Genomic DNA, 72089 nt, shown 5'->3' on the forward strand with positions numbered 1-72089 from the left:
CGTATCAATCGGCTCATGGCGGCAACGCAGCCGGTGAGCCGACGCACATCCTTGATCCGCTTGGGCGCCTCAATCTACTCAATAGCCTTGATTTTGTCTGGGTTCGCCTCGATCCCGCGCTGCGACACAAAGAACCCGAGAAGCTTGCCGGATGGAACGCCGAAGACACACTTCTCAGGGTTCAGCTTGAGGTTGATCTTGCGCAGGTTGGCAAATGTCTCTTCCAGATCTTGCACAAGAGTTGGCCCATCCTTGGTTTTGACCACTATGCCATCCATGTATGCCTCCATATTTCTATGGAGCTGAGGCTCAAAACCAATTTGGACTGCTCTTGCGAATGTTGAGCCAGCACTCTTCAACCCAAAAGGCATCCGTAAAAAGCAATACGTACCACATGGGGTGATGAATGTTGTCTTCTCTTCATCCTCTCTTGTCATGAAGATCTGGTGGTAGCCTGAGTAGGCGTCGAGGAATGATAACAGATCACACCCGGCTGTGGAGTCAACAATCTGGTCGATGCGCGGCAACGGGAAGGGGTCCTTAGGACAAGCTTTGTTGATATCTGTGTAATCAATACATAGCCTCCACTTCCCATTCGCCTTGCGCACCACTACCGGATTGGCCAACCATGTCGGGTGGAGCACTCCTCTCACCAAACCTGCCGCTTCCAACTTCCTGATCTCCTCTGTGATGAACTCCTGCCTCTCCAGAGCCTGCTTTCTGACCTTCTGCTTGACAGGCCACGCGTGGGGGCAGACAGCTAGGTGGTGCTCAATCACCTCCCTGGGAACACCGGGGATGTCGGACGCTTGCCATGCAAACACGTCAACATTTGCCTGCAGGAAGGTGACGAGCGCGCCTTCCTATTTGCTGTCAAGGGTGGAGCCTGTGGTGAAGGCCCCTCCCATGCCATCCTCCCCAACGGGCACCTTCTTGGTCTGCGGCGACTCGGCTCTGGATCTCTTGCTCTTGTCGGTAGAGCTCTTTGGCACGTCCTCAACGGTAGCACAACACTCCGAGGAGGTGCGCTTGCCAGAGTGGGTGCGAGAGGTCTTGCCGGGCTCCTTCTTCCCTCCCGGGCCTTCAGCGGCAGGAGCAGGTGCCTTGACGGCAGCTGCTGCAACTGCTTCCCGGTAGAGTTGGTCGGCGCAGATCAGCGCGTCCTTCTTGTCGGAGGGGGCGGAGATGATGGTCAATGGCCCGGGCATCTTTAGCATGTTGTAGGCGTAGTGCGCCGCCGCCATGAACTTGGCTAGTGCCGGGCGGCCGAGGATCCCGTTGTAGGGCAAGGGGATCTCGGCCACGTCGAAGACGATCCTCTCCGTCCTGTAGTTCAACTCTCCTCCAAATGTCACGGGCAGTGTGACCTTTCCCTTCGGCTGGCTCCTCCCCGGATTGACCCCTTGAAACGTGCCCGTTTCCTCGAGGTCTCCATCAGGGATTTGCAACCTTTTGATCACGACAGGCGAGATCAGGTTCAGGCCGGCCCCGCCGTCAACCAACATCTTGTTCACCCTGAGGTTGCATATCGTTGGTGAGACCAACAATGGCAAACACCCGACCGCGGTAGTGCGGTCAGGGTGGTCCTCGGCGTCAAAGATGAGGGGCGTGCTGGACCACTTCAGCGGCTTCTGAGCGTCGAACGACGGCTCTGCTGCTGTAATCTCACGCGCCCACTGCTTGAGCTGGCGGTGAGAGGTATGCAGCGAGGCGGCCGCCATCGACGCACATGGCCTCCGTAGCCTTCTAGAACCCTTGCTCACCAGACTCGTCCTCCTCGTCGTGATCATCGTTTTCTTGTTTGTTGTCGCGGCCCCGGGCGGGCCTCTCTTGCTGGTTGTCCTTGCCGGGGCGGCCTCCTTGGCCGCCACGCTTCTTGCCGGATCCCTCAGCACCGTCCTGGTCCTTCTCCTTGTCCCGCCTCTCGTACTCAGCCTTTTGCTTCTCAGCAAGCAGCTCGACTTGTCGGCAGTTCTGGAGGTCGTGGCCCTTGGTGCGGTGGATCTTGCAGTATTGCTTGCCGGAGCTTCCTGGCTTGTCGGTAGCCACCAAGGCCCGGCAGGCGGCGCACCCGGCAATCTCCTTGCCGGGGGCGTCTGCCTTGACCTTCTTGCTGGCACCGGTATCGTCAGATCCCTCAACAGCAAGCACGACCTTGCCTTTGCGTTTCCTGTTGCGACGCCGGCTCTTCTTCGTCAGGGTGGCGGCGTCTTCATCGGTAGAGTTGGTTTCCGCGCCGGCGTCTTCGCCGGGGTACTTCCTTCCCTCTTCAGCCCGGGCGCACCTATCGGCCAGAACGTAGAGCTCGGCCACATCCTTAACCTTGGTCATCGCCAGCTCCTCGCGCATCTTCGATTGCGCATGTTCTGGTGGAACGCGCTAATCACAGCGGCGGGATGAACGTCGGGGATGTTGTACTGCACCCGGCTGAATCTCTGGATGTACTTGCGCAGGGTCTCCCCTTCCTTCTGGGGAATGATATGCAGATCACTGGCCTGGCCATGAACTTGGTGGCCTCCTGTGGAGGCACCAACGAACTCATGGCACAGATCCGACCAAGAAGAAATGGAATCCACCGGCAAGTGCATCAACCAAGACATCACATTGGGCTTGAGCGCCAGCGGGAAATAGTTGGCAAGCACCTTGTCATCGCGAGCCCCAGTAGCCTGCATCGCGATGGTGTAGATGCTGAGGAACTCGGACGGATGGGTCTTGCCAGTGTACTTCTCGCCGACGTCGAGCTTGAACGTGCGGTGGGACGGCCACTGGAACTGCCGCAGCTCACGGGTAAAAGCCGGGCAGCCGCCCACCTCGTAAGGTACGCCGCCGGGGCCCCCCGATGCCGGGTGGTCCATAGCGGGTCCCGCCCGCTTGTCCGACTGGCGGCGCGTTTCGCGCCGGCGCTCGACGGTGGCTTGAGCGTCTTCGTGAGCTCGCTCCCGAAGGACCTGGCACTGGTCGCAGAGGGTTCGCGGGTCGGACGACGCTATGGAGATGTTATCACAAGCGTCGTCGCGATGGGCCGACGCCCGCGGCAGCTGGCGAGGAGGAGGAGAGTGCACCGTGGCCGCAGCTCCCCCGGTCCTCCCAGCGCCAGCATGTGGTGGCTCGGTGGAGCGCCGACCAGAGGGCCCCGCCGGTCGCGGATCGTCTTTGTTTGCGACGGCAACGAGGCTCCGGATGGTGGCCCTCCACTCGTCGAGCTTCTCCACAACAGGAGGGAAGTTGAGGAGCAGCTGTGCGCGCGCCAAAGCTTCCGCTAGCGTGGGCGGCGGCGACAGCTGCGTGGATCGTGGCGCGCTTCGACTTCTAACTTCGTTAGAAGGAGCTCCGTTACGACCCAGCAGCTGCGTGCCATTTCCGCCAGCGCTTCAGCGAGCGTGCTGGACCCCTTCATCTTGCGAGTGACGCACAAGGCTCTTCCCACGGCGGTGCCCAGGGTCACCAACGTGGTGACGCTGCTCGGCGTGCACACCATGGGAAGAGCACGCGGTGGTCGCCGGTGTGAGCGTCTTGGAGATCGCTGCGCCGCCCGGAGGTGGCACAACGACACCCCTGGAGGGCCCCACGCCGCCTGCGGGGGGCCAGGCTCCGTATTTGGATCTGGCGGCGTGCGGCCGGTCATCTGGCGCGCGAACGACGCCGCTCGCCAGGCTCTGACTGCCTGGGCAATGCTGGTGCTCGCGGACCGCGGCCCGGGTCCTGTCCGCGACCGGCCCACTGCTCGTCCGCACCGGCACGGGCCGTTCGGCTCCCAACGAGCCGATCGTCGTGGTCGTCTTCTTCTTAGGAGCCATGGCGATGAAGAATTGCTAGGCTAACTACTAGACCAGATTCTCACAATTGCGCCCCCTACCTGGCGCGCCAAGGATGTCGGTGTGGAACGACACCTATGGGGTCACAAGAATCCCTACTACGGTTGCCGGGGCGCGGGGTTGCAAGAAGAGCAGGATCAGTAGCCAGCACAAGGATCGTTTACCCAGGTTCGGGCCGCAAGGATGCGTAAAACCCTAGTCCTGCTTTGGTGGGTGTATTTCAGAGAGTTCTTGAGCTCTCGAACTAGCTATGGTGAGTGCGTGGTTCGAAAGAGCCGAATCCTTCTCCAGTATGCCATGGGCCTCCTTTTATAGTCAGAAGGGGGCTGCCAAAGTGGCACACAGGAGGTGGAAAGGCGTACAGTGCCCTGAGCTTATCGCTCGTATTACAGGACAAGACGCATTTAATGCGTAGCTTAGGTGTCCCCTTGCTTTATCGGGGACGGGGGCGAGGCCCGTCCCGTCCGTCGCCGCTTCTCCTCGCTTCGACACGCGCCTCGGCCAGTGATGCGTGCGGTGCCATGTAGGCAGGCAGGTAGCTGAGGTGGCGCGGTGGTGGAGCCTTCACGAAGATCTGCATGCCGCCACGCAGGCGCTCGATGAGTTGGCCTGGGAGCTGCATGTTGCCACGCAGGTGCCCGCCCAGCTGGTTGGGCTGGGCACGCTTGCATGTGATCAGTGGTGGGAGTCGCTTGCGTGGTGACCCGTGGCCTTGGCGGGTGCCCTGGCCTCGGGGCAGTTCTTTATTGGTGAGGGCTCTTGCCGGTGTTGTCCCGGGCAGGGTGTCTGTGTCCTTGGCCGCCGCTCGGTCGTCCGCTCGGGTGCAAGGGCCTCTGCCGTGGGGTACTGACTTGGGCGCGTGTCGGTGTTGTGGAACGACACCATGGATCAAAACAAGAATCCCTTTACTACGGTCTGGCCTTGGGCCGCGGGCGGGTTGCAAAGGAGAGCAGGCTGATCAGATAAAGCCAGCCACATTAGGATCGTTTACCCAGGGTTCGGGGTGGCCGCGAGAGGATAGCAATAAAACCCTAGTCAGCTGCTTTGGGTGGCCTGTATTTTCAGAGAGTTCTTTTGAGACTCATCGAACTAGCTTGAGGTGAGGTGCGTGGCAGAAGAAGCCAGAATCCTTCTCCAGTATGCACATGGCTCTTTTAAGATCAGAAGAGGCTGCCACAGTGGCACACAGGGGTGTGAAAGTGTTGGGAATCGTAGCATAATTTAAAATTTTCCTACGCTCACCAAGATGCATCTATGGAGTCTACTAGCAACGAGGGGAAAGGAGTGCATCTACATACCCTTGTAGATCGCGAGCGGAAGCGTTCCAATGAACGTGGATGACGGAGTCGTACTCGCCGTGATCCAAATCACCGATGACCGAGTGCCGAACGGACGGCACCTCCGCGTTCAACACACGTACGGTGCAGCGACGTCTCCTCCTTCTTGATCCAGCAAGGGGGAAGGAGAGGTTGATGGAGATCCAACAGCACGACGGCGTGGTGGTGGATGTAGCGGTTCTCCGGCAGGGCTTCGCCGAGCTTCTGCGAGAGAGAGAGGTGTTGCAGGGGAGGAGGGAGGCGCCCAAGGCTGTGTGTCGCTGCCCTGCCTCCCCCCCTTTATATAGGCCCCCTGGGGGGGGCGCCGGCCCTGGAGATGAGATCCAAAGGGGGGGGGGGCGGCGGCCACAAGGGGGGGAAGGGGTTGCCTTGCCCCCCAAGGCAAGGGGGAAGCTCCCCCCCTAGGGTTCCCAACCCTAGGCGCATGGGGGAGGCCCAAGGGGGGCGCCCCAGCCCACTAAGGGCTGGTTCCCTTCCACTTTCAGCCCACGGGGCCCTCCGGGATAGGTGGCCCCACCCGGTGGACCCCCGGGACCCTTCCGGTGGTCCCGGTACAATACCGGTAACTCCCGAAACTTTCCCGGTGGCCGAAACTTGACTTCCTATATATAATTCTTCACCTCCGGACCATTCCGGAACCTCTCGTGACGTCCGGGATCTCATCCGGGACTCCGAACAACTTTCGGGTTTCCGCATACATATATCTCTACAACCCTAGCGTCACCGGACCTTAAGTGTGTAGACCCTACGGGTTCGGGAGACATGCAGACATGACCGAGACGCCTCTCCGGTCAATAACCAACAGCGGGATCTGGATACCCATGTTGGCTCCCACATGTTCCACGATGATCTCATCGGATGAACCACGGTGTCGAGGATTCAATCAATCCCGTATGCAATTCCCTTTGTCAATCGGTATGTTACTTGCCCGAGATTCGATCGTCGGTATCCCAATACCTTGTTCAATCTCGTTACCGGCAAGTCTCTTTACTCGTACCGCAATGCATGATCCCGTGACTAACGCCTTAGTCACATTGAGCTCATTATGATGATGCATTACCGAGTGGGCCCAGAGATACCTCTCCGTCACACGGAGTGACAAATCCCAGTCTCGATCCGTGCCAACCCAACAGACACTTTCGGAGATACCCGTAGTGCACCTTTATAGTCACCCAGTTACGTTGTGACGTTTGGCACACCCAAAGCACTCCTACGGTATCCGGGAGTTGCACGATCTCATGGTCTAAGGAAAAGATACTTGACATTGGAAAAGCTCTAGCAAACGAAACTACACGATCTTTTATGCTATGCTTAGGATTGGGTCTTGTCCATCACATCATTCTCCTAATGATGTGATCCCGTTATCAATGACATCCAATGTCCATAGTCAGGAAACCATGACTATCTGTTGATCAACGAGCTAGTCAACTAGAGGCTTACTAGGGACACGTTGTGGTCTATGTATTCACACATGTATTACGATTTCCGGACAATACAATTATAGCATGAATAATAGACAATTATCATGAACAAAGAAATATAATAATAACCATTTATTATTGCCTCTAGGGCATATTTCCAACAGTCTCCCACTTGCACTAGAGTCAATAATCTAGTTACATTGTGATGAATCGAACACCCATTGCGTCCTGGTGTTGATCATGTTTTGCCCTAGGGAGAGGTTTAGTCAACGGATCTGCTACATTCAGGTCCGTATGTACTTTACAAATATCTATGTCTCCATTTTGAACACTTTCACGAATGGAGTTGAAGCGACGCTTGATATGCCTGGTCTTCCTGTGAAACCTGGGCTCCTTCGCAAGGGCAATAGCTCCAGTGTTGTCACAGAAGAGAGTCATCGGGCCCGACGCATTGGGAATCACCCCTAGGTCGGTAATGAACTCCTTCATCCAGACTGCTTCCTGTGCTGCCTCCGAGGCTGCCATGTACTCCGCTTCACATGTAGATCCCGCCACGACGCTTTGCTTGCAACTGCACCAGCTTACTGCTCCTCCATTCAAAATATACACGTATCCGGTCTGTGACTTCGAGTCATCCAGATCTGTGTCGAAGCTAGCGTCGACGTAACCCTTTACGACGAGCTCTTCGTCACCTCCATAAACGAGAAACATATCCTTAGTCCTCTTCAGGTACTTCAGGATATTCTTGACCGCTGTCCAGTGTTCCATGCCGGGATTACTTTGGTACCTTCCTACCAAACTTACGGCAAGGTTTACATCAGGTCTGGTACACAGCATGGCATACATAATAGACCCTATGGCCGAGGCATAGGGGATGACACTCATCTTTTCTATATCTTCTGCCGTGGTCGGGCATTGAGCCGTGCTCAATTGCACACCTTGCAATACAGGCAAGAACCCCTTCTTGGACTGATCCATATTGAACTTCTTCAATATCTTGTCAAGGTATGTACTCTGTGAAAGACCAATGAGGCGTCTTGATCTATCTCTATAGATCTTGATGCCTAATATATAAGCAGCTTCTCCAAGGTCCTTCATTGAAAAACACTTATTCAAATAGGCCTTTATACTTTCCAAGAATTCTATATCATTTCCCATCAATAGTATGTCATCCACATATAATATGAGAAATGCTACAGAGCTCCCACTCACTTTCTTGTAAACACAGGCTTCTCCATAAGTCTGTGTAAACCCAAACGCTTTGATCATCTCATCAAAGCGAATGTTCCAACTCCGAGATGCTTGCACCAGCCCATAGATTGAGCGTTGGAGCTTGCATACTTTGTTAGCATTCTTAGGATCGACAAAACCTTCCGGCTGCATCATATACAACTCTTCCTTAAGGAAGCCGTTAAGGAATGCCGTTTTGACGTCCATCTGCCATATCTCATAATCATAGTATGCGGCAATTGCTAACATGATTCGGACGGACTTCAGCTTCGCTACGGGTGAGAAAGTCTCATCGTAGTCAACCCCTTGAACTTGTCGATAACCCTTAGCGACAAGTCGAGCTTTGTAGATGGTCACATTACCATCTGCGTCCGTCTTCTTCTTAAAGATCCATTTGTTTTCTATGGCTCGCCGCTCATCGGGCAAGTCAGTCAAAGTCCATACTTTGTTTTCATACATGGATTCTATCTCGGATTTCATGGCTTCTAGCCATTTGTCGGAATCCGGGCCCGCCATCGCTTCTTCATAGTTCGAAGGTTCACCGTTGTCTAACAACATGATTTCCAGGACAGGGTTGCCGTACCACTCTGGTGCGGAACGTGTCCTTGTGGACCTACGAAGTTCAGTAACTTGATCCGAAGCTTCATGATCATCATCATTAACTTCCTCCCCAGTCGGTGTAGGCACCACAGGAACATTTTCCCGCGCTGCGCTACTTTCCGGTTCGGAAGGGGTGACTATCACCTCATCAAGTTCCACTTTCCTCCCACTCAATTCTTTCGAGAGAAACTCCTTCTCCAGAAAGGACCCGTTCTTGGCAACGAAGATCTTGCCTTCGGATCTGAGGTAGAAGGTATACCCAATAGTTTCCTTAGGGTATCCTATGAAGACGCATTTTTCCGATTTGGGTTCGAGCTTTTCAGGTTGAAGTTTCTTGACATAAGCATCGCATCCCCAAACTTTTAGAAACGACAGCTTAGGTTTCTTCCCAAACCATAATTCATACGGTGTCGTCTCAACGGATTTCGACGGAGCCCTATTTAAAGTGAATGCGGCAGTCTCTAAAGCATAGCCCCAAAATGAGAGCGGTAAATCGGTAAGAGACATCATAGATCGCACCATATCCAATAGAGTGCGATTACGACGTTCGGACACACCATTTCTCTGAGGTGTTCCAGGCGGCGTGAGTTGTGAAACTATTCCACATTTCCTTAAGTGCGTACCAAATTCGTGACTTAAATATTCTCCACCACGATCTGATCGTAAGAATTTTATTTTCCTGTCACGTTGATTCTCAACTTCACTCTGAAATTCCTTGAACTTTTCAAAGGTTTCAGACTTGTGTTTCATTAGGTAGACATACCCATATCTACTTAAATCATCAGTGAGAGTGAGAACATAACGATATCCTCCGCGAGCCTCAACACTCATTGGACCGCACACATCGGTATGTATGATTTCCAATAAGTTGGTTGCTCGCTCCATTGTTCCGGAGAACGGAGTCTTGGTCATCTTACCCATGAGGCATGGTTCGCACGTGTCAAATGATTCGTAATCAAGAGACTCCAAAAGTCCATCTGCATGGAGCTTCTTCATGCGCTTGACACCAATGTGACCAAGGCGGCAGTGCCACAAGTATGTGGGACTATCGTTATCAACTTTACATCTTTTGGTATTCACACTATGAACATGTGTAACATCACGTTCGAGATTCATCAAAAATAAACCATTGACCAGCGGGGCATGACCATAAAACATATCTCTCAAATAAATAGAACAACCATTATTCTCGGATTTAAATGAGTAGCCATCTCGAATTAAACGAGATCCAGATACAATGTTCATGCTCAAAGCTGGCACTAAATAACAATTATTGAGGTTTAAAACTAATCCCGTGGGTAGATGCAGAGGTAGCGTGCCGACGGCGATCACATCGACCTTGGAACCATTCCCGACGCGCATCGTCACCTCGTCCTTTGCCAGTCTCCGTTTATTCCGTAGTTCCTGTTTTGAGTTACAAATATGAGCAACCGCACCGGTATCAAATACCCAGGAGCTACTACGAGTACTGGTAAGGTACACATCAATTACTTGTATATCACATATACCTTGGTGTTGCCGGCCTTCTTCTTGTCCGCTAAGTATTTGGGGCAGTTCCGCTTCCAGTGACCACTTCCCTTGCAATAAAAGCACTCAGTCTCGGGCTTGGGTCCATTCTTTGACTTCTTCCCAGTAACTGGCTTACCGGGCGCGGCAACTCCCTTGCCGTCCTTCTTGAAGTTCTTCTTACCCTTGCCCTTCTTGAACTTAGTGGTTTTATTCACCATCAACACTTGATGTTCTTTTCTGATCTCCCCTTCCGCTGATTTCAGCATTGAATATACCTCGGGAATGGTCTTTTCCATCCCCTGCATATTGTAGTTCATCACAAAGCTCTTGTAGCTTGGTGGAAGCGACTGGAGGATTCTGTCAATGACCGCGTCATCCGGGAGATTAACTCCCAGCTGAGACAAGCGGTTGTGCAACCCAGACATTCTGAGTATGTGCTCACTAACAGAACTGTTCTCCTCCATTTTACAGCTGAAGAACTTGTCGGAGACTTCATATCTCTCGACCCGGGCATGAGCTTGAAAAACCAGTTTCAGCTCCTCGAACATCTCATATGCTCCATGTTTCTCAAAACGCTTTTGGAGACCCGGTTCTAAGCTGTAAAGCATGCCGCACTGAACGAGGGAGTAATCATCAGCACGCTGCTGCCAAGCGTTCATAACGTCTTGGTTCTCTGGGATTGGTGCTTCACCTAGCGGTGCTTCTAAGACATAATCTTTCTTGGCTACTATGAGGATGAGCCTCAGGTTCCGGACCCAGTCCGTATAGTTGCTGCCATCATCTTTCAGCTTGGTTTTCTCTAGGAACGCGTTGAAATTGAGGACAACGTTGGCCATTTGATCTACAAGACATAGTGTAAAGATTTTAGACTAAGTTCATGATAATTAAGTTCATCTAATCAAATTATTTAATGAACTCCCACTCAGATAGACATCCCTCTAGTCATCTAAGTGAAACATGATCCGAGTTTAACTAGGCCGTGTCCGATCATCACGTGAGACGGACTAGTCAAGATCGGTGAACATCTCCATGTTGATCGTATCTTCTATACGACTCATGCTCGACCTTTCGGTCCTCCGTGTTCCGAGGCCATGTCTGTACATGCTAGGCTCGTCAAGTCAACCTAAGTGTATTGCGTGTGTTCCGAGGCCATGTCTGTACATGCTAGGCTCGTCAACACCCGTTGTATTCGAACGTTAGAATCTATCACACCCGATCATCACGTGGTGCTTCGAAACAACGAACCTTCGCAACGGTGCACAGTTAGGGTGAACACTTTCTTGAAATTATTATAAGGGATCATCTTACTTACTACCGTCGTTCTAAGCAAATAAGATGCAAAAACATGATAAACATCACATGCAATCAAATAGTGACATGATATGGCCAATATCATCATGCTCCTTTGATCTCCATCTTCGGGGCACCATGATCATCTTCGTCACCGGCATGACACCATGATCTCCATCATTGTGTCTTCATGAAGTCGTCACGCCAACGATTACTTCTACTTGTATGGCTAACGCGTTTAGCAACAAAGTAAAGTAAATTACATGGCGTTATTCAATGACACGCAGGTCATGCAAAATAATAAAGACAACTCCTATGGCTCCTGCCGGTTGTCATACTCATCGACATGCAAGTCGTGATTCCTATTACAAGAATATGATCAATCTCATACATCACATATATCATTCATCACATCTTCTGGCCATATCACATCACATAGCACTTGCTGCAAAAACAAGTTAGACGTCCTCTAATTGTTGTTGCAAGTTTTTACGTGGTTTGTAGGTTTCTAGCAAGAACGTTTTCTTACCTACGTATGACCACAACGTGATTTGCCAATTTCTATTTACCCTTCATAAGGACCCTTTTCATCGAATCCGTTCCGACTAAAGTAGGAGAGACAGACACCCGCTAGCCACCTTATGCAACTAGTGCATGTCAGTCGGTGGAACCTGTCTCACGTAAGCGTACGTGTAAGGTCGGTCCGGGCCGCTTCATCCTACAATGCCGCCGAAACAAGAAACGACTAGTAGCGGCAAGAAGAATTGGCAAACTCAACGCCCACAACTGCTTTGTGTTCTACTCGTGCATAGTAACTACGCATAGGCCTGGCTCATGATGCCACTGTTGGGAATCGTAGCATAATTTAAAATTTTCCTACGCTCACCAAGATGCATCTATGGAGTCTACTAGCAACGAGGGGAAAGGAGTGCATCTACATACCCTTGTAGATCGCGAGCGGAAGCGTTCCAATGAACGTGGATGACGGAGTCGTACTCGTCGTGATCCAAATCACCGATGACCGAGTGCCGAACGGACGGCACCTCCGCGTTCAACACACGTACGGTGCAGCGACGTCTCCTCCTTCTTGATCCAGCAAGGGGGAGGAGAGGTTGATGGAGATCCAACAGCACGACAGCGTGGTGGTGGATGTAGCGGTTCTCCGGCAGGGCTTCGCCGAGCTTCTGCGAGAGAGAGAGAGAGAGAGAGAGAGAGGTGTTGCAGGGGAGGAGGGAGGCGCCCAAGGCTGTGTGTCGCTGCCCTCCCTCCCCCCCTTTTATATAGGCCCCCTGGGGGGGCGCCGGCCCTGGATATGAGATCCAAAGGGGCGGGCGGCGGCCACAAGGGGGGGAAGGGGTTGCCTTGCCCCCCAAGGCAAGGGGGAAGCTCCCCCCCTAGGGTTCCCAACCCTAGGCGCATGGGGGGAGGCCCAAGGGGGGCGCCCCAGCCCACTAAGGGCTGGTTCCCTTCCACTTTCAGCCCATGGGGCCCTCCGGGATAGGTGGCCCCACCCGGTGGACCCCCGGGACCCTTCCGGTGGTCCCGGTACAATACCGGTAACTCCCGAAACTTTCCCAGTGGCTGAAACTTGACTTCCTATATATAATTCTTCACCTCCGGACCATTCCGGAACCTCTCGTGACGTCCGGGATCTCATCCGGGACTCCGAACAACTTTCGGGTTTCCGCATACATATATCTCTACAACCGTAGCGTCACCGGACCTTAAGTGTGTAGACCCTACGGGTTCGGGAGACATGCAGACATGACCGAGACGCCTCTCCGGTCAATAACCAACAGCGGGATCTGGATACCCATGTTGGCTCCCACATGTTCCACGATGATCTCATCGGATGAACCACGGTGTCGAGGATTCAATCAATCCCGTATGCAATTCCCTTTGTCAATCGGTATGTTACTTGCCCGAGATTCGATCGTCGGTATCCCAATACCTTGTTCAATCTCGTTACCGGCAAGTCTCTTTACTCGTACCGCAATGCATGATCCCGTGACTAACGCCTTAGTCACATTGAGCTCATTATGATGATGCATTACCGAGTGGGCCCAGAGATACCTCTCCGTCACACGGAGTGACAAATCCCAGTCTCGATCCGTGCCAACCCAACAGACACTTTCGGAGATACCCGTAATGCACCTTTATAGTCACCCAGTTACGTTGTGACGTTTGGCACACCCAAAGCACTCCTACGGTATCCGGGAGTTGCACGATCTCATGGTCTAAGGAAAAGATACTTGACATTGGAAAAGCTCTAGCAAACGAAACTACACGATCTTTTATGCTATGCTTAGGATTGGGTCTTGTCCATCACATCATTCTCCTAATGATGTGATCCCGTTATCAATGACATCCAATGTCCATAGTCAGGAAACCATGACTATCTGTTGATCAACGAGCTAGTCAACTAGAGGCTTACTAGGGACACGTTGTGGTCTATGTATTCACACATGTATTATGATTTCCGGACAATACAATTATAGCATGAATAATAGACTATTATCATGAACAAAGAAATATAATAATAACCATTTATTATTGCCTCTAGGGCATATTTCCAACAGAAAGGCGTACAGTGCCCTGAGCTTATCGCTCGTATTACAGGACAAGACGCATTTAATGCGTAGCTTAGGTGTCCCCTTGCTTTATCGGGGACGGGGGCGAGGCCCGTCCCGTCCGTCGCCGCTTCTCCTCGCTTCGACACGCGCCTAGGCCAGTGATGTGTGCGGTGCCATGTAGGCAGGCAGGCAGCTGAGGTGGCGCGGTGGTGGAGCCTTCACGAAGATCTGCACGCCGCCACGCAGGCGCTCGATGAGTTGGCTTGGGAGCTGCATGTTGCCACGCAGGTGCCCGCCCAGCTGGTTGGGCTGGCAGCTGCATGTGATCGGCGGTGGAAGCTTGGTTGACGTGGGCCTGGCGGTGGCCCTGCCGGCGTTCTTGGTGAGGGCCTTGCCGGGTGGCCCGGCAGGGGTCTTGCCGTGGCGCGCTGTCGTCCCCGGCAAGGGCCCTGCCGGGGGTCTGGTGGCCTTCCTCGGCAAGGATCTTACCGAGGATCGTCGTCTTCTAATCCTCATCTGATCTTGAATATGTCCTCACAAAGATCTGCATGCCACCACAGAGGCGCCTTCCCGAGCCCTGGCCCCACGTGGATGATGGCGTTGGGGACCGTGGGCTCAAGGGTGGCTCGCTCTGTTGGTGTGGGGCGAGCTGCCCCGGCAAGGGTCTTGCCAGGGCTGCCCCCGGCAAGGGTCTTGCCGGGGGAACCTGCTTCGTCCCTCTGCTCTTTGTGGTCTTGGCCTTGGCGTTGCTCTGATCATATTGGGCTTCGGTCTTACCTTGGCTCACCTCCCCTGTTCTGCCTGGTGTGACCGCGGGCGCGGCTCCGACTGCCCGTGCATAGGTAGAGGGGTACAGAAACGCACCCCTCTTTTTGTACACCGACACGGCATGCCAAATCTTTTGTTTTGTTTCGGTTGTGGTATTCGAGTTGCTTCGATGTCAAGTGTTGATTCCATACCTTTTTCCTAAGCAGTGTTCTCATATTTCTCTGCGAGTGCTAATCCTTCTTGTTTATCGAGATTGTCATGACAATTCTTTTCCAACCGGCGTGCTTCTCTTCAAGTTAATTGGAACCTTTCAATAATTGAAAGATCAATTCTTAGTTTTCACAATGGTGTGCATTCCATCCGTCCCAAGTTGCCTTTGTTTTTCCACCCTCCCACCCTTTTTCTTCAAGGAGTCTGAAATCTCAAATCATGTATCCATTTTATTCATTGAAGTTTCTTCGTTCTTTCCTTCAATGTTCTTAGCCGTGATTTCTCGTGAAGATGCGCAGGAGCTACAAGTTCTTCATTCTTCGTACTCCTTTTCTTCTTTGGTGGTTTCACGTGTTTTCCCCATGTTGGAATTTCGTATCCAAGCCTCTCTTGTGTATTCAACTCTCTCTATCTCTTCTCCGGAGTGTTGAAGATATCTCAGAAGATTCGCATTCCCATTCTTAATCCGTTCAAGCTATTTCGAGGTTGTTACCTTATTCAAGCCATTTAAATCAGCTGGTGCAATCTCTCTTTCAAGTAATCATTTCCAACGGTGTTTCGTTTGAGTGGGCCCTAACCCACAGGTCTTTTCCTTGATCTTGCCTGACTCTTCTAATTTTTCCAGAGTTATTCTCAAATTCTTTTCAAAGTTTGACGTAAGAATGAATTTTCATCAGTCATATGCCTTCTCCAAGACCGCATTGAAATTATTTTCATTTTTGGCTCAACCTTTATATTCTTCATTCTTCCGGAGTATCTCAAAATTCTTTAAGGTATTTCTCGTCGTCATTCTAAGCTTTGAAGACCAGAGAAGAATTTCTCCTAAATCTTGGTCCGTTCTCTTGAAGATGCATGGTTCTAGTTTCATGCATGCCATCCTCATAATTGTTTTCGATTGTGAGAATTTTTTCATAACCATCCGAAGCATTTTAGGAGTTCTTTTTGTTTCTAGATCATCTGAAGGCCATCATTTTAGAAGATGTCTTCGTTTCGAAGTTGATGCCTCTTCTTTTGTCTCCGAATCATTCTGGTGCATCCTTCAAGTATTTCGTTAGTCAACTCGTGATCTCTTCATTCTCTTGCATATAAATTCCCTCAAGTATCTTTGTTTTTTTTTCTAATTTCTTCTAGGCGATTCGTTCTCTTGTCTTTGTTCGTTTCAGATGCTTACGGTGGTTGGTCCAAGATTCCTCTTCCTTTGTTATCGTATTAATTAATTCGTTCTTCCCAAAATCCTACCAAGGAGTCGTTCAAGATTTTCCCAAGTTTGCACTATATCTCTCCTCGATCCTTGCAAGAAGAATATAGCATGCCTATCCGTTGCTTGTCACCAATTTAAGTTGATGAAGGGTAAGCATGACATAATTCTTATTCCTTTTTCCTCGAGATGATTTAATTCTTTCTACCAAAGTTCGTTCGTGATATCAATTTCAAGTCATTGCAAGGCTTCATCTTGTTCTTATCAACTTTCCTTTCATTCGATCATTCTTTTATTACAGGAGTTCTCACGAAGGCTCAACATGGTGGTTTGTTAAGGTATAATTCATTCTTCAAGTGTTCTTTAAGATTCTTGTTGGAGGAGCTCAAGTATTATTCTTCTTGTTTTTTGAAGTGCAATTAGTTCTCCATTGTCTTTTTAGGTGGCGGTATGTTGTGTTTCATGATTCACAAGTTGTCAAGAATGAGATATTTTAAACCCATCATTTTTCTCTTCGTTCAGGAGATTCTTTCAACCCATCAATCTCTTCCTTGCTATTGTGGTGCTTGTCAATGATCCAATTTTCTCTTTCTCATCTCTATGGAAGAAGTTTGGCACATTTTTGTTGCTCTCAAGCAATCAATTGTTCCATGAGTGGCAGCTGTTCACCTCAAAATTTTGGGATGTTTTCCATCAGACCATTTGAAGCATATCATTTGATTGTTGATTTTTGGGTGGAACTGATGATTATTGCTTGAGCCTCGTGGCCATATATATAGCAGTACATGATCTTTTTGGAGTACAAGACAAGCTAAAACAAATCTTAGTCTATCTAATGTTTTCTAAATAATCACGATACTCAACACGAATCTTGCTCCTTCAAACACAACACCTTCGCATGTATGGCTTTTACTGAGTCCACTGTTGTAGTCGTTCTGTTTTGTATGCAAGGCTTCACATATTTAGAATTAGTATCTTGCTCTAGAGCCAGCTTAAAAAAGCTTCACTAAGAGCTTCCAACTCTAGCTGATGAGATCAGTGTGCACGCCACAAAACGGTCCGGCTATCAGTATGTGTGTGACATGACTAGCTACATGCATGAATGGATAACAACATACACAAGTGAACTTTTCCTACATTGACACATAGCGACGGTTCTAGAAATAATAGTGCCCCCACTAGTACTGTGTGAATCCCACAATTTTAAGCCATTCGATGGACCCTAGCAACAACTCATATTGTTTTTGACCTTGAAATTTAAAAATATAAAACTTGTACACTATATAGTAGTATAGATATGATTAACATTTTCTGATCATCATTTTTTAAAATTTATGTTTTAATGCTAAAAAAACTAATACACGTTCTACTTTTTTTTATAAACACCAGGAATTTCTTTATACATATTTAACATTTCTCAATAAATGATTAAATTTTTACGAATGCTTGATTAACATTTTTTAAATAAATTATCAACTTTTTCCATACACGTTGTATTTTTTATACAGTTTTAGTATAAATGAGAAACATTATTTTATACACATGTAATATTTTGAAAATGCAATATTAATATTTTTTAAATGTTTTGTGTAGTGTTTTGAATACATATATTTAGAATACATTTGCAAGTATAAAAAAATTAAAAAAGGAAACAACATGGAAATTTTGAAAAGGAGATGAGGTTGTGGCCTCCAGCGAGTTGGGCCGGCTCATTCTCGTGCTAGGCTGCCCTACGTCTAGCTTCAAGCGACACATAGGCGCGCCCCTATGTACTCGTCCCGATTTCTAATAAAAATCGCCTACACGGGAGAGTGGCGCGCGTAGGTTTGCTTACTTCCGACGTGCAGCGGTCGCTGTAGGGTTCGCTCGCATCAGTTTTCTTTGGGATTTTATTTTCAATTTTTACTCTTTTGCTTTTTTTGTTTTTTTCACTGGTTTTCTTCAGGTTTTTTTCTCTGCATTTTACTTTGATTTCATTGTTTCCTCATTTGTTTTTTTCCTGTTTCTTTTTTTCTTCGTTATAATTTTGTTTTTTCTTTTATTTTTGGTTTTCTTTGCTTTTCCTTTAGTTTCTTTGACAGGTTTTTTTCCCAACACATGTCTTACTTTTTCTTAGTACACAACATGCATTTTTAGCACATATGTGAAACATTATTTCATACACTTTGGATATTTTCTAATACTTAATGTACATTTAAAAAACACATGTTTTGAACACTTTTTTTAAAATAAATGGTAACATTTTTGCAAATACACGTTGTACATTTTGTAAATGGCAATAAACATTTTTTGGCTACTCGAACATTTTTCTACATTGTATAAACAAGTTTTGAAATTTCACAGACATTTTTTGAAACCCATAAATATTTATTTAAAATGTCAAGATACATTTTTAAACGTAATAAACATTTTTTAACCTACGCGAACATGTCTTTACCTTGTATATAACTTTTTCCCGAAATGCGGGAATACTTCCATCAAACATTACATACATTTATTTAATGGCTCAGAACCTTTTTCTACATTACACAAGCATTTTTTACACTGTATATGATTTTTTAAAGGTGCATACATTTTTTTTAAACACGAGTGATTTTTCATAGTCACGAACATTTCTTTTTAAAAGTTATGAACATTTTTTAAAATGGCTATAGCAAATATTTTATACTATGTTGCCATTTTTAAAATTCATGTTTTTAAATTTCCTAAGTAAATTTAAGTTTTGGAAATATATTTATTTAATTTAATATAAAAATGGGGAGAAAAGATATCTTGACGACATCAGCCTAGCAGGATGCACGTCCTACTGCGTCGACCCACTACTGGCGCGTGTAGGCGAGGCCGCCATGCACCTCGCAGTAAGCTGCACTTAGCTACGCCCTACCCCTATTAGCACCTCTGAGATACTGAGCCGACACAACATCTTGAGATTAACAAAGTCATCAGAGGTGTCTTTTAGTCGATGGCAAAGTCTCCTTCGCCTGAACAAACATCGCCGAAAAGATTGAAATATATACAAGAAAGTGCGAATACCAGTGCCAAGTATATGACTTGAACATTGGTGGGCTGGTTCGCCCGTTTAAGCTCTATATAGTCTTATTTTTCAATTGAGATATACTAGTTCATTAGTCACCGACACTATTTTCACGAGGCTTTAAAAAAGACATTATTTTCACGGCACATTCTAGGTGATACACTAGGGTTTTTTGTTACTGTGGCGGCAATTTCGGCGAGGTTGCATTTCTCTTCCCGGTACTTTTAGCCTCAATAGGGTTGACGCAGGAGATGTTGAAGTCGAAAAATATTGTGTAGTTTTCTATTACATCGGTTGGTTGGTGTAGGCTCGACTACTCAGGAACAAGGCATTCAATCAGAATTCCCTAGAAACCATCAAGAATTTTGTGTGCGCACCGACTAGAGAGGTGCACTTTAGGGCAGTGGAGGATAATTATTCCGTAGTGCAAGTTAGAACATAATTCTGGAAGAGGGCCAAGGGTTTTTAGTGATGGCATAACCAATATCTCTTAGGTATCTCTTGATCAGGTGCATGCATGGATGGAAATTCTCGATACTTATGACTTAAACAATGAGCTTAATCTGGTAAAAGGCATGTCAGGCAAGATTGGGAAGATGATACAGGTGGATATGAATCCTGGTAGCAAGTTTGTACATGTCGGGTGATGCTTGATGTGACAAAACAACTGGCTCGTTTTGTCGGGATACAACCAAAAGGGGAAGACCAATTGGTCTTTTGGGTTAAATATAAGGAAGTGTCGTGATGATGTGAGGTCTATGGTTTTATGGGGCATACCTACACATAACGTGAACACACGACGAACCTTTTCCGTTTTGGAGATGGATGTTGGATGATACAACTTGAAACAGGTCGCAGCCGTGGAAAGATGACAACCGCCAGGGTCCTAGGCATGGAGATTGACGAGGTGGGCGTGCCAATGCAAGGGGAAGAGGTAGATGGACTGGTCATGGCCGCGACTACGTCCCTCACAAGCAGGGAAAGATGCAGCTCTGAAGAGAACCCGGTGACGCAACCCTGGATAATCCTAGCAATTTTTTTTGTGGAAGGAAAATACAAGATAAGTAGCCCATCTAAGTGGCTTTGAGTGAAACAATGATGGGATTGTGTGGAATTTGAATATGGTCAAGAGCTTGGACATGACTGGCATTTTAGCGTCCAAGGAGACTCCTCCCCTGGCCCGCCGCTACCACAACCCGCGAAGCGACTAGGACCCTGACCTTGGTGTCCCCCGTGTCTGCGTGGGGTGCCGACACTAGGAGCCCATCCTTGCCATAATCCATGGGACTTCCCACCCCTGGCAGCATCAGCACCTCCCGTGCAGAGCAATTTTTGATGCGCACTAGGAGGTCCTCTGCGTACACCGTTGACACACTCCTAGCATCGTGATGTGTCCAGAAGTGAAGGGCACATTCTGTTTCTAAGTTGGTTGCGACATAGCAGGAGGAGGTGTGGGTGTGGTATAGCAATAATGATGTGCCTACAGATGATTTGATACATGTACGTGGCGTGAAGTTGTGGCTCGGTGAAGGAATTTGAGGACCAATCGTTTCAACCTATACAGACCTCGTGGTGCCATGATGGCATCTGTAAGTGCGGTGCATAGAAACTATCCCTAATTGTATCATTATTGGTGGTATAGCAAGAGGAAAAGAAAAGGGAAGAAGAGGTCAAGTTGTTCATGGGGGAGACGACTGGCTGAGCCCGGGAGAAGCATTAGGGCCGTTGTGTCTGGGCCTTGGCTTTCAAGTTTTTGCTACACAAAGCGAGTTTCTCCACCTCAGCTTTCCATTTTTTTGTGACACGAAGGGTGAGCAAGACAGGTAGCTTCATTTCCTTCGCATGCTCTATTGGTTACACTACTATCGCGTGGAAGGATGTACGATTGATTTTTGTCTACTCATATTTGCTAGAAAAGCTATTCACATTTTTTATGTTTATTTGAATATTAGATATTGAGATCCTAAAAACAAACACACGGCGCGCGCACACACACAACTAGAACTTAAATATATTTTTTGCATGACGGTACTGCGTCAACGAGATGTGTTGGTTGTCCTACTTAATTTATAATTTATCACATTGCTCTCGATTTTCATTCGTGCTTGGAGCTTTGGTCTGCAGCTACACGATATCAGAAAGCATGTCTTAGGCTAAAGATAAAGTTGGAACTTGGAGGTGATCAAATCACATGATTTGGGTTGTAAGAGTGTAAACTTATTATTAGACTAGATTTTGTGTTTTGTATTTGTAGCTTTCACAAGACGCAGCTTGAAATATATTTTTCCTTTGGCTTTGGGACCAGTGTATGAAGGTTGAGAGGGTTATTTTTCAGAAAAAATATAATTTTGTTCTTCTGTTTCGCCATAGTTCATGCTTACTTAGTTTTGAGAGGCACTTAGCTTACATTTCCTTTCAACCGACTGATCATCAATAAAGGAGATCAAAAGAATCATTTTTACCAAGAGGGTGTCAAGAATGAAAATTGTGGGGAATGAATGAAGAGAAAGATGTCGCTTTAGGTGATGGCGTTTAAGGAGAAACAACGATTGCATGAGAATCAATTTGTGGCTATATGAATGAAGACCACAATGCCATAATGTTCGACACATAATTCTTAATTAGAACACTTTTTTGATCACCTTGTTTTATTTTCATCTCGTGGCACACAATTTTCCAGTACGGGCATTCATCTAGTTTTTTAGTAAAAAGGCACACAAATTTTCAGCACGGATACGGATTGCAGACATACATCAAGAACAGAATCAGCAGGATTATCACCATGAGTTTCTTCAACAGAACAACACAAAAGTTTAGAGACTAGCCCCAAAGCTATGCCTATTGTAACACACACTCCAGTTACAAAAGCCCTACATGCAATTAGGGTGCTCTAAGGTCTCTACAAAATTCTCTTGGGATCTTTCTCACCTTGATAGCCACTTCAACTGGCACCGCAGCCAACAAAGAAGCAACCAACCTATCTAAATCCGGAAAAGGTACAGTCAACCATAAGCGTGGGAAACCTTCCATTCCCTCGTTGTATACATCAACATCTACCACATGCCTTTTCAACTGTGCAAAAGGGACTTCTCAACACAGAAGGGTTTGGTATCAACAGTGTTAGGTTTCTGAGTGGAGAGGGTAGTATGGACTGTCAGGAGGATAAACGGAGTGCTATCTCGTGGAGGAGCAATCTCTTCTGAGCAGCGTCAATAACACCATTGCACTCAGCGTTCACGAGGACGTCACTCATGACTGCCGCAGCATGCCCAGTGGGCTCTTCAGATGGCCTCCTCAACATGAACATCTGCGCAGCAGCAAGGTAGCGTCAGAAACGATTTCACTATGTATTTGCACTTCTTATATAATAAACTTCTATCTGAATGCCAGACGAGTGTGTTGAAATAGTTATGAAGTTTGTCAGTCAGCTGTGTGGCCTGTGTTTTATTATTTGACTGATGGACATAAGATGACTTAATTTAAGATTCCACCACACAATTTTAATTCAGAAACATACTAATTTAATTCACAACTCACAATTTCTACAAGTCTGTAGGGAAAGCTCACATTATTTCACAAACTACAGTTAGATTAAACTTCGGGCCTGTTCTGATCTCATCTAGCTTCTAACTCCACATAAATCTGCAGTACAAAATGCCCCGAACGGTTGGGCTCCGAGAAGCTGACTTCTCGGAGCTGAGCCAGAGCGTAGTGCAAAAAACTGAAGCTCGGTCGGCCCAGCTCCACCAAAACCAAAATCTGGAGTTCGCTCAAATTACACCTGCAGTGCCACCGCCAAGTATAATGTTTCGTTCATGACCATCAAACGTAACGATTCGCTCATTCCCGACCACCAAACATAACGATTCGCTCCCTGTTTCAACGAGCTGGTTCCAGCGGGCCCATTATGGTGCTAAGACAAGCCACCGAGGTTTTTTTTTTTTGAAAAGGAGGTTAAACCCCCGGGCTCTGCATCAATCGATGCATGCAGCCATCTTTATTACTCCCTCGAAGAAATATAAGAGCATTTAGATCACTAAAGTATTGATCTAAACGCGCTCATATTTGTTTACAGAGGGAGTAATTCGAAGCTAGCGAAGCTGGAGAACGGAATCCCTTCGCTGTGTGGAGTTCGAAGCTGCCCCGAGAAGCTGAATTCGGGGAGTTTGGAGAGTTGGGAGGAGATCAGAACAGGCCCTTCATGTGGAAAAAAGTATATCTCAAGGCATATGTATGTGTGTGTGTGAATTCTATCATACATATCTAATGCACATAACGAAGTAAAGTACCTGTCCACGGTGAGATATCTCAAGGCACCCAGGTGGCTGAATCCATGGTTCACCATCAACCTGAACAGGGAATGAACTGTGCAGGTGAAATCTTATGACTCTTCCTTGGGCTAGTCGGTGTGCTCTCGATAGTCCTACCTTCAACCACAAGAAAACAATTATATATGAGTTAACGCTAACATTATTAGAAGCGATAACAAGAGATGTTCTGGAAAATGGAAATACAGAATAAGTTAACATGTTCAATATACATAGTATGTTTACCTGCAGTTTGCCTAGATGCCATGTCCCAGATATACAGACCACCTCAAGCATTTTGTCATGCATTGATTGTGAACTGAAATCATCATCATAATCATTGTCGTTTTGCCAAAGATCAACACCACCCATGTAGCTAGCGATATTCAGAATGATCACACCTTCTGCATCCTGATAAGCATAGCAGCTAAGAAGATCCACCAAAGATAAATCAGAAAGTGAAGATACATGAAAGATATAGAGAAGGTTACCTCTGGAATTTCAATGTTCTTTCCATCAACTTCAAGGCTAACATGCCATGGTAAATCGGAACATGACCTATCCATCATATCCTTAGCGCCTTCTCTAGCATATATCAGCTTGTTCACAAACTGCAGCATGGAAATAGTTCCATTAACACTTTTTCTGACATAAAGAATACTAGAACACATAGCATATCAAATGTTTAGCATTGTCTGAAATGGAGAAATTATTCAGGAATTTCACAAGAAACTGTTCTCATGTGGGAATATGATATATTCATGTGTCCAAATGGGGGGATAAATTCTGCAGTAAGATAGATTTAAGCTGCGAAAGGAGAAAAAAAAAGGAATATCCCTACCTGACTGCTAAATTTATCTGGCCTTTCCTCCCTAGTTGTGTGGAAATCATATGCAACCTTGGCATCACATCCAATACCTACAAGTCAATAGAAACTAAATCAATTCAGAAACATCTAGATGAGTGAGATATGCAATACATCAAATGTTGACTAAGATGGTGGAAGTTGAAGGATAGTCTACCTAGATAATTAGTCATAAATTTCACTTGCTTGGTGCATTGACCTTCTGGCCCATTCTTCTCTTTGATGGTTACATTCCAGCGATCAAGAACCATAACTGCTGCGTGATCAATGTCATTTAAAAGTGCCCATATTCCCCCTTGTCCTTCAACAGAAGACAAACCTCCACCCCAGCGGGTAACACGCGATAGGTCATTTCCTGTTCCTAGCGGAAGAATGGCAACAGGGGGAGGGGATTCATAGTTCTGTTTCTCTATGGCATCAAGAACCCATGCCACAGTTCCATCCCCACCACAAACAAGAATTCTGAAGTGTTTTACATTCTGGAATAGTTGCAATCCAACTTCAGGACCCTGAGAAACGCTTAGCTCAAATATCTGAAATAAGAATTCAACTGTCAGATCAAGGTTAGAGCATCAAATCTGTTACTCCCTCCATTGCAAAATATAAGGTGTAGTCCATTTGGGACTGAAAGAACAAGGTCACATTACCTGTATGGGATTCAGCAGCATGTTCAGTCTTCTTCTAAGAGAAGGCCCGTTACGGCCACCACTCTTGCCGTTGATGAAAACAAGCAGCGGCCTCGAATCTTGTGGCAAATCTACAAGCTCATACTTCTTTTCCTCTCCATTAGTAATGTCAGATCCACATGTTTGCTTGGGAGTGTTTCCAGAGAACTTGGGGTTTGCCAGAGTATACTTTCCATTCAGGTTCTGCAGTCTAGCAAATCCTTCAAGAACGGAGTCGAGAATTGAACTGTCTGCGGAAATCGCAGTTGTCTTAATGCCAGACTGATTGTTCATGCGTTTCTTGCTGCGTGGCCTTCTAATCCGACCCCTAACTGAAGAAGTGACAAACCCTTCTTTGATTGAGTTGAACACTCCACTGGTTGCCGGACCTTGACCAACTTGTTTCACCGATAGAGGTGGAACAATAAGTCTACTGAGCAGGCCAAGATCACAAGTGTTCCCCGTCTCCTTCAACAGCTTTGCATGACAATCCACATGGATCTGCCTCTGGCACCAAAGACAGCGCCATATAGGAGAGACGCCAAGGAATGGCACACCACAGGGCTCATCGCAGTAATAACAGAAGGTTGTTATCTCCGGGTTATCGTCCATCTCCACCCACCTCTCCGACCAGTGATGCAGCAAAGTGGAAGCACCAGCCTGCGTGACACACTTGCAGTCCTTGTCAGCGCCCTGCGAGCAGTACCAATGAGCCGCCACTCCGCACACAGAGCACCGGTAAACAACATCAGCGTCAAGGGCCCTCGAGCCTACACCCTGAGGCAAGGCCAGGGACGACAGGCACACACAGCACGTCGAAGGTTGGCCACCACGGAAGCGGTCCTCGGTCCAGGTATGGCTTGAGCAGGGGCACCGTAGCACCTTCGACACAGCCTTCTTCTCCCTGGCGGCCGCCTTGAGCCAGTACAGCGACGCCTCCCTCTGCAGCCTGAGGAGACCGTAGATGAGCGCCGCCAGGCCAAAGGAACCGGCAGTGATGAGCCACCCGAAGAATTCAATCCCAGAAGGGTCAACCCAGCGGGTCATGTTTATCAGCAGTGATCCCACCAGGTCCATGACAGTTGGCCAGGTTTGATGGCCTCAAAAGGCAGAACCTGCAGCAGAAAGAAGCGAATCACCAACAAAATCTGCTCCTAATGCAAGAATCTTGCTGGAATACACAAAAAGATAACCATCTTAGGGTTGAAATGTGGCGCTACTGTATCTTATCTTACACAATAATTTTTGGACATCAGTATATGATTTCACAATAAAGATTCTGATGGTTTTGGGGGGGGCACGAGATATTTTGAACGAAAAGTGAAGTCGCTTCTCCTGTTTTATACTATAGTATAATATATAAGGGGATAAAAATCACAGCATATAGGAAAATTCTCGTTCGAATTGTGGTCTCCTCTCTGGCGCGCTCGCTAATTGATCACCTTGGATTCACCACTAATTTCTCACGTGTTGGGCGGACGGCAAGGAACCAAATCGGGGCCAGAAGGTAACCGGATCAAAACGAGACAAGGAAACCGGAGCACAGCACAAAGTGGATCGGAGCCGCCAGATCCCGCATTCGGCGTCCCGGAACTCCAAACCCGGCGAATCGTGCACTAGAGCACAACAGTAACGCGGCCCCGGGAAGAACTCGGTAGGATCACGGGGCACCAGCAGGAACACGCACCTGGTGGTGGGTGGGTGGGGGTTTGGATCGAGCAAACCCTAGCTCGCTCGCTTCGGACCGCCTGGCTCGCGGCTCCCCTAGGTCTCGTCTCGTCTCGTCGTCGTGTGCTGGCTGGCCGAGGGGGAGGGGGTACGAGAGTCGAGAGACGAGGACGACTCGGCGTGGTCGCGGTGGCGTGCCGGCTCGTTTAAAAAGGAGTAGAGGCAGGGGCCGGGGGAATCGGCGGAACCCTGCGAATGTGATGATCGGTCGGGGGTGGGTGCCCCCCTGTCCTGGGGAACTGGAGCTCACGCCGTACGCCACTTTTTATTACTACTCATAAATTTGTTTTTGTTTTTCTCTCACCCAAAATACCATGAAAGTCATACCTTCGCTGAAACTTTTTATGCGAGTACAGCGGAAGGTCAAGTTTGTTTCCAAAACAAATTCAAACTTTTTCTCCTTTTACTTTTCTGCGGTTACTTAATTATTTGGCCATATCAGGTGCATATGTCTATATTTATACCTATATTTATACTTAAACCCTAAACCCTAAACCCTCGTCTGTCCGCACATGATTATTTTTGGTCCGACAAGCCGCTAACGAGGTGATACGAAAATAACGTACATGTCCAATTTTTAGTCCACAACAGAAAATTAAGTCTCCTGGGTCAGAAGTCGGAGTGGGCCGGTGAGCCAGCGGCTTCGTAGAAAACATTTGCGCATGGGGCGATTCGATCTCACGACCTGTACTGCCACTCTTCCGCCTGCAACCAACTCATCTAGCGAGGCAAAAAATACTCACTGACGAATAGACTCGAACCCAAAACCTGTCGACTAGTACACCTACTCGAGCTGGCCTGTGTTGTTGGTTAAAATAAGATTAATTAAGATAATACATAGTCTCATCTCGCTCTCTCACATCTAATCTACTCAATTTATATACGTTTTTGTGTTTCTTGAGTGTCAGGAAGGCATCTAGGAAATCATTATAGAAAACAAAGGAGAAAAGGGAGGCTAATTAACTGGAAAAGCGAGGCAATTAATCTTCTATATAGGATGTGGGCTATACTAAACCGGACATGAGTGACAGAAAAAGGAAATAAGAAAAGAAATTGGAATCTTGGGAGATATTCTCTAATCTAATTTGAGAAGGATTGGAAATATGCCCTAAAGGCAATAATAAAGTGATTATTATTATATTTTCTTGTTCATGATAATCATTTATTATCCATGTTATGCTTGTATTGACGGGAAACTCAAATACATGTGTGGATACATAGACAACAACATGTCCCTAGTGAGCCTCTACCGGGCTAGCTCGTTGATCAAAGATGGCTATGGTTTCCTAGCCATAGATATAAGTTGTCATTTGATAACGGGATCACATCATTAGGAGAATGATGTGATGGACAAGACCCAAACTATAAGCGTAGCATATGATCGTATCAAGTTTATTGCTATCATTTTCTGCATGTCAAGTATCTGTTCCTATGACCATGAGATCATGCAACTCACTGACATCGAAAGAGTACCTTGTGTGTATCAAACATCGCAACGTAACTGAGTGACTATAAAGATGCTCTATAGGTATCTTCGAGGGTGTCTGTTGAGTTGGCATGGATCAAGACTGAGATTTGTCACTCTGTATGACGGAGAGATATCTCAGGGCCCACTCGGTAATACATCATCACAATGAGCTTGCAATCAACGTGACTAAGGACTTACCACGGGATCTTGTATTATGGAACGAGTAAAGAGACTTGCCGGTAACGAGATTGAACTAGGTATGAAGATATCGACGATCGAATCTCAGGCAAGTAATATACCAATAGACAAAGGAAACTGCATACGGGATTAGCTGAATCCTTGGCATCGAGGTTCAACCGATAAATTTATATACACATAGGGCGATTGGATCTCACGGCCTGTACTGTCACTCTTCCGCCTGCAACCAACTCACGTAGCTTATGTGCGAGGCAAAAAATACTCATTAGCGAATAGACTTGAACCCAAAACTTGTCGACTAGTACATAACAATAATACATAGTCTTACCTCGCTCTCTCACATCCAATCTACTTAATTTGTATACATTTTTTGTGTTTCTTGAGTGTCAGGAAGGCATCTAGGAGATCATAACAGAAAATAGAGGAGAAAAATGAGGCTAATTAACTGGAAAGCGAGGCAATTAATCTTCTATATATGATGTGGGCTATACTAAAAGGGACACGACGTGGCAGAAAAAGGAAATAAGGAAAGAAATTGAAACCCTGAGAGATATTCTCTAATCTAATTTGAGAAGGACATGAGGTGACATGGAAGAATTAAGGAAGGAAATCGGGATCCTAAGACATATTTTTAATACTAGTACAAATGCCCGTGCGTTACACCAGGCGAAATATTAAATATAACTTGCTCCACGTGCCATTATGGAACACTTTTTTAATCCAACTTTTACAAACGTCAGAAATAAGGTTACACTGAGTATTTCTGTTTGGATCATGAAATTTGAATGTACCCTAACAATGTTCGACATGACCTATTTCACCTCTCCGATGAAACAGTAGTTGTGTATGGAATAGTCTTTCAATCAATTTTATTTATTGTTGTACAAAAAACATGAATATTTTTTATTTTGATAATGTTTTTTAGAATGGAATCATTTTTATGGTGACAAACCTTTTTTGGAATATTACATTTCACTAGATGAGTGCGCGTGCGTTGCCACGGACTAAAAGCATTTCCATGAAAAGATAAATAAAATCATAATCTGAATTTTGCTTAGATTGTATTTAAGTCCTGGCTCTCTTACTATCAACATGCACCCTAGTGACTCACCAATTACAATCCCAACCCTTTCATTTGTACAGAACAAAAATATATAGACAAACTCTTCATTCTATGTTGTCACAAACACATGGGGTGGCTCCCTTCCCATTTTATTACCACTACACACTCCCACTTCCTTTCTATTGACATTTGGACTATGTTTTGCTGCCACTGCCATGCATGGGTTCATAATTTTGTCTTGACCAAGGTTCCTACCAGTAGAGCCGACGGATGGAAATAAAGGATTGAAACAATGGAGCAACTGTGTCCTCACATTCAGCTGGCACACATGAAGAGCAACGACGGTGTCTTCCTCCAGCTCTGCATATTACTGTTATCCACTGAGACCGAAAAAAATGAGGATCAACATATTCATGTATGTTTCCATTTGCAGAGCATTTCAAAGAGGTGTTCCATCCCTCGCTTTAGGTTAATATCACCGGTTCATTCTCCTCAATCACAAACCTTCAGCTAAATCCTTCTTGGTATGACAATGACATTATATTAAACATCCTCGTATCCTAAAGCAGCTGGTCTGAGCATCTCATATTGATGATGATGTTGTGCATCACTTGTATGATAAACAGACTAAGAAACACTAAAATCTTATCAGGAAAAATATAGTTCTTCTATAATGATAAAATACTTCAACTATATATGATGGACCTCTTGTATGGTCAGTGACAAGAAACCAAGCAAGAGAATACCAGGAGCATGCATGGTTGTTGGTGTCCGAGGTTGGTCCACACCTAAATTCATTGGGAAAGCCTGGCTTTTCTCTGTTTGCAAGATTTTTGTAAACAGGAATTGAAAGAGCGTGTGATTATTCATAGTGAAGAAGCATACATCAAATCTGTTAGAGTGCAATACTATTGGATTGTTATGAGTACTTCTTGTGTATTTGTTGGCAAAAGTTACATGCATGGTACGTATTAATTTACATCTTTATTCAATTGTCTTAACTTTTATTTCGCAATCTGTGCAACTTTTTTTGTTTTGTTAACATCCTTCTTCATGAATGACTTTTTGGCACAATTCAAAAATACCTTTTTGGCACTATTCAAAATATAGGGCTCACTCGAGCTCATCCTCCAAAGTGACTTTCTGCCTTCTCCATGAGCTTTTTGGTCTGTGTAACCAAAAAATGCATTCACAAATCAGGATTAGAGCAAGGCAAAAATGGTTACCATGTAAGGTTTGAAGAAAACAACCACATTTATGCTACCTTTCATAGATGTTGCCTTCGGTTACAACTTCTGGTTTCTCGCTTTTGTTCGAGATATAAAACTGTTAGAGATGATGGAGACCATAAATGTTCAAACAAACATTCAATTAGAATGATTTTGTGTGTGTCCCATCGGAGGAGGGGGGTATAGAAAGCCAGTGATCTGAAGGACTGCTGAGTTTGATCGTGGAAACTCCTACAAGAGTTGCGCACCTGCAGATTTTTCTTTGCTATAACTTTGTCAACTTATAGAGGAGCTTCTCGATCTCCCTAACCTGAATATCCTGCAAACACATAGTTCAACTCACAAAAGGAAATTATATCAGGAATTATATTGGGTAGGTACTGACAAAAATAGACTCGAAAACACACCAAAGGGAAAAAAGAGGCGCCGGTTTAAAGAAGCCATTGAAACGAGGCCTCATATAGCTCAACACAACGCTTTGCAAACCTAGATCAATATTGCCATTTCCTGGGCATGTACCTCTTTACTGAGCTCCAATGAATCCTGCTAAATCGGAAAATACAAATATGTATTACTATAGATTGCTACAAAGTCAGAGATACTATTCCTTACTGTACAAACTAACCCTTGAACAAATTTAATAATGCATACATACACATTTTCTGTCTTGAATTTGTAGTGTCAACAAGATAACCGTACCCTGGTTCATCGTCTGAACCACGCCGTGGGATCCGCTCATCCATGCTATCATCAAGCACAAGCAAATAAACCTTGAAGCTAGACAAACAACTATAATCTCTGTTCGCAAAAAACAAAGTTGAAGCTGCATAAATATCAACTACCTTAGAAAAGCAATTTCGTTGATTTAAAACAATTGTTCGGAATAACAGTGGAAAGACAATTATCCAATCAGTTCATGAACCAAGCACATAGGCAAAAAATTACTCACATTCACACATCGGCAACTCAACAGTCCACCTATTGACCATAATTAGAGTAAGGTTACCCTTCCTTGCTATTGGAACAGTAATGGATCAGAAAATTTTAGCTTTTCATATATATAAAGATTACCTACAATCATCTTCCACGAAGCTAAATCCATCATCCCAGATTCATTCACGGTTGCTAGCTTCATGCAAAGAAAAAATCACAAGCGCACACATCAAACCGCACGCTCACCAAACCGGTGAATGAATGGCAACAAGAGGCATCAACTGGGGAGAGAGAAGCTCGCCTGAGAGAATACACAAATGATCGGGCAACTGCTGCAGGTCGACGAACACCATCATCGCGGCTGATAGGGGGCATGAAGAGGAGTAGCTTGGGCAGGGCGCGCGTTAAGGACTTGGGCGTGCGGGGAGGAGGGACGGCAGCTGCTCGGTCGCCGGCGTCTTTTGGCTGCAGCAGAGGCCCGGCCGCCCGGCTCGCAGGGGGGTGAACGGGCGCAGATGCTGGGACGGTTACGGCGGCGGCTGCTCGAGATCGTGCGGGAAGGAGAGTCTCGAGAAGTTCTGTGACGGATCCAGTGCTGCGACACCCTAGGATTTAGACGGCGGAGTCGAAGGAGGGAACGGGGACCTGCGGTCTCGCCGGTGGGGAACACAGGACGGTAGCTCGAGGAGAGAGGAGAGGAGGACGGCTTTTGCTATCGTGCATGTCGTGCGTGCGCACGATCGCTTTGCAGTTGTTTTCTCCCGATATTTGTTGCGATGGATTATTTTTCTTCTTTTCACGTGAGGGATAGTTTTCCTGATTTTTTTAATCGTGCGTACGAAGGGTGGGGGGAGAGGTCGATCGATAGGAGGCGGAGGTCGAACCATCGGGAGGTTGAACCATCACGACGTTCGATTCTTCTTTAATAGTAGAAATTTGTAATTTATTTTGCACTGTTTTTTGTGCTTGGCCCATTGAAATACTTTTATTCACACACACAACACACGAACTCAATCTTTCTTCCCGTTCCCCATTCTCCTTCCCCACTGCTGGACAGTGCCGCCGCCGCCTCCCTTGTCCCCGTCGTTCTCGGAGGACAAGGGTAGGAAGAATAGTGCTTCCGATGGCCGCACCGTCATGTCTTCTGCCTGCGCCGCCGTCTGGAAGCTTGTCCTTCGCGTTCAACTTGGCAACCCCTCCTTTCTCATGCTCCAACCTTGGTTAGTTGTGGCAGTAGTAGTATAGTTAGCAGATTCAGATTTGCTTTGGTAGCTAGCCTTTGACACTTTTTGATTAGTTACTAAACAATGTGTATGGCCCAAATGGTAGCATGTAGTCAGCATGAGAAAGATCTCTATTGCTCGATAGTGTACTGCTTACATGTTCAAGCATCTTAATCCTAACAAAACAGAGCATCACAATTGCTTCAGGAATATGCAACGCTATACTCCGAGGTCAGAAGATCCTGCAGCATGCCGAGTCTGTTAGGTTGATCTCTCTCCCGTTCGAGCCCAACGGGTCGAACAGGCCCTTGCATCACGCCCTGATCGGGGGCGCCCAACCAAACCATGGTTGGTAGGCCCCTGTGACCCACGCTATATAAACAGAGGTGAGGGGGCGCGGCACGAGACACGAAGTTCATCGCTGCCACAATCCCCACCGACAATCCCTACTGATCTAGGGTTAGCGCGGTGCTCACGCGAAATTCCATCACCGTCGTCACCACAGCACCACCATGGCCTTTGGCTCGAGCTCGTCAGGCCAGACGGAAGGTAGGTTTACCGGATGATCTAGCCTACCCCGATCCAAATCGATCTATCAATGGTTTGAGAGCCAAGAAGGCTAAGATCTTCGGTAGAAAAGGCTATACAGAAAAAGAAAAGATTTCCTCCCATGAACCCTAACCCTAAAAGAACAAGAGGGGCAAAGGGCAAAGTAATCGCGCCGCCGCAAGGCCGTGCCGTTCCTCTCGATTCGGACGCGCATCGGCATGCCGAGGCGTCTGGAAGAAGAACCACCGCAGCTAGCCAAAGGCTCGCCGGAAAACAAAAGAAAACAAAAAAGGGGGGAAGGGGTCAGCGCCGCGGCCAAATCCCTCGATGGCGGCACGCTCACTGGAAGGGAGGACGCGCGACCGGTGAGGAGGATGGCAATGGCGCCACCACCAACTACTCTGCCGTCCTCGGACACAAGGGGGCAGATCCTCATCCACGCCTCTCTCTCTCTGTTGCGTGAGAAAAGTGGAAAGAAAAAAAGGGAAAGGGGGCTCGCGCTGGGGCGGCTTGCCGCCGTCGCCGGCGGCCGGGCACACCCGCGTCCCTCTCTGCCACTGCATGCGGTGGACGGATAGAGTACTGACAGAAAGGGGAGGACAGGAGAAAAGCAAAGGGCGGCGAGGCGCGCCGCTGTCGCCGTCGACGCCTTCGCCGGCGACCGGCGCAGCCCGAACCCGCCGCCACTCGAGCTGACAGAGGAGCAGAGGAGGGCCCTGGTCGCGCCTCTCTCTCGCTCTGTCGCAGGAGACAGTGGTGAAAGGAAAAAGGGGGAAGGGAGAGGAGGCGCGCGCGGCGCGGTGGCTTTCGCCGCCGCCGGCGGCCGGGCCGGGTGGCCGGGGCGAACCCCTTTTTTCTCCGCCGTCAGCGAGACGGCGACGAGAGATGAGGAGGAGAGAACGAGAATGAGCCAGGTTTTTCGACAGAGAGGCTGATGCGGGCTGGTTTTGTCCTAGCGAAAGCCGCGGATGGCCGTCGGATCATATCAAACGGTTGTGAAGGAAACCCTAACACAGACCGGCCCAAGTGGGCCGAAAGTGCAGGCGGGCGCAGCCGCGTGTTGGGCCGCGGCCAGCAGCCGCGGGCGCAGTCGCTGGGCCGAGGCTGCAGCTGCGGGCGGCCCAGGCCGAGTCGAGGTTTCTGTGTTATTTGTTTTTACAGATTCTCAAAAAAAAGTTATTTGTTTTTACAGAGCAGTTTTTTGATGAATTTTGTCCAGTTTTTTTGGGCAGATTTCATAAATAGTTTTTCTATGCAAATTTTTTCCAACGACATTTTTTGTTTAGAAAATATAAAAGTAAACAGAAAAAGTTTCTGAAAATGAAAATAGAAAATTTTCAGAAAGAGAAAAGTTCATGAATTTTATAAAGAAAATTAAAAAGTTCATGATTTTTTATTCGGTCAAAGAAAAGTTTCTGTAAAGAGTAAAAAGTTCATGAATTTTTATTCATGTTTTTCAGGTGCGTAAATAATTAATAGTGCTTTTTTCAAAGAAATAAAAGTTTAGGTACAATTAAGTTTTTAAGAGCATGTTAAAGTGATTATTAAAATGAATATGATTATGTTATTTTTATGACCAACGTTGTTAATAACATGATCATGTTTTATTATTGAAATTTAAAGGTGCATTTATTTCTAATATTTTGCCCAACGGTAATATAGATTTAATTGCATAGACAATTGTATGTTTAATTGGAAGAAATGTTCTTAGCAATGTTTTTCTCCTGTGGGTGAAATAAGATGCAGATAGTTTCCGCTATGACAAAAGAAAGATATTTGTTTTAAAGTTAAAATATGGTATTGTTATTTTCTGACCAACGTTGATGATAACAATGTTATAATTCTATGAGTCTTATGTTCAAAGTTTAAATCTCGAATAAATTTTGTATCAAAGTGATCAATTTTTAGAGAACGGATAAAGATCAAGAAATGCTCTTGAACTAGAGAAATGTATATTTCTTGTTCCCGCTGCAATAAAGTTGATGATGATGATTAATTCTTAGCAAAGTTGTATTAATAGAAATGCCATCATCACATTGTTTATGAGTTATATGCATTATTTCCATTTCCGCACAATGATGATATGGAATTAATGTAGAAGGATGATGTTTATTCTAATTCTGCCACAACGGTGTTTTAGAATATAAAAGAAAGTTTCAAAAGTTTAATGTGCATTTTTTTAACCAGACCAACGTAGGGTTATTTTTATGCCCATTATTATTGATTATTGGCTATGTTTTCTCAGACTAAAAGTTTTTCATGCTTTCATTCGTGAAAGCGAATGGCTGGGTACTTGTGACCCGAAAGATGACCAAGAAAGGTCATAACGTGAGGGAGTATGTTCTCTCTAAAGAATGGCATCAAAAAAAAGAAATAGATCATCGAGAGTCTTGGTGGATGAATGTCTTTCATGTACTCTCTATGAAGAAGTTTTTTCAGTCAACATGATTTGAGATGAAACAAGCAACATTCGTGTTTAATTTGACCAACGTCGGATCAAGCATGTGTGTCAAAGAGCATTCAGATTTATTCCTAATGATGATTGAATATGCAGTCAAAAGAGCCAATTCTGGCATTTATGTTCCCTTACAGGGAATTACCCGCATGGCGGGAAAAGATGATTATGATAAAACATGCATGGCGGGAAAAGTCTGGGAAAATACCCGCGTAACGGGGTAAAGCTGACATAATATTATGTCAAAAATCCCGTATGGCGGGAGAAATTCTGGCAAGAGAAAGATATGATAACTCATGTGCTTTTAATGTATCCCACTCTGGGAGAAAAGAATGGAGTAGCTGAAAGGCGCAACCGTACACTTATGGATATGGTGTAACATGATGAGTTATTCCAACTTGCCATTGGAATTATGGATGGAGGTTCTTAAAACCGCCATTCAAATTTTCAATAGAGTACCAAGCAAGTCGGTGCCCAAAACACCGTACAAGCTATGGACAGGAAGGGTGTCCTCCCTACAACACTTCAGGGTGTGGGGGTGCCCTGCTGAGGCCAAAATGTTTAATCCAAACATTGCAAAGTTAGATCCCAAAACAGTGAGTTTCCACTTCATTGGCTATCCAGACAGATCAAAGGGTTTTCGTTTCTACTGTCCAGACAGATATACAAAGTTTGTAGAAACGAGTCATGCAGTCTTCTTAGAGGACGAAATGATGAGGGGGAGCTTGGTAGCTCGGAAAATTGATCTTGAGGAGAAGAGGGTATATGCACCTAATCCGATGATTCAGGGGCCATTTTTCTCACTACCAGTTGCAACTCCACCCATGACAACTATGGGGGTAGACCCGGAACCTGTCCGTCACGAGCCGACTGAACCCGTTGTTGAGCATGAAAGGGAGGTGCAACAACAAATTTTAGAAGAAGTGCCAGAAGTTGAGGCACAGGATGTGCCAGAAACTGAGGCCCTTAGAAGGTCTACAAGACACAAAAAGTCAGCTATTTCTACTGATTATAAAGTTTATAACATGGAAATAGTTCATACAGAAAAAGATCCAACCTCATATGAAGAAGCCATGAGAAGCCCTCATTTATCGAATAGGATGAAGGCAATGGAAGACAAGATGAAATCGATGAGTTCCAAAGATGTTTGGGACTTAGAGAAAATTCCTAAAGAAGCCAAAACTATATATTGCAAATGGGTCTACAAAATTAAGTATGACTCTAAAGGGAATGTAGAAAAGTATAAAGCACGACTCGTGGCAAAAGGATTTACACAAAGAAAAGGGATAAATTACAATGAGACATTTTTTCCAGTCTCATGTAAGGATTCCTTCAGAATCATAATGACATTAGTTGCTCATTTTGATTTAGAGTTACATCAAATGGACGTAAAGACGACATTTCTCAACGGGGATTTTAAAAAAATGTCTACATGAACAACCTAAGGGTTTATCCTGGAAGGCAAGGAAAATATGGGATGCCGCCTGAAGAAATCCATTTAGATTAAAGCAAGCCTCTAGACAGTGGTATCTAAAGTTTAATCAAACGATTAAAAGTTTTGGATTTAAAGAAAGTATTGAGGATAACTGCATTTATGAAAGTTTAAAAATGGGAAATATATTTTTCTAATCTTGTATGTGGATGATATCCTGCTTGCTAGAAGTGATGTTAGTCTACTACAAGAAACAAAGAAGTCTTTATCCTCAAATTTTGACATAACAGACCTTGGTGAAGCATCATATGTTTTGGACATAGAAATTCACCGAGATAGGAACAATGAAGTCTTAGGACTATCGCAGAAGGCATATTTAGAAAAGGTTCTTAAAAAGTATAATATGCATGCGAGTAAAGCCACACCTGCTCCTACTGTCAAGGGCAATAGTTTTGGGAAATTCCAATGTCCCAAGAATCAGTACGAGATCGATCAAATGAAAGCAGTACCATATGCTTCGGCTGATGGCAGCTTACAGTATGCACAAGTGTGCACTCGCCCTGACTTAGCTTTTATCACCGGGGTACTTGGTAGATATCAAGAGAATCCAGGCATAGAGCACTGGAAGATGGTATAGAAAGCATTGCGTTATGCGCAAGGCACAAAGGACTACATGCTAATATACAGGCGAAGTGATTCCCTAGAGATAAAAGGGTATTCAGACACAGATTTTGCGGGGGACAGAGATGATAGAAAATCCACGTCAGGATACGTATTCACCCTCGCTGGGGGAGCTATTTCGTGGAAAAGCTCCAAACAATCGATAGTTGCATCATCCACGATATATGCAGAATTCATAGCATGCTTCGAGGCCACGGGGCAGGCGATATGGCTAAAGAAATTTATACCCGACTTAAAAGTGGTAGATTGTATTCACAAACCACTAAAGATGAACTGTGACAACCAGCCCGCAGTATTTTACGCTCACAACAACAAGTCGAGTAATGCTGCCAAAACAATAGAGATAAGGTATTATGTTGTGAAAGATAAAATTCAGGATCAAACTATAAGTCTCGAGCATATAAGGACAAAAGATATGCTTGCGGATCCGCTAACGAAAGGCTTACCACCCAATGTGTTTAAGGAACACTTAGCCGGCATGGGTTTAAGGGAAAGCCTTATGATTCCTGGATAGGCCCAAAAAGAACAGAATTTGTTTCTGAACAAAACGTATGTTGTAGCTGTATGATTCTATCGGCAATTAAGCTGTGACGATGAAACATGCTCTATGTACCAATATGCGATGAAACAAATGAACTAGAAAGTATAAGGTTAAAAGTAAAGTTGAGATTAAGGGGAAGAATGTTAGGTTGATCTCTCTCCCGTTCGAGCCTAACGGGTCGAACGGGCCCTTGCATCGCGCCTGATCGGGGGCGCCCAACAAAACCATGGTTGGTGGGCCCCTGTGACCCGCGCTATATAAACAGAGGTGGGGGGCCGCGGCACGAGACACGAAGTTCATCGCTGCCACAATCCCCACCGACAATCCCTACCGATCTAGGGTTAGCGCGGTGCTCACGGGAAGTTCCATCACCGCCGTCACCACAGCACCACCATGGCCTCTGGCTCCAGCTCGTCAGGCCAGACGAAAGGTAGGTTTACCGGATGATCTAGCCTACCCCGATCCAAACCGATCTATCAGAGTCAACTCATGTACAACATTAATAGGTATTTTATATCCACTATGAATTACTCTCTCGTGTGTGTGTGTGTGTATTTCTTCTCTAGATACCAAGAACCATTTTTCGTGATTTACATTTACACACAAACATCCAATGTTACCGACACACATGTCACTCAGCATGCCTAGCTGCCTGACATGTTTTTGTGACAGATTGCTTGGCGGTTGCTAGTAGTACCTATAAATATTGCTCATAGCTCAAGTTTTTCTGCTAAAGCTTAGCATGTAACTTAAGTCTCTGGCTGAGGGATCTTTACTTTGAAAAGGTTTGATCTGAATCTATCTTGAAAGAATAACTTGAGCTCTCGCTTATTAAGATCGGGCTTTTATGTTCTACATTTATTAAAGAAAGTATTCTAGAAAAAGAGAGCACACTTTATTCAACTTGCAGTTTACATAGGCTAAGATGTGCACTGAAAACACAAAAGCTGGTGATGCCAAATAAACCATACATGTGTTTTATTCTTTGCATTCCTCTCGATAAACTTGCATATCTTACATTGTGTTGTTCCTGTATTTGATGCAAAGATCTAATAATTTCACATCTATCAGTCCTAAAGAGTGCAAGCTGTCCATATACAGGCAAGGTAATGATGATGGAACCTATGGTTGCAGACACAAAGGAAAGTTCATGCCTTTTTCAAAATGACAGAACCATATTTTGCTTGGCATGAGATCGGACGTACCTCAGGTGGAGCACGGTCTGCACGGCGAGATTGTAAGACAGCGTAGAAAGGTGACTTGTAGTGCAAAGCCGACTTACAAAGCTAGCCAAGCCAGCGGAAGCTGTGTACTTGTATTTGTAGCAGCACGGCGTGTGTAGCTAATTAGAATTCAGAATCTTGCTAAATAAAGCAAGGGGAAGCTGTGTCTTTGTCTCGGACTCTTGTATATACCAAATTAGGATTCTGATTGCTATTTTTTTAACAAAAACATGTATTGTTAAGTACGTTTCTTATTCCTATTTTGTAACAAATGTGTGCACTTTTGTGGTTTGGATACTGAGATTGATAAAACTGAGAATACATATAGATGTGTAATTTGTTTTTTGGTTGATCTTTAAGAAATAGAAGCTTTTTTTGAAGTTCGGTTATCAAAATCCTCTGCAATGTTCAGTTCAGTGATTTCATCTATTTTCTGCAGTCACAACAAAAATAAAAGGTAAACCCTCCAACTGATAGAAGCACTATTGCTGAAATCTGTTGAAACAGAGGTAGTACATCATAGTCAGTTTACAGTTGGGATGTTACTGCATAAATTGCCACTTCACCTCACCAGTGACCACCACCTCTAGTCTAGCATATATGATAATGATAATATGGAGCCCAGTGTCTCTTTCCTAGCAATATATCATGTAAATGAAGGGTAAATTGATCCAAGGTCAGAGAACCATGATATGCATCATGACCACATCGACCTTTAGCGAATTAGCATCACTCTTTTTCAGCTTTGACGGCAAAATAACAGGAAGACATGCCCCAATCTGAATATATGAAACTTACAGTCCGCACGTCGGTATCATCCAGCGTTATTGGTGCAATGTCCGAGAGCCGAACCTCCTTGGCCTCCACCTGAGTTGGATCGGACGCCTTTAGCACCTGCACGCACACACACAGCAGAGACGTCAAAACCAGGCCCAATCAAACTGAGCTCACACCAACATATAATTCTACGAGGGCAATCAATGGTGATGCTGCTACTAATTTCCCCTTCTTCATCCATCTTCCTTTCACTGGTGTGAATGCACAAGACAATCAGCTACGAACAAACAAATCTACTGAATCACGCGAGACTGTCCCCTCTTAAATTTAGAGATCCTTAATGAACTAATGTTGATTCATGGAACAGGGTTGATGTGGTATATTCAGTTGACTTATCTTCTGATTGTTAGATCAAGGAGATGAATCAAGTTGATGTGGTAACAATATGAGCAGTGTCACAATCAGTCCAGTACATACTATACAGCTTCACTGATTTCATAATATTTCCCTGAGATAAGTATCTTGACTTTCCTTTGCCCATATTAATATACCTGAATCCATGGCTGGCAGAGAATATATTTTTCATTAGAATCTACAATGGTAATATATTTTCAGAAATATAAACAAGTGTACTTGCCAACCTATATTAAGAAGTCGACTGTTAGAGATTCACTTTATGCTTGCAAAGAGCCTTCCCAATAACCTATATATTGCTGGACATATTTTTAGAATAACCGAATCCTTTTCTTCATTTGGTTATAACAAATCCCTAAACAGATAAACAAATCTTATCTGGGTTAAGCATGAAGCTTAGTTATGGAATTATATCAGGTTCTATACATTTTTTACACGAAAGAAGCTCTTCTTAACATCGACTAAAACAAGAGGGACAAAAGGCTATAATTAAAACGTTTAATTTGAACCACTGTGAGCAAGAACTATCTGTTTGGCTCATCATACTTCTCACTGCACACCATCACTGCAGAGAAACCTGGCAGAGCCACAATTAGTCACTATAAGAAGCAGCTTGCCTACCAATGGCTATTGACATTAACATGCCATGGCAGTAACTCGTATGCAAATATATGCAATGCAACACTGGAATGCTACAACATCAGCTTCCAGTATGTTCTCCAGGATTACCAATTTTTCAGAAAAAGTAAACTGAAACATGAGCTTGTATCGCTGATTAGCTGAAACATAATGCAAAATACATAAAAAACAGAGAAAGTAGTTGGTTTAATGCCTCCGGTGCATATCAGCAAAACTTAAATTTTGAGCAATCAGAAGTAGCGCCAATTTTTCAGAAAAAATAAACTGAAACATACTTCGCCACAGAGCAAACACAATATCCATGAATCAAGATCAGCTGCAGAAATTAGAAGATCCTCTGCACACTGATGGGAAGATCCATCCTTGAACCCACTCTAACATCTCCGAAAGATTAATCTCAAACCACAGACAAATTCGAAAGTGCTCAGGCCCAAATTCTACAGAACTTCTGAAGTGCAGAAATGAACATTGTAGCAAACTGACTGGACGACTTTAGTTTGAACAATCCAACAAGCAATTCAGCAGCACAATACCCATGAAAAAGTGATACAACATTTGCGCGACTGAACCTACTCCAATTTTGGTCCAATTTGTATCTGAAACTCATCAGTGGACACAGAGCATACGACTACAGCAAAGCAGGGCACAATTCAGTTCTAGATCAGATCTCAAGCAAGTGCTACTCTGGAGGCCGGTCACCAGCAAGAGCAAACGAGTAGTAACCCACGGACCTGTTGCGCAGCGAGGCGGGAAAAAAAGCTGAAACAGGGGCTTCAGGCGATGGACAACTCAGGGGATTAACTTTCAAGGGAGACATACCTCTGGTGTAGTCGGCTCAGGCGATGGACGGCTTGACGGATGTTCTCCTTCCGCTTGAGAACTTGGCATTGGACGGCTCAACGGATGATTTTCCTTCGCCGGTGGCTCTCGAAGGCGGCGCGGGTAATCCTCATCAACTCCTCGCTGGCTAGCCTTCTCTGGTTCCTCATGAGCTTCTATAGACTCCATGAGACGCTTCACCAGGAGGTGGCCAAATATCAGTCCAGATTTTACTGGGCTGGCGAGGGGGACAAGCAAAAATACCATATAGTGAGCTGGCCGGACATTTGCAAACCCAAGGACCAGGGAGGTCTGGGGATCTTATCCTCCCGTCGCATGAACATTGCTCTCCTGTCCCGATGGCTATGGCGTATTGCCAACGGGGAGGGCGGCCTCTGGCTTACCATCATTCAGAATAAGTACCTCCGAGGACAACCTCTTGCTTTCTGCCAGCGCTCTGGGGGATCCCAGTTCTGGCAGGCGGTGATTCAGCTCCTCCCCGTGCTCCGGATTGGCACTTCCATCTCGGTGGGTTCCGGGTCCTCGACCCTGTTTTGGTTCGACCGCTGGCTTGGAGATTCCCCTCTGGCCGCCCGCTTCCCGGGCTTATTTGCCATTGTGGCAGATTCCCGAATTTCCGTCGAAGCGGCCCTTATTGACTTAGGGCGCCTCGCCTTTCGGCGCTCCTTTGCCCCCCAGGAGGTTGACGCGTGGGACGCCCTTCTACAGGACATCGCTCTATTGCCAATGCAGGTAGAGGGCGCCACCGACTCCATGGCGTGGCGTCTGCAGCCCTCGGGATGCTTCTCCACGAAGTCTTTGTATGCTGCCATCGCCCCTTCGCTGGCCCCTGAGCCCTTTAGCCTGATCTGGGACATTCGTCTCCCCCTCAAGATCCGGATATTCCTCTGGCAGTGGATTCGGGGACGTCTCCCCTCTGGGGTGGAAGTCCGCAAGCGCAATGGCCCTGGGGACGGGATGTGTCCCCTGTGCGCCACAGTGGAGGATTCGAACCACATTTTCTTCAACTGCTCCACTGCCCAGTTCCTGTGGTCGTGCTTCCGTGAAACGGTCGGCGGACAGTGGTGCAATTCCAACTTCCCTGACCTACTCGCGAAGATCGATGCCTCCTCCCCGCGTTACCGCCATATTAGATGGTTGTGCATTGGGATCCTTGCATGGACGCTTTGGAATATTCGCAACAAGCTCGTTATTCAGAAAGTTCCTTTGCGACGTGCGACTGACGCGATCTTCAAAATGTGTGGCTATTTGCAGCTTTGGCGGCCGCTTAGCCGCCCCCAGGACCGGAGCACCATCGACACCCTCCTCACCGACCTTCGATCGATGGCCTTCCGCATGGCGCCCCCGCTTCCGCCACCACCGCTGGAACCTGATTAGGCTGGACTCATCCGTGGCGGGTTTTTTGTGTGTGTCCTTTTGTTCTTAGGGCTTGTTGAGCTGTGCCCTCAACATTAACCCCTTTGGTACCGTGCGTTCTGTGCGGCTGTGACTTTGAGTGTGTGTTTGTGTGTGTGTGTGTGAACTCTGTTGGCTGTTTGATTCGGGCGGTTTGCTTTATCTATAAAGCGGGGCGAAAGCCTTTTTCGGTAAATTGGACGTTCCTCTGAAAGTTGCAATGCGACGGGATTTGATGGAGATTCTGGTCGAGGGACGCAGCCTGATGGAAGTTCCGGTCGAGGATCCTTCCTTCTTATGGCAGCCAAATTCAATCCGGATTGGGCACTCCATGATTTTGTGTTGGAGAAGAACACAGACTCCAAATCAATCCAGGACTCAAACTCGATCCAAATCAGAGAAGAACGACACTGGAGCAGAAGATTGGAGAATGAGGAGGCTGCGGGTGGCGCTGGAGATATGCACACAGATGTGGACCAAATTTCATCGGCTAGAAGCAATATATCATGTAAATGCATAATAAAGTGATCGAAGGTCAGAGAACCATGATATGCATCTGCCAGGAGATTGACTTTAAGCTAGCAGTCCTGTGATCACAAGCTTATTACCGTGGACACTTGCAATTGTCTACTTCTAATATAATCATACAATGAGCAAGCACAAGTTTTCAGTATAGGATATCCATACGCACACAGATGTGGACCAAATTTCATCGGCTAGAAGCAATATATCATGTAAATGCAGAATAAAGTGATCGAAGGTCAGAGAACCATGATATGCATCTGCCAGGAGATTGAGAGCATACAGGCTGATGATTACATCGACATTTGGCGAATTAGAGTCTTTGGATTTGGAATCCCTCCGCTCCGCCAACTCCACTCCGGAGCGGAGCTGCATGTAGTTATAACATAGGGAGTTGCTAACCTGGCGCTCCGCTCCGTCCTGGCCGAGCGGAGTGTTGCCGAACGGGGCCTTAGCATCACTCTTTCAGTTTTGACGGCAAAATAACAGGAAGAAAGGTCCCAGTCTGAATATATGAAACTTACAATCTGCACGTCGGTATAATCCAGCATTATTGGTGCAATGTCCGAGAGCTGAACATTTAAGGGAGGAGAACTCCAGGGACACCCCTGCTCTCAAGTGGCCTGATGTTGCTGCTATTCTGGTGTAATTCACATAATGCTTCAAGGTGAAAAAGATCTGCCAGCACAAAGTTCAAACTGTACATTAGATGATGTGGGTCTGGGAGCTAGGGAAAAACACATACGTACTATTTCTAGTTGCTCCACATATAAGGTTCTAAATTAAGATTTACTCCCTTCGTTCGGAATTACTTGTCGCAGAAATTGATGTATCTAGACGTATTTTAGTTCTAGATACATCCATTTTCGTGACAAGTAATTCTGAAAGTACATGTGGTTATTTGTACAAACCATGGACTATTTGCAAGAAGCGGCGCAGACAAAAATTCCAATTCAGTCTCCATTAGAAAGCAATATATTGATGAAACTAGAAACTAGCAACAATTCGTTGAGACTAGTCATACAATCAAAATCATAAGCAAAATGCATCATATCCATGTCAATTGCTATTAGCAATAAACCAAATGCTAGCCCTAACAGTGAGGATAAGATGGCATACGGCGCAGTAGCAGAAGGTGCAGATGTCCCGATCGTCATGTCGCTGAAGAGGTCCTTGACGTCGGGGAAGAAGTCGTCGTTGGGGAACTCGTCGTCAGTGATGTCGCCGTTTGCAGCCACGATGAACAAGACTCCAGCAGTGGCGTAAGGACGCTCCCCAAAAACCTGATTGCCCCTCTCCTGTACCGGATCACAAGAGGCGGGGTTTCGGAGACCTGCTGTCTCACTCTCCGGTGCACGCCAGGAAGCGAGATGGGAAAGAGGTAGACGGTGCAATGCTCTGGAACAATGCGAAGAGTTGTGTCTCGTTGGAAAGAGGAGCGACCTCTTATAGGAGCAACGAGATGAAACTGAAATGGACGCACTAATTCTCATTAAGGAGAGGAGAAACAGACACACTAAAAATCCTATTAAGTGGTCAGTTTCGTCTCCCATTAGTAGGCAAATCGTTTCAAGTTCTTGCATGACAAAATATGCTAGTACGCACGGTATGAAGAAACCAATGTACTAATGAAGAAATGAAACCAAAACCAAAATATTGATGCCATCAATGAGGAGATGAATGTCATCATTCACCACCATTCGGTTTCATTTTCCACTAGCGCAAATATTTTAACTTCTTTCTTGTCATGCATGAACGTGCCACATGGGCCTATGGGATTTTCCTAGAAATTATTGGATATAACAGATGGTTTAAATCCCAATAATTCTAACAATCCCCAACCAGATCCCAGAGGCACATCAAGTTTGCCTATGGTTCCAAAACATTGTTTATATACCGGTGTTTCGGTGGAGACTGTTAAGTTGAACTTCCACCTAGAACTCCACGCTACACTCGTTCACAACTTGAACAGTGGACTACGCCTTGAACTGCAAGTTTTGTGCAAACAAGTTTCACGTAAAAGCCTTGACCGATACTAGACCGCTGAAAACTGTTGGAAATATGCCCTAGAGGCAATAATAAAATGGTTATTATTGTATTTCCTTGTTCATGATAATTGTCTGTTGTTCATGCTATAATTGTATTAAGTGGAAACCGTAATACATGTGTGAACCACAACATGTCCCTAGTAAGCCTCTAGTTGACTAGCTCGTTGATCAATAGATGGTTATGGTTTCCTGACCATGGACATTGGATGTCATTGATAACGGGATCACATCATTAGGAGAATGATGTGATGGACAAGACCCAATCCTAAGCATAGCACAAGATCGTGTAGTTCGTTTGCTAGAGCTTTTCTAATGTCAAGTATCATTTCCTTAGACCATGAGATTGTGCAACTCCCGGATACCGTAGGAATGCTTTGGGTGTACCAAACGTCACAACGTAACTGGGTGGCTATAAAGGTGCACTACAGGTATCTCCGAAAGTGTCTGTTGGGTTGGCACGAATCGAGACTGGGATTTGTCACTCCGTATGACGGAGAGGTATCTCTGGGCCCACTCGGTAATGCATCATCATAATGAGCTCAATGTGACTAAGGAGTTAGCCACGGGATCATGCGTTACGGTACGAGTAAAGTGACTTGCCGGTAACGAGATTGAACAAGGTATTGGGATACCGACGATCGAATCTCGGGCAAGTAACGTACCGATTGACAAAGGGAATTGTATACGGGATTGATTGAATCCTCGACATCGTGGTTCATCCGATGAGATCATCGTGGAACATGTGGGAGCCAACATGGGTATCCAGATCCCGCTGTTGGTTATTGACCGGAGAGTCGTCTCGGTCATGTCTGCATGTCTCCCGAACCCGTAGGGTCTACACACTTAAGGTTCGGTGACGCTAGAGTTGTAGAGATATTAGTATGCGGTTAACCGAAAGTTGTTCGGAGTCCCGGATGAGATCCCGGACGTCACGAGGAGTTCCGGAATGGTCCGGAGGTAAAGATTTATATATGGGAAGTCCTATTTTGGCCACCGGAAAATGTTCGGGATTTTTCGGTATTGTACCGGGAAGGTTCTAGAAGGTTCCGAAGTGGGGCCCACCTGCATGGGGGGACCCACATGAACGTGGGTAGTGGGGGCAAGGCCCCACACCCCTGGTCAAGGCGCACCAAGATCCCACCTTAGAAGGAATAAGATCATATCCCGAAGGGATAAGATCAAGATCCCTAAAAAAGGGGGATAACAATCGGTGGGGAAGGGAAATGATGGGATTTCTTTCCCCCACCTTTGCCAACGCCCCAATGGACTTGGAGGGCAAGAAACCAGCCCCCTCCACCCCTATATATAGTGGGGAGGCGCATGGGAGCAGCACCCCAAGCCCTGGCGCCTCCCTCCCTCCCGTGACACCTCTTCCTCCCCGCTTGCGCTTGGCGAAGCCCTGCCGGGATCCCGCTACTTCCACCACCACGCCGTCGTGCTGCTGGATCTCCATCAACTTCTCCTCCCCCTTGCTGGATCAAGAAGGAGGAGACGTCCCCGCTCCGTACGTGTGTTGAACGCGGAGGTGCCGTCCGTTCGGCGCTAGGATCATCGGTGATTTGGATCACGACGAGTACGACTCCATCAACCCCGTTCTCTTGAACGCTTCCGCTCGCGATCTACAAGGGTATGTAGATGCACTCCCTCTCTCTCGTTGCTAGATGACTCCATAGATTGATCTTGGTGATACGTAGAAAATTTTGAATTTCTGCTACGTTCCCCAACAGTGGCATCATGAGCCAGGTCTATGCGTAGATTCTATGCACGAGTAGAACACAAAGTAGTTGTGGGCGACGATTTGTTCAATTTGCTTACCGTTACTAGTCTTATCTTGATTCGGCGGCATTGTGGGATGAAGCGGCCCGGACCGACCTTACACGTACTCTTACGTGAGACAGGTTCCACCGACTGACATGCACTTGATGCATAAGGTGGCTAGCGGGTGTCTGTCTCTCCCACTTTAGTCGGATCGGATTCGATGAAAAGGGTCCTTATGAAGGGTAAATAGCAATTGGCATATCACCGTTGTGGCTTTTGCGTAGGTAAGAAACGTTCTTGCTAGAAACCCATAGCAGCCACGTAAAACATGCAACAACAATTAGAGGACGTCTAACTTGTTTTTGCAGGGTATGCTATGTGATGTGATATGGCCAAAAGGATGTGATGAATGATATATGTGATGTATGAGATTGATCATGTTCTTGTAATAGGAATCACGACTTGCATGTCGATGAGTATGACAACCGGCAGGAGCCATAGGAGTTGTCTTAATTTATTGTATGACCTGCGTGTCAATGAAAAACGCCATGTAATTACTTTACTTTATTGCTAACCGTTAGCCATAGTAGTAGAAGTAATAGTTGGCGAGACAACTTCATGAAGACACGATGATGGAGATCATGATGATGGAGATCATGGTGTCATGCCGGTGACGAAGGTGATCATGCCGCGCCTCGAAGATGGAGATCAAAAGGCGCAAGATGATATTGGCCATATCATGTCACTTTATGATTTGCATGTGATGTTTGTCATGTTTACATCTTATTTGCTTAGAACGACGGTAGCATAAATAAGATGATCCCTCACTAAAATTTCAAGAGATGTGTTCCCCCTAACTGTGCACCGTTGCGAAGGTTCGTTGTTTCGAAGCACCACGTGATGATCGGGTGTGATAGATTCTAACGTTCGCATACAACGGGTGTTGACGAGCCTAGCATGTACAGACATGGCCTCGGAACACAAGCAAAACACTTAGGTTGACTTGACGAGCCTAGCATGTACAGACATGGCCTCGGAACACAAGAGACCGAAAGGTCGAACATGAGTCGTATAGTAGATACGATCAACATGGAGATGTTCACCGATGATGACTAGTCCGTCTCACGTGATGATCGGACACGGCCTAGTCGATTCGGATCATGTATCACTTAGATGACTAGAGGGATGTCTATCTAAGTGGGAGTTCATTAAATAATCAGATGAACTTAATTATCATGAACATAGTCAAAAGGTCTTTGCAAATAATGTCGTAGCTTACGCTTTAGTTCTACTAAGATATGTTCCTAGAGAAAATTTAGTTGAAAGTTGATAGTAGCAATTATGCGGACTGGGTCCGTAAACTGAGGATTGTCCTCATTGCTGCACAGAAGGCTTATGTCCTTAATGCACCGCTCGGTGTGCTGAACCTCGAGCGTCGTCTGTAGATGTTACGAAACATCTGACATACACGTTTTGATGACTACGTGATAGTTCAGTGTGTGATGCTAACGGTTTAAAATTGTGGCACCAAAGACGGTTTTGAAACGTCGCAGAACATATGAGATGTTCCAAAGACTGAAATTGGGATTTCAGACTAATGCCCACGTCAAGAGGTATGAGACCTCTGACAAGTTTCTTAAGCCTGCAAACTAAGGGAGAAAAGCTCAATCGTTGAGCATGTGCTCAGATTGTCTGAGTACTACAATCACTTGAATCGAGTGGGAGTTAATCTTCCAGATGAGATAGTGATGGTTCTCCATAGTCACTGCCACCAAGCTATTAGAGCTTCGTGATGAACTATAACATATCAGGGATAGACATGATGATCCTTGAGCAACTCGCGATGTTTGACACCGCGAAAGTAGAAATCAAGAAGGAGCATCAATTGTTGATGGTTAGTAAAACCACTAGTTTCTAGAAGGGCAAGGGCAAGAAGGGATACTTCATGAAACGGCAAATCAGTTGCTGCTCTAGTGAAGAAACCCAAGGTTGAACCCAAACCCGAGACTAAGTGCTTCTGAAATGAGGGGAACGGTCACTGAAGCAGAACTACCCTAGATACTTCGTAGATGAGAAGGCTGGCAAGGTCGACAGAAGTATATTGGATATACATTATATTAATGTGTACTTTACTAGTACTCCTAGTAGCACCAGGGTATTAGATACCGGTTCGGTTGCTAAGTGTTAGTAACTCGAAATAAAAGCTGCGGAATAAACGGAGACTAGCTAAAGGTGAGATGACGATATGTGTTGGAAGTGTTTCCAAGGTTGATGTGATCAAGCATCGCATGCTCCCTCTACCATCGAGATTGGGGTTAAACCTGAATAATTATTATTTGGTGTTTGCGTTGAGCATAGACATGATTGGATTATGTTTATCGCAATACGGTTATTCATTAAAGGAGAATAATGGTTACTCTGTCTATTTGAATAATACCTTCAATGGTCTTGCACCTAAAATGAATGGTTTATTGAATCTCGATCGTAGTGATACACATGTTCATGCCAAAAGATATAAGATAGTAATGATAGTACCACATACTTGTGGCACTGCCACTTGAGTCATATTGGTATAAAACGCATGAAGAAGCTCCATGTTGATGGATCTTTGGACTCACTCGTTTTTGAAAAGATTGAGACATGCGAACCATGTCTATTAGTATATATGCATGAAGAAAGTCCATACAGATGGATCATTTGGACTCACTTGATTTTGAATCACTTGAGACATGCAAATCATACCACATGGGCAAGATGACTGAAAGGCCTCGTTTTCAGTAAGATGGAACAAGAGAGCAACTTGTTGGAAGTAATACATTTGATGTGTGCAGTCCAATGAGTGCTGAGGCACGCAGTGGATATCGTTATGTTCTTACTTCACAGATGATTTGAGTAGATGCTGAGAATATTTACTTGATGAAACACAAGTCTGAATTATTGAAAGGTTCAAGTAATTTCAGAGTGAAGTTGAAGATCGTCGTGACAAGAGGATAAAATGTCTGTGATATGATCATAGAGATGAATATCTGAGTTACGAGTTTGGCACACAATTAAGAAATTGTGGAAATTGTTTCACGACTAATACCGCCTGGAACACCATATTGTGATGGTGTGTCCGAACATCATAACTGCACCCTATTGGATATGGTGCATACCATGATGTCTCTTATCGAATTACAACTATCGTTTATGGGTTAGGCATTAGAGACAACCGCATTCACTTTAAATAGGGCACCACGCAATTCCGTTGAGACGACACCGTATGAACTATGGTTTAGAGAAACCTAAGCTGTCGTTTCTTAAAAGTTTGGGGCTGCGACGCTTATGTGAAAAAGTTTCAGGCTGATAAGCTCGAACCCAAAGCGGATAAATGCATCTTCATAGAATACCCAAAACAGTTGGGTATACCTCCTATTTCAGATCTGGAAGCAAAAGTGATTGTTTCTAGAAACGGGTCCTTTCTCGAGGAAAAGTTTCTCTCGAAAGAATTGAGTGGGAGGATGGTGGAGACTTGATGAGGTCATTGAACCGTCACTTCAACTAATGTGTAGCAGGGCACAGGAAGTTGTTCCTGTGGCACCTACACCAATTGAAGTGGAAGCTTATGATAGTGATCATGAAACTTCAGATCAAGTCACTACCAAACCTCATAGGACGACAAGGATGCGTACTACTTCAGAGTGGTACGTAATCCTGTCTTGGAAGTCATGTTGCTAGACAACAATGAACCTACGAGCTATGGAGAAGCGATGGTGGGCCCGGATTCCGACGAATGGCTCGAGGCCATAAAATCCGAGAGGATCCATGTATGAAAACAAAGTATAGACTTTGAAAGAACTACTTGATGGTCGTAAGGCTGTTGGGTACAGATGGATTTTAAAGGGAAGACAGACAATGATGGTAAGTGTCACCATTAAGAAAGCTCGACTTGTCGTTAAGATGTTTTCCGGCAAGTTCAAGGAGTTGACTGCGATGAGACTTTCTCACTCGTAGCGATGCTAAGAGTCTGTTAGAATTATATTAGCAGTTACTGCATTATTTATGAAATCTTGCAGATAGGATGTCAAAACATTGTTTCCTCGACGATTTTCTTGAGGAAAGGTTGTATGTGATACAACCAGAAGGTTTTGTCAATCCTGAAAGATGCTAACAAGTATGCAAAGCTCCAGCAATCCTTCTAAGGATTGGAGTAAGCATCTCGGAGTTGGAATGAACGCTTTGATGAGATGATCAAAGATTTTGGGTTTATACAAAGTTCATGAGAAACTTGTATTTCCAAAGAAGTGAGTGGGAGCACTATAGAATTTTTGATGAGTATATGTTGTTAACATATTGTTGATCAGAAATGATGTAGAATTTCTGGAAAGCATCCAGGGTTATTTGAAAAGTGTTTTTAATGGAAAACCTGGATTAAGCTACTTGAACATTGAGCATCAAGATCTATAAGGATAGATCAAAAACGCTTAATAGTACTTTCAAATGAATACATACCGTGACAAGATTTTGAAGGAGTTCAAAATAGATCAGCAAAGAAGGAGTTCTTGGCTGTGTTACAAGGTGTGAGTATTGAGTAAGACTCAAGACCTGACCACGGCAGAAGAAAGAGAAAGGACGAAGGTCGTCCCCTATGCTTTAGACGTAGGCTCTACAATATGCTATGCTGTGTACCGCACCTGAAGTGTGCCTTGCCATGAGTTAGTCAAGGGGTACAATAGTGATCCAGGAAGGGATCACATGACAGCGGTCGAACTTATCCTTAGTATCTAGTGGACTAAGGAATTTTCTCGATTATGGAGGTGGAAAGGGGGTTCGTCGTAAAGGGTTACGTCGATGCAAACTTTGACACTAATCCGGATGACTCTGAGTAGTGAACCGGATTCGTATAGTAGAGCAGTTATTTGGAATAGCTCCAAGTAGCGCGTGGTAGCTGCATCTACAAGATGACATAGAGATTTGTAAAGCACACACGGATCTGAATGTTGCAGACCCGTTGACTAAAACCTCTCTCGTAAGCATAACATGATCAAACCCTAGAACTCATTGAGTGTTAATCACATGGTGATGTGAACTAGATTATTGACTCTAGTAAACTCTTGGGTATTAGTCACATGGCGATGTGAACTTTGAGTGTTAATCACATGGTGATGTGAACTAGATTATTGACTCTAGTGCAAGTGGGAGACTGTTGGAAATATGCCCTAGAGGCAATAATAAAATGGTTATTATTGTATTTCCTTGTTCATGATAATTGTCTGTTGTTCATGCTATAATTGTATTAACTGGAAACCGTAATACATGTGTGAATACATAGACCACAACATGTCCCTAGTAAGCCTCTAGTTGACTAGCTCGTTGATCAATAGATGGTTATGGTTTCCTGACCATGGACATTGGATGTCATTGATAACGGGATCACATCATTAGGAGAATGATGTGATGGACAAGACCCAATCCTAAGCATAGCACAAGATCGTGTAGTTCGTTTGCTAGAGCTTTTCTAATGTCAAGTATCATTTCCTTAGACCATGAGATTGTGCAACTCCCGGATACCGTAGGAATGCTTTGGGTGTACCAAACGTCACAACGTAACTGGGTGGCTATAAAGGTGCACTACAGGTATCTCCGAAAGTGTCTGTTGGGTTGGCACGAATCGAGACTGGGATTTGTCACTCCGTATGACGGAGAGGTATCTCTGGGCCCACTCGGTAATGCATCATCATAATGAGCTCAATGTGACTAAGGAGTTAGCCACGGGATCATGCGTTACGGTACGAGTAAAGTGACTTGCCGGTAACGAGATTGAACAAGGTATTGGGATACCGACGATCGAATCTCGGGCAAGTAACGTACCGATTGACAAAGGGAATTGTATACGGGATTGATTGAATCCTCGACATCGTGGTTCATCCGATGAGATCATCGTGGAACATGTGGGAGCCAACATGGGTATCCAGATCCCGCTGTTGGTTATTGACCGGAGAGTCGTCTCGGTCATGTCTGCATGTCTCCCGAACCCGTAGGGTCTACACACTTAAGGTTCGGTGACGCTAGAGTTGTAGAGATATTAGTATGCGGTTAACCGAAAGTTGTTCGGAGTCCCGGATGAGATCCCGGACGTCACGAGGAGTTCCGGAATGGTCCGGAGGTAAAGATTTATATATGGGAAGTCCTATTTTGGCCACCGGAAAATGTTCGGGATTTTTCGGTATTGTACCGGGAAGGTTCTAGAAGGTTCCGAAGTGGGGCCCACCTGCATGGGGGGACCCACATGAACGTGGGTAGTGGGGGCAAGGCCCCACACCCCTGGTCAAGGCGCACCAAGATCCCACCTTAGAACGAATAAGATCATATCCCGAAGGGATAAGATCAAGATCCCTAAAAAAGGGGGATAACAATCGGTGGGGAAGGGAAATGATGGGATTTCTTTCCCCCACCTTTGCCAACGCCCCAATGGACTTGGAGGGCAAGAAACCAGCCCCCTCCACCCCTATATATAGTGGGGAGGCGCATGGGAGCAGCACCCCAAGCCCTGGCGCCTCCCTCCCTCCCGTGACACCTCTTCCTTCCCGCTTGCGCTTGGCGAAGCCCTGCTGGGATCCCGCTACTTCCACCACCATGACGTCGTGCTGCTGGATCTCCATCAACTTCTCCTTCCCCCTTTGCTGGATCAAGAAGGAGGAGACGTCCCCGCTCCGTACGTGTGTTGAACGCGAAGGTGCCGTCCGTTCGGCGCTAGGATCATCGGTGATTTGGATCACGACGAGTACGACTCCATCAACCCCATTCTCTTGAACGCTTCCGCGCGCGATCTACAAGGGCATGCAGATGCACTCCCCTCTCTCTCGTTGCTAGATAACTCCATAGATTGATCTTGGTGATACGTAGAAAATTTTAAATTTCTGCTACGTTCCCCAACAAAAACTTTCCCGCGGGTAGGAGCATATGCGTCATACTCCGGGGCCTCTTCATGAGTTTATTAGAGAACACCCAACTCTCACAGACCGCGACGTTTAACAGTCTAACTCATATAGGTGTGTTCTTTCTAGATGTTCTGTAGGACAACATCTTTGCCTACCCAAGCCATTCAAAACACATTAAGATAAATATCAGCCTACCATACAGATTAGGAGAGAATTGCATCATCACGGAGTGGATTTTTGTCAAATAAATATTCTCCTCTCAGTTATCCAATAGTTTGTCTCGCCAATTCTAATTCACGGGATCTCCGTTCACAAATAATGGGTTACCACCATGAACAACTTATGTAGTGGGTCTCAATCCCATCTCCTTCGATGCATTGTCTATCACATTTCGCGATAAACCCTTTGTGAAGGGATCTGCCAGATTCTTCGATGTGTTTATATAGTCCAACGCTATAACTCCGGAGTTTCTCATGAACCTGACAGATTTCAGTCTCCTTCTCACGTGTCTTGATGACTTCTTATTATCCTTAGAACTGTTTACCTTGACGATCACTGTTTGATTATCACAGTTCATTAGAATAGCTAGTATTGGTTTTTCAACCACCGGCAAGTCCATCAAAAGTTCTCGAAGCCATTCTGCTTCAACTGTTGCCGTGTCTAATGCCGTGAGTTCTACTTCCATTGTTGACCTTGTTAAGATGGTCTGCTTGCAAGACTTCCAGGAAACAGCAGCACCACCAAGTGTAAACACATAACCACTTGTCGCTTTAAGCTCATCAGCATCAGATATCCAATTTGCATCACTATAACCTTCAAGTACTCTTGGATACCCGGTATAGTGAAGCCCATAACTCGCAGTACCTTTTAGATAGCGCATTATTCTCTCAAGTGCATGCCAATGAACATCTCCCGGGTTTGAAACAAACCGACTTAGTTTACTCACAGAAAACGAGATGTCAGGCCTCGTAGCACTAGCTAAATACATAAGCGAGCCAATGATTTGAGAATATCTCAATTGATCCTTTGTTTCTCCCTCGTTCTTCCGAATTAAAACACTCGGATCATAAGGTGTCGGAGAAGGTTTGCAATTTGAATATCCAAAGCGATCCAGAATCTTCTCCACATAGTGAGACTGCAAGAGAGTGATCCCACCATCACAACCTCTTAAAAGCTTGATGTTCAAGATAACATCAGCTACTCCAAGGTCTTTCATCTCAAAGTTTTGATTCAGAAAATCTTTCACTTCCTGAATGACCTTGAGATTTGTTCCAAATATAAGTATGTCATCAACATACAAACATAATATAACTCCTTCGCCCCCACCATGGCGATAGTACACACACTTGTCGGCTTCGTTTGCAACAAAGCCCATAGATGTCAAAGTTCTTTCGAACTTCTCGTGCCACTGCTTAGGTGCTTGTCTCAAACCATACAAAGATTTCAACAATTTACACACTTTTCCTTCCTGACCATCTACTACAAAACCATCGGGTTGTTCCATGTAAATTTCCTCCTCCTACTCTCCATTTAGGAAAGCTGTCTTAACGTCCATTTGATGAACGAGAAGATTGTGTGAGGCCGCCAATGAGAGTAGTACTCGAATGGTGGTCAATCTGGCCACAGGCGCATAAGTATCAAAGAAATCTTCACCTTCTTTTTGGGTATAGCCCTTGGCAACAAGTCGTGCCTTGTACTTTTCAATTGTACCATCGGGCCTAAGCTTTTTCTTAAACACCCACTTACACCCTACAGGTTTACACCCATAAGGACGATCAGTGATCTCCCATGTCCCATTAGCCATGATAGAATCCATCTCACTACGCACAACTTCTTTCCAGTAATCAGCATCATAAGATGCATAAGCTTCTGAAATAGAAGTGGGAGTATCATTCACGAGGTACACAATGAAATCTTCACCAAATGACTTTGTGGTCCTTTGTCTCTTGCTCCTTCTAGGAGCTTCATTGTCATCCTCCTCAGGAATATCTGTGTGTTTCTTCTCGGAATGTTCCAATGGAACAGTAGGTCCAGGAGTTGTCTGTGACCTTTGACTAGATGAGCTAGGCATATCCTTCATAGGAAAAATATCCTCAAAGAAAGCTGCATCATTCGACTCCATGATGGTACCAACATTCATGTCAAGTACCTCAGATTTCACCACTAGAAATCTATAGCCAATGCTATGGAAAGCATAACCCAGGAAAACGCAATCAACTGTTTTTGGCCCAAGCTTACGCTTCTTGGTAATTGGTACATTGACTTTCGCCAAACAACCCCAAGTTCATAAGTAGGAAAGTTTAAGCCTTTTCCTTTCCCATTCTTCAAACGGGGTAATCTCTTTATTCTTCGTAGGAACTCTATTTAGGACATGACTTGCAGTCATCAAAGCCTCCCCCCCACCATTCCCTGGAAAGTCCCGCTGTGTCTAACATGGTGTTAACCAAATCAGTTAGAGTTCGGTTCTTTCGTTCGGCAACCCCGTTTGATCGGGGAGAGTAGGGAGGCGTCCTCTCATGTATTATACCATGTTCCTCACAAAATAAATTGAACTCATTGGAAAAATACTCTCCACCGCGATCCGACCTAAGCCTTTTGATCTTTCGATCGAGTTGATTCTCTGCTTCGACTTTGTAGAATTTAAAGTAGTGCAAAGCCTCATCTTTTGTTTTCAACAAATATATCATGCAATATCTAGTAGAGTCGTCGATTAGAATCATGAAATATATTTTTCCACCTTTTGTCAACACACCATTCATCTCACAAAGATCTGAATGTATGAGTTCAAGTGGTGCCAAATTCCTCGCCTCAACAGTCGCATGAGACTTGCGAGGTTGCTTTGCTTGCACACAAATTTGGCACTTAGAACCTTTGACAATTGTAAATTTTGGGATTAAACTCAAATTTGCTAGCCGCGTCATGACACCAAAGTTAATATGACAAAGTCGTGAATGCCAAACATTTGATTCGGTTTCACTGCAAACATGATTAATAACTTTAGTGCAAAAGTCTGACAAAGATAAGCGGAACAAGCCTCCGCTCTCATAGCCCTTCCCAACAAATTGTCCACACTTGGATACTACAACCTTATTGGACTCAAATACCAATTTATAACCATCTCGACACAAACAAGAACCGCTGACAAGATTTTTATTTATAGAAGGGACATGCTGCACGTTCTTCAGTCGCACGATCTTTCCCGAAGTAAACTTCAGATCGACTGTACCAACACCATGAACAGAAGCATGTGTCCCGTTTCCCATCAGCACGGGTGTAGTTCTTGCGACCTGATAAGAAGAAAACATGTTTATGTCAGAACACGCATGTACATTGGCACCAGTGTCAATCCACCAATCTGGAGAATGACATACTGAAAGGATGGTAGGAAATTTACCATACCCGACATCTTTCATGTCAACATCGCCAATAACAACATTAGCGGTCTTGCTATTGTTCTCATTCTGACGCATGTCCCAGCGGTCCTTGCAGGATGAAGCCCAATGTTCTTCACTGCCACATACATGGCACTTTCCTTTCTTCTTATAAGTATCCTTCTTCTTCTTGAAGTTCACAGGTTGTGGGGCTTTGTACTTGCCATCAAATTTTCCTTTGCCCGCATAGTTTTTGTTCTTGGGTTTGTGGGTTTGGAAATTTCACTTTTGTACCAAATTGGCACTAGAATTCCCCTCATGGAAACGAGCACGTGTGTCTTTTGCCCTCGCCTTCTCTTCTACATCAAGAGTGCCAATTAGATTGACAACAGTAAACTCTTGCCTCTTATGCTTCAGAGAGGTAGCAAAATTCCTCCATGAAGGAGGAAGCTTGGCAATGATGCCTCCGGCAATGAATTTGTCCGGTAACACACAATTGGGATGCTCAAGTCTTTAGTGAGCGACTGAATCTCATGAGCCTGCTCAACAACGGAGCGGTCATCAGTCATCTTGTAGTCATGGTACTGTTCCATGATATACAACTCACTTCCTGCGTCCGCGACTCCAAACTTGGCTTCGAGTGCATCCCACATATCTTTACCGACCATGATGGTCATGAATGGATCGACAATCTTGTCGCCAAGAACACTGAAGACAGCACCTCTAAAGAGGGTGTCTGTAGCCTGGAAAGCTTGCTCCTGCTCAGTAGTCACCTCTCCCTCTGGCTTGCCTTTAGAGGCGTGAAAACAGTTCATGGTGGTAAGCCAAAGAACTGCCCTCGCACGCCACCTCTTATAGTTCACGCCCTCGAATGGTGCGGGCTTGAGAGTTGCAGGACATGAGTTGTCATTTGATTAACGGGATCACATCATTAGGAGAATGATGTGATTGACTTGACCCATTCCGTTAGCTTAGCACTTGATCGTTTAGTATGTTGCAATTGCTTTCTTCATGACTTATACATGTTCCTATGACTATGAGATTATGCAACTCCCGTTTACCGGAGGAACACTTTGTGTGCTACCAAACATCACAACGTAACTGGGTGATTATAAAGGTGCTCTACAGGTGTCTCTGAAGGTACTTGTTGAGTTGGCGTATTTCGAGATTAGGATTTGTCACTCCGATTGTCAGAGAGGTATCTCTGGGCCCTCTCGGTAATGCACATCACTATAAGCCTTGCAAGCAATGTGACTAATGAGTTAGTTGCGGGATGATGCATTACGGAACGAGTAAAGAGACTTGCCGGTAATGAGATTGAACTAGGTATTGAGATACCGACGATCGAATCTCGGGCAAGTAACATACCGATGACAAAGGGAACAACGTATGTTGTTATGCGGTTTGACCGATAAAGATCTTCGTAGAATATGTGGGAGCCAATATGAGAATCCAGGTTCCGCTATTGGTTATTGACCGGAGACGTGTCTCGGTCATGTCTACATAGTTCTCGAACCCGTAGGGTCCGCACGCTTAAAGTTTGGTGACGATCGGTATTATGAGTTTTTGTGTTTTGATGTACCGAAGGTAGTTCGGAGTCCCGGATGTGATCACGGACATGACGAGGAGTCTCGAAATGGTCGAGACGTAAAGATCGATATATTGAATGACTATGTTCGGACACCGGAAAGGTTCCGGGAGGTTTCAGACATATACCGGAGTACCGGGGGTTACCGGAACCCCCCCGGGAAGCTATTGGGCCTTATGGGCCTTAGTGCAGAAGAGAGAGGGCAGGCAGGAGGTGGCGCGCGGTCCCCCTTGCCCCAATCCGAATTGGACAAGGGGAAGGGGCGGCGTCCCCCTCTCATTCCTTCTCTCCACCTCCTCCTTCCCCCTTCTCCTTCTTGGAATAGGAAAGGTGGGGGCCAAACCTACTTGGAGTAGGATTGCCCCCCCTTGGGTGCGCCTCTCCCCTGGCCGGCCCTCTCCTCCTCCCCTCCTTTATATACGGGGGCAGGGGGGCACCCCAAACACACAAGTTGATTTGTTGATCTATTCCAGCCGTGTGTGGTGCCCCCCTCCACCATATTCCACCTCGGTCATATCGTAGTGGTGCTTAGGCGAAGCCCTGCGTCGGTAGCAACATCATCACCGTCATCACGCCGTCGTGCTGACGGAACTCTCCCGTGAAGCTCTGCTGGATTGGAGTTCACGGGACGTCATCGAGCTGAACATGTGCTGAACTCGGAGGTGCCGTACGTTCAGTACTTGGATCGGTTGGATCGTGAAGACGTACGACTACATCAACCGCGTTGTGTTAACGCTTCCGATTTCGGTCTACGAGTGTACGTGGACAACACTCTTCCCTCTTGTTGCTATGCATCACCATGATCCTGTGTGTGCGTAGAAATTTTTTGTAATTACTACGTTCCCCAACAGTGGCATCCGAGCCAGGTTTTATGCGTAGTTGTTATATGCATGAGTAGAACACAAGTGAGTTGTGGGCGATACAAGTCATACTGCTTACCAGCATGTCATACTTTGGTTCAGCGGTATTGTTGGATGAAGCGGCCCGGACCAACATTACGCGTACGCTTATGCGAGACTGGTTCTACTGACGTGCTTTGCACACAGGTGGCTGGCGGGTGTCAGTTTCTCCAACTTTAGTTGAACCGAGTGTGTCTACGCCCGGTCCTTGAGAAGGTCAAAATAGCACTAACTTGACGAACTATCGTTGTGGTTTTGATGTGTAGGTAAGAATGGTTCTTGCTCAGCCCGTAGCAGCCACGTAAAACTTGCAACAACAAAGTAGAGGACGTCTAACTTGTTTTTGCAGGGCATGTTGTGATGTGATATGGTCAAGGCATGATGCTATATTTTATTGTATGAGATGATCATGTTTTGTAACCGAGCTATCGGCAACTGGCAGGAGCCATATAGTTGTCGCTTTATTGTATGCAATGCAATCGCCCTGTAATTGCTTTACTTTATCACTAAGTGGTAGCGATAGTCGTAGAAGCAATTGTTGGCGAGACGACAACGATGCTACGATGGAGATCAAGGTGTCGCGCCGGTGACGATGGTGATCATGACGGTGCTTCGGAGATGGAGATCACAAGCACAAGATGATGATGGCCATATCATGTCACTTATATTGATTGCATGTGATGTTTATCTTTTATGCATCTTATTTTGCTTTGATAGACGGTAGCATTATAAGATGATCTCTCACTGAATTTCAAGATAAAAGTGTTCTCCCTGAGTATGCACCGTTGCCAAAGTTCGTCGTGCCGAGACACCACGTGATGATCGGGTGTGATAAGCTCTACGTTCATCTACAATGGGTGCAAGCTAGTTTTGCACACGCAGAATACTCGGGTTAAACTTGACGAGCCTAGCATATGCAGATATGGCCTCGGAGCACTGGAGACCGAAAGGTCGAGCGTGAATCATATAGAAGATATGATCAACATAGTGATGTTCACCATTGAAAACTACTCCATCTCACGTGATGATCGGACATGGTTTAGTTGATTTGGATCACATGATCACTTAGATGATTAGAGGGATGTCTATCTAAGTGGGAGTTCTTAAGTAATATGATTAACTGAACTTAAATTTATCATCAACTTAGTACCTGATAGTATTTTGCTTGTCTATGTTGATTGTAGATAGATGGCCCGTGTTGTTGTTCCGTTGAATTTTAATGCGTTCCTTGAGAAAGCAAAGTTGAAAGATGATGGTAGCAATTACACGGACTGGGTCCGTAACTTGAGGATTATCCTCATTGCTGCACAGAAGAGTTACGTCCTGGAAGCACCGTTGGTTGTCAGGCCTGCTGCAGATGCAACTGACGACGTTAAGAACATCTTGCAAAGCAAAGCTGATGACTACTCGATAGTTCAGTGTGCCATGCTTTACGGCTTAGAACCGGGACTTCAACGACGTTTTGAATGTCATGGAGCATATGAGATGTTCCAGGAGTTGGAAGTTAATATTTCAAGCAAATGCCCGGATTGAGAGATATGAAGTCTCCAACAAGTTCTACAGCTGCAAGATGGAGGAGAATAGTTCTGTCAGTGAATATATACTCAAAATGTCTGGGTATAACAATCACTTGATTCAACTGGGAGTTAATCTTCTGGATGATAGTGTCATTGACAGAATTCTTCAATCACTGCCACCAAGCTACAAGAGCTTCGTGATGAACTATAATATGCAAGGGATGGATAAGACAATTCCTGAGCTCTTCGCAATGCTAAAGGCTGCGGAGGTAGAAATCAAGAAGGACTATCAAGTGTTGATGGTCAACAAGACCACCAGTTTCAACAAAAAGGGCAAAGGGAAGAAGAAGGGGAACTTCAAGAAGAACGGCAAACAAGTTGATGCTCAAGAAAAGAAACCCAAGTCTGGACCTAAGCCTGAGACTGAGTGCTTCTACTACAAGTAGACTGGTCAATGGAAGCGGAACTGCCCCAAGTATTTGGCGGATAAGAAGGATGGCAAGGTGAACAAAGGTATATGTGATATACATGTTACTGATGTGTACCTTACTAGAGCTCGCAGTAGCACCTGGGTATTTGATACTGGTTCTGTTGCTAATATTTGCAACTCGAAACAGGGACTACGGATTAAGCGAAGACTGGCTAAGGACGAGGTGACGATGCGCGTGGGAAATGGTTCCAAAGTCGATGTGATCGCCGTCGGCACGCTACCTCTACATCTACCTTCGGGATTAGTTTTAGACCTAAATAATCGTTATTTGGTGCCAGCGTTGAGCATGAACATTATATCTGGATATTGATGCGAGACGGTTATTCATTTAAATCTGAGAATAATGGTTGTTCTATTTATATGAGTAATATCTTTTATGGTCATGCACCCTTGAAGAGTGGTCTATTTTTGTTGAATCTCGATAGTAGTGATACACATATTCATAATGTTGAAACCAAAAGATGCAGAGTTGATAATGATAGTGCAACTTATTTGTGGCACTACCATTTGGGTCATATTGGTGTAAAGCGCATGAAGAAACTCCATACTGATGGACTTTTGGAATCACTTGATTATTAATCACTTGGTACTTGCGAACCATGCCTTATGGGTAAGATGAATAAAACGCTGTTCTCCGGAACAATGGAGCGAGCAACAGATTTGTTGGAAATCATACATACTGATGTGTGTGGTCTGATGAATATTGAGCAGATATGGGTATATCTACTTAATGAAACATAAGTCTGAAACATTTGAAAAGTTCAAAGAATTTTAGAGTGAAGTGGAAAATCATCGTAACAAGAAAATAAAGTTTCTACGATTTGATCGTGGAGGAGAATATTTGAGTTACGAGTTTGGTCTACATTTGAAACAATGCGGAATAATTTCGCAACTCACGCCACCCGGAACACCACAACGTAATGGTGTGTCCGAACGTCGTAATCGTACTTTACTAGATATGGTGCGATCTATGATGTCTCTTACTAATTTACCGCTATCGTTTTGGGGTTAAGCTTTAGAGACGGCTGCATTCACGTTAAATAGGGCACCATCGAAATCCGTTGAGACGATGCCTTATGAACTGTGGTTTGGCAAGAAACCAAAGTTGTCGTTTCTTAAAGTTTGGGGCTGCGATGCTTATGTGAAAAAGCTTCAACCTGATAAGCTCGAACCCATATCGGAGAAATGTGTCTTCATAGGATACCCAAAGGAAACTGTTGGGTACACCTTCTATCATAGATCCGAAGGCAAGACATTCGTTGCTAAGAATGGATCCTTTCTAGAGAAGGAGTTTCTCTCTAAAGAAGTGAGCGGGAGGAAAGTAGAACTTGATGAGGTAACTGTACCTGCTCCCTTATTGGAAAGTAGTTCATCACAAAAACCGGTTCCTGTGACACTACACCAATTAGTGAGGAAGCTAATGATATTGATCATGAAACTTCAGATCAAGTTACTACTGAACCTCGTAGGTCAACTAGAGTAAGATCCGCAGCAGAGTGGTACGGTAATCCTATTATGGAGGTCATGTTACTTGACCAAGGCGAACCTACGAACTATGAAGAAGCGACAGTGAGCCTAGATTCCGCGAAATGGCTCGAGGCCATGAAATCTGAGATGGGATCCATGTATGAGAACAAAGTATTGTCTTTGGTTGACTTGCCCGATGATCGGCAAGCCATAGAGAATAAATGGATCTTCAAGAAGAAGACTGACGCTGACGGTAATGTTACTGTCTACAAAGCTCGACTTGTTGCGAAAGGTTTTCGACAAGTTCAAGGAGTTGACTACGATGAGACTTTCTCACCCGTAGCGATGCTTAAGTCTGTCCGAATCATGTTAGCAATTGCCGCATTTTATGATTATGAAATTTGGCAAATGGATGTCAAAACTACATTCCAGAATGGATTTCTGGAAAAAGAGTTGTATATGATGCAACCGAAAGGTTTTGTCGATCCAAAGGGAGCTAACACAGTGTGCAAGCTCCAGCGATCCATTTATGGACTGGTGCAAGCCTCTCGGAGTTGGAATAAACGTTTTGATAGTGTGATCAAAGCATATGGTTTTATACAGACTTTTGGAGAAGCATGTATTTACAAGAAAGTGAGTGGGAGCTCTGTAGCATTTCTAATATTATATGTGGATGACATATTGCTGATTGGAAATGATATAGAATTTCTGGATAGCATAAAAGGACATTTGAATAAGAGTTTTTCAATTAAGGACCTCGGTGAAGCTGCTTACATATTGGGCATCAAGATCTATAGAGATAGATCAAGACGCTTGATTGGACTTTCACAAAGCACATACCTTGACAAAGTTTTGAAAAAGTTCAAAATGGATCCAGCAAAGAAAGGGTTCTTGCCTGTGTTACAAGGTGTGAAGTTGAGTCAGGCTCAATGCCCGACCACTGCAGAAGATAGAGAGAAAATGAAAGATGTTCCCTATGATTCAGCCATAGGCTCTATCATGTATGCAATGCTGTGTACCAGACCTGATGTGTGCCTTGCTATTAGCTTAGCAGGGAGGTACCAAAGTAATCCAGGAGTGGATCACTGGACAGCGGTCAAGAACATCCTGAAATACCTGAAAAGGACTAAGGATATGTTTCTCGTTTATGGAGGTGACAAAGAGCTAGTCGTAAATGGTTACGTCGATGCAAGCTTTGAAACTGATCCGGACGATTCTAAATCGCAAACTGGATACGTGTTTACATTGAACGGTGGAGCTGTAAGTTGGTGCAGTTCTAAACAAAGCGTCGTGGCGGGATCTACGTGTGATGCGGAGTACATAGCTGCTTCAGAAGCAACAAATGAAGGAGTCTGGATGAAGGAGTTCATATCCGATCTAGGTGTCATACCTAGTGCATTGGGTCCAATGAAAATCTTTTGTGACAATACTGGTGCAATTGCCTTGGCAAAGGAATCCAGATTTCACAAGAGGACCAAGCACATCAAGAGACGCTTCAATTCCATCCGGGACCAAGTCCAGGTGGGAGACATAGAGATTTGCAAGATACATACGGATCTGAATGTTGCAGACCCGTTGACTAAGCCTCTTCCACGAGCAAAACATGATCAGCACCAAACTCCATGGGTGTTAGAATCATTACTGTGTAATCTAGATTATTGACTCTAGTGCAAGTGGGAGACTGAAGGAAATATGCCCTAGAGGCAATAATAAAGTTATTATTTATTTCCTCATATCATGATAAATGTTTATTATTCATGCTAGAATTGTATTAACCGAAAACATAATACATGTGTGAATACATAGACAAACATAGTGTCACTAGTATGCCTCTACTTGACTAGCTCGTTAATCGAAGATGGTTGAGTTTCCCAGCCATGGACATGAGTTGTCGTTTTATTAACGGGATCACATCATTAGGAGAATGATGTGATTGACTTGACCCATTCTGTTAGCTTAGCACTGTTGGAAATATGCCCTAGAGGCAATAATAAATTGGTTATTATTATATTTCCTTGTTCATGATAATCGTTTATTATCGATGCTAAAATTGTATTGATAGGAAACTCAGATACATGTGTGGATACATAGACAACACCATGTCCCTAGTAAGCCTCTAGTTGACTAGCTCGTTGATCAATGGATGGTTACGGTTTCCTGACCATGGACATTGGATGTCGTTGATAACGGGATCACATCATTAGGAGAATGATGTGATGGACAAGACCCAATCCTAAGCCAAGCACAAGATCGTGTAGTTCGTTTGCTAAGAGCTTTTCTAATGTCAAGTATCATTTCCTTAGACCATGAGATTGTGCAACTCCCGGATACCGTAGGAATGCTTTGGGTGTACCAAACGTCACAACGTAACTGGGTGGCTATAAAGGTGCACTACAGGTATCTCCGAAAGTGTCTGTTGGGTTGGCACGAATCGAGACTGGGATTTGTCACTCCGTGTAAACGGAGAGGTATCTCTGGGCCCACTCGGTAGGACATCATCATAATGTGCACAATGTGACCAAGGAGTTGATCACGGGATGATGTGTTACGGAACGAGTAAAGAGACTTGCCGGTAACGAGATTGAACAAGGTATCGGGATACCGACGATCGAATCTCGGGCAAGTAACTATACCGATAGACAAAGGGAATTGTATACGGGATTGATTGAATCCTCGACATCGTGGTTCATCCGATGAGATCATCGAGGAGCATGTGGGAGCCAACATGGGTATCCAGATCCCGCTGTTGGTTATTGACCGGAGAGTCGTCTCGGTCATGTCTGCGTGTCTCCCGAACCCGTAGGGTCTACACACTTAAGGTTCGGTGACGCTAGGGTTGTAGAGATATTAGTATGCGGTAACCCGAAAGTTGTTCGGAGTCCCGGATGAGATCCCGGACGTCACGAGGAGTTCCGGAATGGTCCGGAGGTAAAGATTTATATATGGGAAGTCTTGTTTTGGTCGCCGGAAAAGTTTCGCGCATTATCGGTATTGTACCGGGAGTGCCGAAAGGGGTCCGGGGGTCCACCAAGGGGTCCACATGCCCGGGGGGCCACATGGGCTGTGGGGTGTGCGCCTTGGCCTATATGGGCCAAGGGAACCAGCCCCAAGAGGCCCATGCGCCAAGAGATAAGATAAAGGGAGAGTCCTAAAGGGGGAAGGCACCTCCTAGGTGCCTTGGGGAGGATGGACTCCTCCCTGGCCGCACCCTTCCTTGGAGGAAGGGCCAAGGCTGCGCCCCCCTCTCCCTTGGCCCTATATATAGTGGGGGGAGGGAGGGCAGCAAACCCTAAGCCCTGGCGCCTCCCTCTCCCTCCCGTGACACATCTCCCTCCTCCCGCAGCGCTTGGCGAAGCCCTGTTGGAATCCCGCTACTTCCACCACCACGCCGTCGTGCTGCTGGATCTCCATCAACCTCTCCTCCCCCCTTGCTGGATCAAGAAGGAGGAGACGTCGCTGCTCCGTACGTGTGTTGAACGCGGAGGTGCCGTCCGTTCGGCGCTAGGATCATCGGTGATTTGGATCACGACGAGTACGACTCCATCAACCCCGTTCTCTTGAACGCTTCCGCTCGCGATCTACAAGGGTATGTAGATGCACTCCTTCCCTCTCGTTGCTAGTAAACTCCATAGATTGATCTTGGTGATGCGTAGAAAATTTTGAATTTCTGCTACGTTCCCCAACAGTGGCATCATGAGCTAGGTCTATGCGTAGTTTCTATGCACGAGTAGAACACAAAGTAGTTGTGGGCGTCGATTTTGTCAATTTACTTGCCGTTACTAGTCTTATCTTGATTCGGCGGCATCGTGGGATGAAGCGGCCCGGACCGACCTTACACGTACTCTTACGTGAGACAGGTTCCACCGACTGACATGCACTAGTTGCATAAGGTGGCTAGCGGGTGTCTGTCTCTCCCACTTTAGTCGGATCGGATTCGATGAAAAGGGTCCTTATGAAGGGTAAATAGAAATTGGCATATCACGTTGTGGCTTTTGCGTAGGTAAGAAACGTTCTTGCTAGAATCCCATAGCAGCCACGTAAAACATGCAACAACAATTAGAGGACGTCTAACTTGTTTTTGCAGGGTATGCTATGTGATGTGATATGGCCAAAAGGATGTGATGAATGATATATGTGATGTATGAGATTGATCATGTTCTTGTAATAGGAATCACGACTTGCATGTCGATGAGTATGACAACCGGCAGGAGCCATAGGAGTTGTCTTAATTTATTGTATGACCTGCGTGTCAATGAAAACGCCATGTAATTACTTTACTTTATTGCTAACCGTTAGCCATAGTAGTAGAAGTAATAGTTGGCGAGACAACTTCATGAAGACACGATGATGGAGATCATGATGATGGAGATCATGGTGTCATGCCGGTGACGAAGGTGATCATGCCGCGCCTCGAAGATGGAGATCAAAAGGCGCAAGATGATATTGGCCATATCACGTCACTTTATGATTTGCATGTGATGTTTATCATGTTTACATCTTATTTGCTTAGAACGACGGTAGCATAAATAAGATGATCCCTCACTAAAATTTCAAGAGACGTGTTCCCCCTAACTGTGCACCGTTGCGAAGGTTCGTTGTTTCGAAGCACCACGTGATGATCGGGTGTGATAGATTCTAACGTTCGAATACAACGGGTGTTGACGAGCCTAGCATGTACAGACATGGCCTCGGAACACATGCGAAACACTTAGGTTGACTTGACGAGCCTAGCATGTACAGACATGGCCTCGGAACACAAGAGATCGAAAGGTCGAACATGAGTCGTATAGTAGATGCGATCAACATGGAGATGTTCACCGATGATGACTAGTCCGTCTCACGTGATGATCGGACACGGCCTAGTTTGACTCGGATCATGTATCACTTAGATGACTAGAGGGATGTCTATCTGAGTGGGAGTTCATTAATAATCAGATGAACTTCATTATCATGAACATAGTCAAAAGGTCTTTGCAAATTATGTCATAGCTTACGCTTTAGTTCTACTGTTTAAGATATGTTCCTAGAGAAAATTTAGTTGAAAGTTGATAGTAGCAATTATGCGGACTGGGTCCGTAAACTGAGGATTGTCCTCATTGCTGCACAGAAGGCTTATGTCCTTAATGCACCGCTCGGTGTGCTGAACCTCAGCGTCGTCTGTAGATGTTGCGAAACATCTGACATACACGTTTTGATGACTACGTGATAGTTCAGTGCGTAATGCTAACGGTTTAGAATTGTGGCACCAAAGACGTTTTTGAAACGTCGCAGAACATATGAGATGTTCCGAAGACTGAAATTGGGATTTCAGACTAGTGCCCACGTCAAGAGGTATGAGACCTCTGACAAGTTTCTTAAGCCTGCAAACTAAGGGAGAAAAGCTCAATCGTTGAGCATGTGCTCAGATTGTCTGAGTACCACAATCGCTTGAATCGAGTGGGAGTTAATCTTCCAGATGAGATAGTGATGGTTCTCCATAGTCACTGCCACCAAGCTATTAGAGCTTCGTGATGAACTATAACATATCAGGGATAGACATGATGATCCTTGAGCAACTCGCGATGTTTGACACCGCGAAAGTAGAAATCAAGAAGGAGCATCAATTGTTGATGGTTAGTAAAACCACTAGTTTCTAGAAGGGCAAGGGCAAAAGGGATACTTCATGAAACAGCAAATCATTTGCTGCTCTAGTGAAGAATCCCAAGGTTGAACCCAAACCCGAGACTAAGTGCTTCTGTAATGAGGGGAACGGTCACTGAAGCAGAACTACCCTAGATACTTGGTAGATGAGAAGGCAGGCAAGGTCGACAGAAGTATATTGGATATACATTATATGAATGTGTACTTTACTAGTACTCCTAGCAGCACCAGGGTATTAGATACCGGTTCGGTTGCTAAGTGTTAGTAACTCGAAATAAAAGCTGCGGAATAAATGGAGACTAGCTAAAGGTGAGATGACGATGTGTGTTGGAAGTGTTTCCAAGGTTGATGTGATCAAGCATCGCATGCTCCCTCTACCATCGAGATTGGTGTTTGCGTTGAGCATAAACATGATTGGATTATGTTTATCGCAATACGGTTATTCATTTAAGGAGAATAATGGTTACTCTGTTTATTTGAATAATACCTTCAATGGTCTTGCACCTAAAATGAATCTCGATCGCAGTGATACACATGTTCGTGCCAAAAGATATAAAATAGTAATGATAGTACCACATACTTGTGGCACTGCCATTTGAGTCATATTGGTATAGAACGCATGAAGAAGCTCCATGTAGATGGATCTTTGGACTCACTCGTTTTGAAAAGATTGAGACATGCGAACCATGTCTATTGGTATATATGCATGAAGAAACTCCATGCAGATGGATCTTTGGACTCACTTGATTTTGAATCACTTGAGACATGCAAATCATACCACATGGGCAAGATGACTGAAAGGCCTCGTTTTCAGTAAGATGGAACAAGAGAGCAACTTGTTGGAAGTAATACATTTGATGTGTGCAGTCCAATGAGTGCTGAGGCACGCAGTGGATATCGATATGTTCTTACTTCACAGATGATTTGAGTAGATGCTGAGAATATTTACTTGATGAAACACAAGTCTGAATTATTGAAAGGTTCAAGTAATTTCAGAGTGAAGTTGAAGATCGTCGTGACAAGAGGATAAAATGTCTATGATATGATCATAGAGATGATATCTGAGTTACGAGTTTGGCACACAATTAAGACATTGTGGAAAGTGTTTCACAATTAATACCGCCTGGAACACCACAGTGTGATGGTGTGTCCGAACATCATAACTGCACCCTATTGGATATGGTGCATACCATGATGTCTCTTATCGAATTACCACTATCGTTTATGGGTTAGGCATTAGAGACAACCGCATTCACTTTAAATAGGGCACCACGCAATTCCGTTGAGACGACACCGTTTAGAGAAACCTAAGTTGTCGTTTCTTAAAAGTTTGGGGCTGCAACGCTTATGTGAAAAAGTTTCAGGCTGATAAGCTCGAACCCAAAGCGGGTAAATGCATCTTCATAGAATACCCAAAACAGTTGGGTATGCCTCCTGTTTCAGATCTGGAAGTAAACAGGTACTTTCCCGAGAAAAAGTTTCTCTCGAAAGAATTGAGTGGGAGGATGGTGGAGACTTGATGAGGTTATTGAACCGTCACTTCAACTAGTGTGTAGCAGGGCACAGGAAGTTGTTCCTGTGGCACCTATACCAATTGAAGTGGAAGCTTATGATAGTGATCATGAAACTTTGGGTCAAGTCACTACCAAACCTCGTAGGTCGACAAGGATATGTACTACTCCTGAGTGGTACGGTAATCCTGTCTTAGATATCATGTTGTTAGACAATACTGAACCTACGAGCTATGGAGAAGCGATGGTGGGCCCATATTCCAACAAATGGTTAGAAGCCATGAAATCCGAGATAGGATCCATGTATCAGAACAAAGCATGGACTTTGGTGAACTTGCCCGATGATCGGCAAGCCAGTGAGATAAATGGATCTTTAAGAAGAAGATGGACGTGGATGGTAAGGTTACCGTCTATGAAGCTCGACTTGTGGCAAAGAGTATTTTCACAAGTTCAAGGAGTTGACTACGATGAGATTTTCTCATCCATAGCGATGCTTAAGTCTGTCGGAATCATGTTAGCATTAGCTGCATTTATGAAATCTGGCAGATGGATGTCAAAACAAGTTTCCTTACCAGTTTTCGTAAGGAAAGGTTGTATGTGATACAATCAGAAAGGTTTTGTCGATCCTAAGGATGCTAAAAGGTATGCTAGCTCCAGCGATCCTTCCATGGACTAGAGCAAGCATCTCGGAGTCAGAATATACGCTTTGATGGAGTGATCAAAGTTTTTGGGTTTATACAAAGTTTGT

General features: G+C 45.3%; 2 protein-coding genes and 1 long non-coding RNA gene across 8 annotated transcripts; all 3 read right to left on the reverse strand.

Annotated features, from left to right (window-relative positions):
• Window positions 1–21734: 21734 nt before the first annotated feature.
• On the reverse strand, window positions 21735–26770 carry LOC123119972 (diacylglycerol kinase 2). Of its 2 annotated transcripts, none has more exons than XM_044539960.1 (8): window positions 26510–26770; window positions 24805–25937; window positions 24315–24690; window positions 24134–24210; window positions 23784–23903; window positions 23539–23703; window positions 23275–23412; window positions 21735–22292 (listed from the first exon to the last, which is right to left on the reverse strand). In XM_044539960.1, exons 2-8 carry the CDS (start codon window positions 25897–25899, stop codon window positions 22140–22142), a joined length of 2124 nt encoding a protein of 707 aa, XP_044395895.1. In that variant the 5' UTR covers window positions 25900–25937; window positions 26510–26770; the 3' UTR covers window positions 21735–22139. The 2 variants fall into 2 exon arrangements, with proteins under 2 accessions (XP_044395895.1, XP_044395896.1); XM_044539961.1 differs by lacking the exon at window positions 21735–22292 and adding an exon at window positions 22330–23182.
• Window positions 26771–29250: 2480 nt separating this feature from the next.
• LOC123119973 (uncharacterized) lies at window positions 29251–32559 on the reverse strand. Of its 4 annotated transcripts, XR_006459184.1 has the most exons (5): window positions 31580–32554; window positions 31458–31486; window positions 31164–31306; window positions 30544–31051; window positions 30183–30447 (listed from the first exon to the last, which is right to left on the reverse strand). It is a non-coding gene; the product is annotated as an uncharacterized lncRNA (long non-coding RNA). The 4 variants fall into 4 exon arrangements; XR_006459186.1 differs by adding an exon at window positions 29251–30097 and having other exon boundaries at window positions 30365–30447; window positions 31164–32553; XR_006459187.1 differs by adding an exon at window positions 29251–29639 and having other exon boundaries at window positions 30026–30447; window positions 31164–32539.
• Window positions 32560–40016: 7457 nt separating this feature from the next.
• Window positions 40017–42776, reverse strand: LOC123119974 (uncharacterized). 2 transcript variants are annotated; one of them, XM_044539963.1, is made up of 3 exons: window positions 42459–42773; window positions 42195–42389; window positions 40017–40439 (listed from the first exon to the last, which is right to left on the reverse strand). In XM_044539963.1, the coding sequence occupies exons 1-3, from the start codon at window positions 42459–42461 to the stop codon at window positions 40275–40277; spliced, it is 363 nt and encodes a 120-aa protein (XP_044395898.1). In that variant the 5' UTR covers window positions 42462–42773; the 3' UTR covers window positions 40017–40274. The 2 variants fall into 2 exon arrangements, with proteins under 2 accessions (XP_044395898.1, XP_044395897.1); XM_044539962.1 differs by having other exon boundaries at window positions 42195–42776.
• Window positions 42777–72089: the final 29313 nt, after the last annotated feature.

The sequence above is a fragment of the Triticum aestivum genome, chromosome 5D (genome assembly GCF_018294505.1).
Source record: "Triticum aestivum cultivar Chinese Spring chromosome 5D, IWGSC CS RefSeq v2.1, whole genome shotgun sequence".
NCBI lineage: Eukaryota > Viridiplantae > Streptophyta > Magnoliopsida > Poales > Poaceae > Triticum > Triticum aestivum.

Coding starts and splice junctions, on each gene's coding strand:
- LOC123119972 (XM_044539960.1), bottom strand. CDS start 25,899: ATGGACCTGGTGGGATCACTGCTGATAAACATGACCCGCTGGGTTGAC. Junction 24,691..24,804: donor TGCTGCTGAATCCCATACAG/GTAATGTGACCT, acceptor TTCTTATTTCAG/ATATTTGAGCTAAGCGTTTC. Junction 23,704..23,783: donor AGAACATTGAAATTCCAGAG/GTAACCTTCTCT, acceptor TATGCTTATCAG/GATGCAGAAGGTGTGATCAT.
- LOC123119974 (XM_044539962.1), bottom strand. CDS start 42,461: ATGGTATTTTTGCTTGTCCCCCTCGCCAGCCCAGTAAAATCTGGACTG. Junction 40,440..42,194: donor CTGAGCCGACTACACCAGAG/GTATGTCTCCCT, acceptor GTGTGCGTGCAG/GTGCTAAAGGCGTCCGATCC.